This window comes from Lepidochelys olivacea (assembly GCF_965140295.1).
Source record: "Lepidochelys olivacea isolate rLepOli2 genome assembly, chromosome: 28".
NCBI classification, from domain to species: domain Eukaryota; kingdom Metazoa; phylum Chordata; order Testudines; family Cheloniidae; genus Lepidochelys; species Lepidochelys olivacea.
The window spans coordinates 3,717,286-3,785,590 of NC_140438.1; the positions used below are offsets into that span (position 1 = coordinate 3,717,286).

General features: G+C 48.1%; 2 protein-coding genes across 8 annotated transcripts; one reads left to right on the top strand and one right to left on the bottom strand.

Annotated features, from left to right (window-relative positions):
- Positions 1-267: 267 nt before the first annotated feature.
- Positions 268-16,028, bottom strand: LOC311513945 (zinc finger protein 2-like). Its single transcript, XM_084616160.1, has 5 exons — positions 15,704-16,028; positions 13,351-13,439; positions 12,525-12,651; positions 1,370-1,483; positions 268-1,007 (listed from the first exon to the last, which is right to left on the bottom strand). Exons 2-5 carry the CDS (start codon positions 13,429-13,431, stop codon positions 271-273), a joined length of 1,059 nt encoding a protein of 352 aa, XP_084472286.1. The 5' UTR covers positions 13,432-13,439; positions 15,704-16,028; the 3' UTR covers positions 268-270.
- Positions 15,899-57,512, top strand: LOC311513941 (uncharacterized protein). Of its 7 annotated transcripts, XR_014709802.1 has the most exons (12): positions 16,373-16,739; positions 17,267-17,488; positions 18,651-18,673; positions 20,213-20,328; positions 20,628-20,660; positions 24,195-24,277; positions 24,941-25,067; positions 39,969-40,082; positions 40,441-41,755; positions 45,796-45,966; positions 52,547-52,632; positions 55,922-57,512. XR_014709802.1 is itself a non-coding variant. In XM_084616150.1 (10 exons), exons 1-10 carry the CDS (start codon positions 15,969-15,971, stop codon positions 41,466-41,468), a joined length of 1,893 nt encoding a protein of 630 aa, XP_084472276.1. In that variant the 5' UTR covers positions 15,899-15,968; the 3' UTR covers positions 41,469-45,756. The 7 variants fall into 7 exon arrangements, 6 of the variants coding, with proteins under 6 accessions (XP_084472276.1, XP_084472273.1, XP_084472275.1 ...); XM_084616150.1 differs by lacking the exons at positions 45,796-45,966; positions 52,547-52,632; positions 55,922-57,512 and adding an exon at positions 15,899-16,028 and having other exon boundaries at positions 16,653-16,739; positions 40,441-45,756; XM_084616147.1 differs by lacking the exons at positions 45,796-45,966; positions 52,547-52,632; positions 55,922-57,512 and having other exon boundaries at positions 40,441-45,756.
- The last annotated feature ends 10,793 nt before the right edge of the window (positions 57,513-68,305 follow it).

Consider the following 68,305-nt stretch of genomic DNA (forward strand, 5'->3'; position numbering starts at 1 on the left):
CTGATGGGTAATAAGGTGTGAGCTGTGATTGAATGTTTTTCCACACTCACTGCATTCATAGGGCCTCTCCCCTGTGTGGATTCGCTGATGACTAACAAGGCTTGACTGTTGACTGAAGGTTTTCCCACACTCACTGCATTCATAGGGCCTCTCCCCTGTGTGGATTCGCTGATGACTAACAAGGCTTGAGCGCTGACTGAAGGTCTCCCCACACTCACTGCATTCATTGGGTTTCTCTCCTGTGTGGATTCTCTGATGTGTAATAAGATGTCAGCGCCGAATGAAGCTTTTCCCACACTCACTGCATTCATAGGGCCTCTCTCCTGTGTGGATTCTCTGATGGGTAATAAGGTGTGAGCGGCAATTGAAGGTTTTCCCACACTCACTGCATTCACAGGGCCTCTGTCCTGTGTGGATTCTCTGATGGGTAATAAGGTGTGAGCTGTGATTGAATGTTTTTCCACACTCACTGCATTCATAGGGCCTCTCCCCTGTGTGGATTCTCTGATGACTAACAAGGCTTGACTGTTGACTGAAGGTTTTCCCACACTCACTGCATTCATAAGGCCTCTCCCCTGTGTGGATTCTCTGATGTTGAAAAAGGCCTGATCTGTGAGTGAAGTTTTTCCCACACTCACGGCATTGATAGGGCCTCTCTCTTGTGTGGATTCTCTGATGTTTAATAAGGGCTGAGTAGTCACTTAAGTTTTTCCCACACTCAGTGCATGTATTTTTTCTCTTTCCCATGAGGATTTCCTGCTGGATTGTTGTTTCCTTGAGGTTCTTCTGAGTTCCCTGAGAGTAAATACATTTACCCACTTTCTCCCCTGGCTGGTTTCCCTGCTCTCTCTCTGGTCTGTGCTGAATCTCACAGGATTTTCCCTGCTCATGACTCCTGGACACATTCCATTCCGATCTCTGTGATAATGCTCTGTGTTTATCTACTTGCTCAGCATCTTCCTGCTGAGAATTCTGCTCCTCTTTCTCACATGCCATTGCATCACCTGCTGTGATAGAGACAGAAACCTCAAACAGGGATGGAAAGGGGAAGATCAAACCAAAAAAAGTGCTGGAGACAGGTCAAATAAAAATCAGGGACCGAACTCCCCCAAACTCTTCCCCCAAATAGGAGAGAGGAGGGGGATCAATTCAGCCTTCACATCCCATCCAAATTTGAAGGGGGAAGGGAGGAAGCAATGGCCCGGTGTCTGCTAGGATTTACAGGAAGCCATGAGCTATATTTACCCTGAGGATACAACCCCTGCTAGGGACAATAATGAACCGCAAGACCTCCCAAGGGCTTTGTAAGGCATCCCAGATGTTTCCCTCAGACACTTACAGATTCTGAGTTGGTTTAATGTTTCCTCACCTATGCAGTGAGTTCTCAGGATCTCTCTTTCCTCTGAACCCTGGAGGTCTGGGACCCATGGCTCTTCCCCTTGTTCCAGCTGGGAGAACACATCAGGTTTGGAAACTGGAAACCCTGCTCAGATGAAAGAAAAGAAAGGAGTTCAGGTGATTTCATAAAAAACATTCTATTAATTTAACTTCAGTGCTTAGTGTGACTCAGTGTGCCTGGGGAAGTCCTCACTGAAAATGCCAAGATCTGGGCAGGTTGACTCAACAGGTGTATCCCCTTGGTCTTTTCCATGGGTTCATTGTACAGCTCAGGGGTGGCTCTGGAAAATATCTTCAGAAGATAATATGTGGCTCCTGCTAGGAGCCGACTCGGGGGAAAAATGGTGGTTGCTCAGCACCCACCAGCAGCCCTATCAGCCTCCCTTCCCTCCCCCAGCACCTCCCACCCACTAGTGGCCTCCCCGATCAGCACCTCCTTCTCCCTCCTCCGTGGTCTTGCCCACTGTGATCAGTTGCTTTGTGGTGTTCAGGAGCCTCTGGGGGGGAAGGGCGGAGAAGTGAGGACATAGCATGCAGCCCCCCTTCTTCCCCTAGCGCTTCCCACCCACCACAGTCAGCTGTTTCACGGCACTGAGGAGGCACTGGGCGGTGGGGGTAGAGGAGCAAGGACACGGTGTGCAGCCTCACCCCTCCCTCCCCCAGTGCCTCCTTCCTGTGCCTCCTGCCTGCTGCGATCAGCTGTTTTGCAACATGCAGGAGGCTCGGGAGGGAGGGAAGGAGCGAGGACACAGCTAGGGATAGGGTAGGGGGTGAGAAGAGGCGGGGGGGACTTGGGGAAAGGGGTGGAGTGGGGGGCGGGGCCTGGGACAGAGCCAGGGGTCCAGCACCCCCTGGCCAGCACCAGTGTCTCCTTGAAGAAAGCACACAGGGATTAGCTGGTGTGGAAATTTTTAATCAGAATTTTTCTTACACCATCTAACAATGGAAGGCAAGTGCAAACAGGAAAGAAAACACAGAGATGAAAATTGAGGTTTCCAACAGGAGTGGGAGAATAAGTACTTTTTCATTGAATGTAACGGTAAGGCCACGTGTCTTCTTTGCCAGATGTGTCTCTCTCAGTTCAAATCTTCAAACTTGCAGCGTCATTTTGCTTCTAGCCATCAAGAATTCCCACAAGGTTCTGAACTCTGCACTTTAAAACTGAAAACTTGGAGAAAACAAACAGATGTAGAAGCCCAGTTCTTCACCAGATGAGCCAACCGATCGCAGACTGTAACATTAGCCTCCTATTATGTGGCCTGGTACATAGCCCACGTGAAAAAGCCCTACTCTGAAGGAGAGCTTATAAAAACGTGCCTCACTGATGTGATTTCAATCCTGTCACCAGAGAATGAGAATCTACAGAAGAAAATTTCTGGACTGCAGCTTTCACACCACACAGTAGAATGCAGAATCTCCAATCTGAACAGTAACATCGAATCACAACTGCACTCACAACTTCAGCAGTATGAATATTTGAGCATCACTTTGGATGAGTCATGCCATGCACAGGATAAACCTTATTATTGGTATTTGTCCGCACTGTGTCCTACGACTGTGTTGTAAGGGAAGAACTCCTCGATATCGTGTCACTAAAGGACAGAACTCGGGGATGAGATCTAAAGGAGGCGTTGATGTTGGTAGCTGTGAAAAGCCACTTGCCTTTACAGAGGCTCACTGCCATTGCAACAGATAGGGCTCCATCCATGAGGGGATTTGCAAATGGATAAGTAGGGCTTTGTAAGTCTAAGGAGAGCTTTCCCGAATTTTGGACATTTTACTATTATTCATAGGGAGCAACTGATATATATAAATCTCAAATTTGATCACATCATGAAACTGGTCTTGCACATTGTGAATTTCATTCTCTCAAATGCACTCAATCACAGACAATTTCAAAATCTAATTGAAGAACTGGATGAAGATGACTCCCCTTCCGATTTCACTGTGCAGTTCAATGGCTCTCAAGAGGTAAAGTTAATTCCTGTTTTTTTGAGCTCCCAGAACCAGTAAAATTGTTTATGGAGGAGAAGCACAGAATACATCCAGCAACAAACCTTGATGCCAACTCTGCCCACAGATCTACACCAGCGACACCACCACAGGACCTAACCAGATCAGTCACACCATCACTGGTTCATTCACCTGCATGTCCACCAATGTTATATACGCCATCATGTGCCAGCAATGCCCCTCTGCTATGTACATCAGCCAAACTGGACAGTCTCTATGTAAAAGGATAAATGGACACAAATCAGCTATTAGGAATGGCAATATATAAAAACGTGTAGGAGAACACTTCAACCTCCCTGGACACTCAATAGCAGATTTAAAGGTAGCCATCCTGCAGCAAAAAAAACTTCAGGACCAGACTTCAAAGAGAAACTGCTGAGCTTCAGTTCATTTGCAAATTTGACACCATCAGCTCAGGATTAAACAAAGACTGTGAATGGCTAGCCAGCTACAAATGCAGTTTCTCCTCCCTTGGAGTTCACACCTCAACTGCTAGAAGAGAATCATAGAATCATAGAATATCAGGGTTGGAAGGGACCTCAGGAGGTCATCTAGTCCAACCCCCTGCTCAAAAGCAGGACCCATCCCCAATTAAATCATCCCAGCCAGGGCTTTGTCAAGCCTGACCTTAAAAACTTCTAAGGAAGGAGATTCCACCACCTTCCTAGGCAACGCATTCCAGTGTTTCACCACCCTCCTAGTGAAAAAGTTTTTCCTAATATCCAACCTAAACCTCCCCCACTGCAACTTGAGACAATTACTCCTTGTCCTGTCCTCTTCCACCACCGAGAATAGTCTAGAACCATCCTCTCTGGAATCACCTCTCAGGTAGTTGAAAGCAGCTATCAAATCCCCCCTCATTTTTCTCTTCCGCAGACTAAACAATCCCAGTTCCCTCAGCCTCTCCTCATAAATCATGTGTTCCAGACCCCTAATCATTTTTGTTGCCCTTCACTGGACTCTTTCCAATTTATCCACATCCTTCTTGTAGTGTGGGGCCCAAAACTGGACACAGTACTCCAGATGAGGCCTCACCAATGTCGAATAGAGGGGGACGATCACGTCCCTCGATCTGCTCGCTATGCCCCTACTTATACATCCCAAAATGCCATTGGCCTTCTTGGCAACAAGGGCACACTGCTGACTCATATCCAGCTTCTTGTCCACTGTCACCCCTAGGTCCTTTTCCGCAGAACTGCTGCCTAGCCATTCGGTCCCTAGTCTGTAGCTGTGCATTGGGTTCTTCCGTCCTAAGTGAAGGACCCTGCACTTATCCTTATTGAACCTCATCAGATTTCTTTTGGCCCAATCCTCCAATTTGTCTAGGTCCCTCTGTATCCTATCCCTGCCCTCCAGCGTATCTACCACTCCTCCCAGTTTAGTATCATCTGCAAATTTGCTGAGAGTGCAATCCACACCATCCTCCAGATCATTTATGAAGATATTGAACAAAACCGGCCCCAGGACCGACCCCTGGGGCACTCCACTTGACACCGGCTGCCAACTAGACATGGAGCCATTGATCACTACCCGTTGAGCCCGACAATCTAGCCAACTTTCTACCCACCTTATAGTGCATTCATCCAGCCCATACTTCTTTAACTTGCTGACAAGAACACTGTGGGAGACCATGTCAAAAGCTTTGCTAAAGTCAAGGAATAACACGTCCACTGCTTTCCCTTCATCCACAGAACCAGTTATCTCATCATAGAAGGCGATTAGATTAGTCAGGCATGACCTTCCCTTGGTGAATCCATGCTGACTGTTCCTGATCACTTTCCTCTCATGTAAGTGCTTCAGGATTGATTCTTTGAGGACCTGCTCCATGATTTTTCCGGGGACTGAAGTGAGGCTGACTGGCCTGTAGTTCCCAGGATCCTCCTTCTTCCCTTTTTTAAAGATTGGCCTCATCCAAAGAGGGCCTCATCCTCCCTGATTGAACTAACTTTGTTATCCCTAGCCTGATTCTTGCTTGCATATTTATACCTGCCTCTGGAAATTTGCACTACATGCATGAGACAAAGTAGGTATTCACCCAAAAAAGCTCATGCTCCAATACGTCTGTTAGTCTATAAGGTGCCACAGGACTCTTTGTCGCTTTTACAGATCCAGACTAACACGGCTACCCCTCTGATACTAGAATACATCTTGAACTTACAGATCCTGGATGGGTTCTAGACTTGGCATGTCTTGCAGACATGCTGCTGCATTTGGATAAAATAAACATGGACTTACAAGGAACATTTTGGTTGCTGTCTGATCTAGTGCAAGGCATATTTGCATTCATGAACAAACTGCAGTTGTTTCACAGATAAATGCTTGAGGGAGAGAAGCATAGAATATCAGGGTTGGAAGGGTCCTCAGGAAGTCATCTAGTCCAACCCCCTGCTCAAAGTAGCACCAATCCCCAACTAAATCATCCCAGCCAGGGCTTTGTCAAGCCTGACCTTAGAAACTTCTAAGGAAGGAGATTCCACCACTTCCCTAGGAAACCCATTCCAGTGCTTCACCACTCTCCTAGTAAAAAAGCTTTTCCTAATATCCAACCTAAACCTCCCCCACTGCAACTTGAGACCATTACTCCTTGTTCTGTCATCTGCTACCTCTGAGAACAGTCTAGATCCATCCTCTTTGGAACCCCCTTTCAGGTAGTTGAAAGCAGCTATTAAATCCTCCCTCATTCTTTTCTGCTGCCGACTAAATAATCCCAGTTCCCTCAGCCTCTCCTCATAAATCATGTGCTCCAGCCCCCTAATCATTTTTGTTGCCCTCCGCTGGACTCTCTCCAATTTTTCCCCATCCGTCTTGTAGTGTGGGGTCCAAAACTCGACACAGTACTCCAGACGAGGCCTCACCAATGCTGAATAGAGGGGAATGATCACATCCCTTGATCTGCTGGCAATGCTCCTACTTATACAGCCCAAAATGCTGTTAGCCTTCTTGGCAACAAGGGCACACTGTTGACTGATATCCAGCTTCTCGTCCACTGTAACCCCTAGGTCCTTTTCTGCAGAACTGCTGCCTAGCCACTCGGTCCCTAGTCTGTAGCGGTGCATGAGAGTTGACATACTTTCCCTCAATGTTACAACTTCAAGCCAGATCAAAATAAGATGCAGCAGAACCCCTAAAATGGAGCACAACTAGATATGTGAGCCTGATTAAATATCTTAAGGACAGTTCTGAGGAAAGATTCCAACATTTGCAGCAGAAAAGACCTCAAAACAGATTTCTGATTGACCCTTTTAGTGCTGAAGCCAATTGTCTGAAACCCCCTTTAGTCACTGATGAAGAAACTTCCCAGAAGGAAATAATAGAACTTTTGGAAGATGACAGATTGAAATCTGTTCAGAAGACACAGGGGGACCCTTACTTTCTTGAAATCTGTATCAAAGGATAAATACCCCAACATCAGAGGAGTGGCCAAAAAATTAATCTTGATGTTTGCCTCGACCTTTCTTTGTGAGTCTGTTTTCTTGACACTCAAACATGTGAAATCCAAGCACCGATCCATTTTGACAGACAGCCACTTAAGAGAACTGCTGCATGTGAGCACAACTGAACAGAAACCAAACTTCAAGGGAATTGTTGAAAGCAAAGGTTGCCAGAAGTCCCATATCTACCTATCTATCCAAATATACACACGCACACATATATAGATATATGTATATAATCATTACATATTACTGGGCTCTTTGGCAATGTACATTGGTAAATTCTGGCTTTCTCTCAGGCTCAGGTTGGCCACCCTTGGTACAGCTGATGACTCTTCATGGGCCATCAAACAGGCTAGATAGTGCTAATGGCATTCTGCCTGGGGATGTCCCCCAGAAACACTGGACAAGTCTGGAAATACAGATATATCCTGCATATCTGTAACTCACAATACAAAGGTGATACAAACATAGAAACAAAAAGGAGTACTTGTGGCACCTTAGAGACTAACCAATTTATTTGAGCATAAGCTTTCGTGAGCTACAGCTCACTTCATCGGATGCATACTGTGGAAAGTGTAGAAGATCTTTTTATACACACAAAGCATGAAAAAATACCTCCCACCCTCCCACTCTCCTGCTGGTAATAGCTTATCTAAAGTGATCACTCTAAAGTGTGGGGGAGGGGAGGGGGGGAGAGAAAACCTGGATTTGTGCTGGAAATGGCGCAACTTGATTATCATACACATTGTAAGGAGAGTGATCACTTTAGATAAGCTATTACCAGCAGGAGACTGGGGTGTGGGGGGAGGTATTTTTTCATGCTTTGTGTGCATAAAAAGATCTTCTACACTTTCCACAGTATGCATCCGATGAAGTGAGCTGTAGCTCACGAAAGCTTATGCTCAAATAAATTGGTTAGTCTCTAAGGTGCCACAAGTACTCCTTTTCTTTTTGTGAATACAGACTAACACGGCTGTTACTCTGAAACATAGAAACAAGAGTCACATACTTGGAAACTCATAACATTTTCACAGATACCTAACAGGGCATAGCTAGCACGATTCATTGCACTTTTATAATATTGGTATTAATAATAATAATATAAAGTGTCTCACAATTCCATACAGTGTCACACTTAGTAAACCAGTGAACAAGTATGGCTTGTGAGATATCGTTCTGAAAACTCATAATCCACTGAATATTATCCTCCTGTTAAAATATGTGTAGCAACACTGTAAAGTGATGAGATTTTACTGTATGGTATTACTGAAAAAGTTACAATTCTGGGGAACACCCACAGACCAGTTCCTCAGAGACAGCAAGGAAAACAGCTGGTGAAATAGCCATTCTCCAGCAGGGAGAAGGTGTGAACAAGACATTGGGCTCAAGGGGTAGCAATCAATGGCTCCATGTCTAGTTGGCAGATGGTATCAAGCAGAGTGCCCCAAAGGTCGGTCTTGGGGCCAGTTTTGTTCAATATCTTCATTAATGATCTGAAGGATGGCGTGGACTGCACTCTCAGCAAGTTTGCAGATGACACTAAACTGGGAGGAGAGGTAGATACGCTGGAGGGTAGGGATAGGATACAGAGGGACCTAGACAAATTGGAGGATTGGGCCAAAAAATTGTCCTTGACAGAACAAGGAGTAATGGTCTCACGTTGCAGTGGGGAAGGTTTAGGTTGGATGTTAGGAAAAACTTTTTCACTAGGAGAGTGGTGAGGCACTGGAATGCGTTCCCTAGGGAGCTGGTGGAATCTCCTTCCTTAGATGTTTTTTAGGTCAGGCTTGACAAAGCCCTGGCTGGGATGATTTAGTAGGTGTTGGTCCTGCTTTGAGCAGGGGGTTGGACTAGATGACCTCCTGAGGTCCCTTCCAACCCAGATATTCTACGATTCTATATTCTATGACTCATTTACATGGCATCACAGGGAAGGCTTGAAGCTCACATCCACAACAGACAGCCCGTCACCATGACTCAGGTGAAAATTGAAGATGTTTCTCGTTCAAAGGACTGAATTAAAAAAAGAGGTGGGGAAAATGCTTGAGACTCTCCCCCACTTTTGCCTCTCCTCATGACAATAATTCCTGAAGAATTGAACTTGGGCGGGAGGGGCGGGTTAGGGGGAGTCCTGGCAGAAAGGAAAGCCAGCTGGTCTCAGCATATGGTGAGAGAAACATTTACTTTGAATCCATTTTAGCTTGTTAAGTTAGACATTAGTGTGACGTTATTGACATAATCGGGACTGTATAGATCATTGTTGCAACCACGGTCCTGTAGTGGCACCAAATCTTCTATAAAGGGGGTCAAATGAGGTGTCCAGGACAAGGTTATGGTATTGGCTCTCTACTGTCTTTATTTCAGACTTTTGCTATTGCTTCTGGGTGACACCCCAGACAAGTTGGTGTCAGCTCTGCCTAGCCTGCTAGATGGCCCATTAAGGACCATCAGCGATACAACTGACCCATTGAGAGAAGGCAGACACCTTGGGACTCAGCAAGGTGTGCAGGGACCTGCCTCTGGACAGAACTCTGAGGTTTTTCCAGGCCATGGGATGGGCAGCTTGTCTTTGGGACAAAGAAAGCAAAGACCACATGGCAAGAGACTGTAAAAAGCTGCTGCAGCTCCTCCATCTTGTCTTCAATCCTGCTTCATACCTCTGGAGGGACTTCGCTACACTGAAGCTTTGAACCAAGGACTGAAAGACCCGTCCCAGCTGGGGATGTTCTCCAGAGACTTGATTTGAACCTGCAGTTTATTCTATCACTGCTACAAGCCTGAACCAAGAACTTTGCCATTACTGTAAGTCATTGATTCCATTTAGCCAATTCTAGCTCTCATCTGTATCTTTTTCCTTTTATGAATAAACCTTTAGATTTTAGATTCTAAAGGATTGGCAACAGAGTGATTTGTGGGTAAGATCTGATTTGGATATTGACCTGGGTCTGGGACTTGGTCCTTTGGGATTGAGAGAACCTTTTTTCTTTTACTGGGGTATTGGTTTTCATGACCATTTGTCCCTATAACGAGGGGCACTGGTGGTGATACTGGGAAATTGGAGTGTCTAAGGGAATTGCTTGTGTGACTTGTGGTTAGCCCGTGGGGTAAAACCGAAGTCTTCTCTGGCTGGCTGGTTTGGTTTGCCTTGGTGTGCAGAGACCCCCCAGCCTTGGGCTGTAACTGCCCTGCTTTAAGCAATTTGTCCTGAATTGGCACTCTCAGTTGGGTCCCACCAGAACTAGCATCGTTACAGGTTAGTTTGTGTTTTATCTTTCATTTCTTTTGTAACTAATTCTGACTTTTATGCCTCATTACTTGTAGTCACTTAAAATCTTTTTTTTTTTTGGTAGTTAATCTTGTTGTATTGTTTTATCTAACCAGTGTGTTTGGATTAAAGTCTGTGGGAAATTCCATTCGGGATAACAAGGCTGGTGCATGTCATTTTCCACTGGTGAAATGAAAGATTTTATATGAGCTTGTGTTGTTCAGTAGCATGCTGGACAGTGCAAGAGGCACATTTCTGTGGGGAGTCTGGCACTTGACAATTTGCTGGTGTTCTCCCGAGATGTAATTCAGGAGTGGCTGACTAGCAGCACTCAATACTATGTAGCTGGGAGAGAGTTACATGCTGGAGACTGTGTGTTAACCGGCCAAGAGGGGCTGTTCTCACAGTAAAACAGTGGAAAAAGCACCCCAGGTTGGAGAACTGAGGGGACACAGCTGTTCAACATTCCAGATTGGACTGTGGATAATGTCACAGACACTCATTATGACGGAGCCTCTTACAACACAGAGACGGTAAATCCATGTCCCAGAAATCGAAGACTCCAGACAGAGGACAAGTCTCCCTGGCACTGCTTCTTGCTGACAGAGAAGTCCAGAGACAATGAGAGAGTCCTGTGGAAGCTGGGAACAGTAAGCATTGGCTGGTGGGGTTCAGTGGAGAAAGGGAACAGGAAGGACAGGGATATTACTGAATGCAGGATCTCAGCAGTCCTAGATGTCAGGATAGCACATAGTGCAGCACCTTGGAAAACATAATCCCAACTATACATACAAAATGACGGGGTCTAAATTAGTTGTTTCCACTCAGGAGAGGGATCTTGGAGCCATTGTGGCTAGTTCTCTGAAAACATCCACTCAGTGTGCAGCAGCAGTAAAAAAAAGAGAACAGAATGTTTGGCACAATTAAGAAAGGGATAGATAATAAGACAGAAAATATCATATTGCCTCTATATAAATCCATGGTACACCCACATCTTGAATACTGCGTGCAGACGTCGTCACCCCATCTCAAAAAAAGATATATTGGAATTGGAAAAGATTCAGAAAAGGGCAACAAAAATGATGAGGGGTATGGAACAGATTCTGTATGTGGAGAGATTAAAAAGACAGGGACTTTTCGTCTTGGAAAAGAGATGACAAAGGGGAGATATGAGAGAGGTCTATAAAATCATGACGGGTGTGGAGAAAGTAAATAAGGAAGTGTTACTTATTCCTTCTCATAACACAAGAACTAGGAGTCACCCAATGAAAGTAATAGGCAGCAAATTTAAAACAAACCAAAGGAAGTATTTCTTCACACAACGCACAGTCAACCTGTTGAACTCTTTGCCAGAGGATGTTATGAAGGCCAAGAGTAGAACAGGGTTCAAAAAAAGAACAAAATAAATTCATGGAGGATAGGTCCATGAATGCCCCATTAGCCAGGATGGGCAGGGATGGTGTCCCTAGCCACTGACTGCCAGAGCCTGAGAATGGACGACAGGGGATGGATCACTTGTTGATTGCCTGTTCTGTTCATTCCCTCTAGGACACCTGGCATTGGCCACTGTCAGAAGACAGGATACTGGGCTAGATGGACCTTTGGTCTGATCCAGTATGGCTGGTTTTATGTACTAGGGAATCTAGTGAGACCAGTGTAATGGGAGGGAGTTTGAAAATCGCTGGCTGTGGAGAACACTGGGAAATTAGAAGCAATAATTCAGAAGCAACAGTCTCTAATTAGTCTGGAAAAGCAGAATGTGAAAAATAAGAATCAGGTCATGTGACTTCAGGAATGATGGACTTCAAGATCCACAGAGCCTGCAGAGAAGAGAGATTGTGGTGATTGCACATGGGGATGTGGGAGCAAGACTCTCCATGTCTCAGGAAGTTTCACTACTAACCTAGGCCATTTTCACACGCTGGGGTACAATCCAGATCAAGGAGGAGTTGTGTCACCTGTAATCCTGGGTGAGATTCAAGGTTCTGCTGCTGGAGCTCCCCTCTCTGGATGCCCCCCGCCAGCATTCAAGGGGTGTCTGTGTGATAAATAACCCTGAACCAGCAGCTCCGACTCCAGCAGCCTGCTTGTTCCACCCCAAGCACATACTGGTCTGGGTGGAGCAGGCTCAGGGTTTGAGATAAGGCCAGGGGCAGGAAGCTTCTGTTTGTTATGATGGACCTAACCCCTGGTTCTACTTGTGTAAACAGGAGGTATTTGACACGGTGTGATACTGCTCCTGTGCTCTGCTCCCAAAGTGTTCTGCAGCAGGGGAGGGTCTCTGGCAGTGTGTGTGTCACTGGCATGTTGGGGTGATGCTGAAACAGGACAGAGTAGAGGTGGCATTGTGGGGGTGGTGTGAACCTCATCTCTTCAGTTCCCCTTCCAAGAACCGAGGGGACAGGAATCCTTACCCAGCGAGGTCACACTCTCATAGTTCTCCTGCATGACGTCTCTGCAGAGGGCTCTCTGAGCAGGGTCCAGCAGAGCCCCCTCTTCCCTGGTGAAATACACAGCCACCTCCTCGAAGGTCACCGGCCCCTGAAAGAGCCAGAGTCCCACACTCAGTGCCTGCTGCCCCACTCACAGCCCCACTAGTCGTGGGGAAGAGGAGCCAAATGGGAGCTCTGGGTGGACCACAATCAACAGAGTCCCACCCCCACCCTGCTCAGAGCATCCAGGAAACACCAGGGTGAGGAGACAAAGAGAGAGTCCCTTGTCTCTCCCAGCAGATCCATCACACTCGCCACAGACTGATACAGGAGATGGAGCCCCTAGCAGGGCCCAGGGAGAGCTCCCTAGTAGGAAGCCCAACACCCTCCTCATTGTGAGGAGCTGGATATGAAGGGAGGGGAATCTCCCCAAACCTGACTGGTGGGGGCCCCCTTTCATATCTCACAGCAGCTGCTGGTTAGTCGGGTCAGGCTCCAGCACTGGGAGTCTGGTCAGTTTTCCTAGCCCCATGTAGGTGGGTTATTTTCAGTTTCACAAATGAGGGCATTTCCACCTCCAAACTCATGGGTCTGTTCCTAGAATCTAGGCCACTTATTAAACTAGTCCTGGCAGGTTTGCCATCACCTGGCCTCCTCCCTTTCTCCACACTGTGAATTTCCTGCCACGCTCCAACCTCCAAACCAGACTGTGCAAACCTTCCCATCTCCAGTGTATTCGCTGTCCCTCTCCCTCCTGCAGGACCCCACCAACTCCCCCCTCCCTCCCCACCGCCCGAATAATCCCTACCTCAGCTGGCTCCTCTGCAGCCATTTCTCTCCCCTGTCCCGTGGGAGTACGGGATGAACTGGAGGGAAACATGGATGTCATTCTGCAGCCTGGGAGGGGGAGAAGGGCAGTTGTGGGGGTTTCAGAACAGTCTTTAGTTAATTTCACATCACGATCCCCCAGGCTCTTTCCCTGCAGACAGACATCCTACATTCTGCCATACTGGGAAATTACTTGATCTCTTTATTACAGTGCAGACCTGGCCCCTCCTGCCAGGCTAAGCCCACAGAGAGATTTTTAACCTTCCTTCTCCCTCCCCCCATCCCATAACAAAGTATCTGAACATAATGCTAGAAAAAAGCAGAACCAAAGGAGTCACTGTGAGGGGGGAGGGATAGCTCAGTGGTTTGAGCAATGGCCTGCTAAACCCAGGGTTGTGAGCTCAATCCTTGATGGGGCCATTTAGGGATCTGGGGCAAAAATTAGGGATTGGTCCTGCTTTGAGCAGGGGGTTGGACTAGATGACCTCCTGAGGTCCCTTCCAACCCTGATATTCTATGATTCCCCTGGACACTGACCACACCCCAGCAGGGGGAATATGGAATCAGGAACTGGTTTTTCCTCTGTCTGATCCTTTTCTTGTTCACTGGGAAGTGATTCTGCCCAGCGATGCTGCAATACATGTGTCTGAGTAGATCAGAGAGCTGGAAATCTCTCTCCCCACTCAGTTCTACCACTGCCCCTTTCTTTCAGTCTCTCCTTCCCCTCCCCTCTCTCCCTCCCCTCTGTGTTAGATTAAAAGTAATAATTAATACATTAATTATTTTCGGGAAAATATGGTCCAGTACACACCCCTGATTTGGCTTGTATTATTAGAAAGAAATATGTCTCTCAGCCTGCTGAGTTTGAGCGAAGTGAAGCAGGCCTGTTAGTTTGCAAGGTCCGTGCTAATTGTAGAAAAACATCCAGAGAAAAAAAGTTTGTTCTAAAGGTGATAAGACTGCTGTCTCCTTGAGGTCAGGAACAAGATTTGTTAATCCTCCACTTTTGCATTCCTATCTCCCTTGTTTTCTTTTCATGTTTAACAAGTGGCATGGATAGATTCACTGGAGTCTGTCATGCCCCAATGATTTGAGAATGGTTATGTTAAAGAATGTGTAGGTAATAAAATATAAATGTGATAGGAGGTAAAATATGAAGTAAAATGGAGTGTAATTGCAATTGTGTGTTTGGATGAGTAATAAAAAGGTTGAAGTGCCAGCCTAATAAATGACACCACATCGAGAGGAAGAACTGACAGGCTGAAGAGTGCATTGGGTGAGATAGCCCGATGATAAACCTGAGGGCATACCAGAATCCACCCACAACTGCCCCAAGGACAGGGAGAGCTGAAGAAACAAAGAACAAGATAAAAACATACTGTCATTCCGTCATTGCTGTGCCATCTGTGTGATTGACTATCACTTCAAACGTGAGAACAGCATGACAAAGCAAACCCTATAAACTTGTACGACGATAAAACCCTATAAAAACAGACCCTGAAGACTGAGAACTTTGGGTCTGATTCTGCAACCAACCTCCAGGAACATCAGATGCACATCTGACAAGGCCCTGCTCCCTCTTCGTGTCCAGGCCACCTGGCCAGTGGCTTGGCTTGAGCAATCTCCAAGCTGGTAACTATAACAACCTTGCAGAACTCTGTGTGTATGAGTGAATGAATGTGTAAGAGAATGAAATGTTATAGCTATAACTGATACTTGCTCCTCCCTTCCCTGCCCCGGCAGAGAACCGGCATCTCCTCCCACCCCCACTCCAGGGGCAGCCAGGTTTTGGGGAACAATTTCCCACCTGAACAAGGACAAATCGCTGGGGAGAAAATGGGTGGGGAAGCCCCCCACATGGGAGGAGATTTTAAATGGATATTTGAGAATTATGGCGAGAACAGGGGGAAATCAGGAGAGACGAGAGAGCGGATCATTTGGGGGGAAAAGGGGGAATCGCCCCAGATTTTATAGCCACGTGTGATACTGAGAGAGAAAAGGGGAAACACTTGAGAGAATTTGTATCCGTGTGTGGGAGGAAGTGGCACAAACAGGGACAGGATCCAATTAACTCACCTCCCCCCCGGGAATTTCTTGGCTGCACAGAGACAGTTCAACTACCCCTCCCCCCGTCCCATTGAACTTCCCGCTCCCTGCAACTCCGGCTTCTTCCCTCCCTGCCCGACACCCCCCAGGGGACCCCCCCGCCGGGCCCCAGTCTCTGCCCCCCCCCATCCCAGCGGGGCCGGGGGCAGCTCCTGGCGGCAGCTCCGAGGCTTCTCCCCGGTTCCCGGGGGCAGAGAGTCACTTCCCCCCCGGGGTCTCTCACTCACCGGGGGGCTCCGGCTGGGGCGGGCAGAGCCCCGGGCTGCCCAGGGGGCTGGTCCCAGCTGCAGAAAGCCCCCCCCGGCCGGGCACGGAGGGGTTAATGTCGGGCCCCCCAGCAGAGACCCTCCGGGTCCCACGGAGCCAGCAGCTGCGTCTGGTCCGGGCCCGCCCCCGGGCTCCGGGCTCCGTCCTCCCGCCCCCTGCCTCGCAGCCCCCGCCCGGCCTGTGCCCTGCAAGCAGAGGGGCCCTTTGTGTGTTTGCAGCGGGGCCATGGCCGGGGCCGGGAGCGCAGCGCGGAGGCTCCAGCCCGGCAGCCCGCGGGGCAGCGCGGTGGGGCCAGGGGCGGCGCGGCGCGGCGCGGCGCGGGCAGGGCCTGGGCGGGCGGGCGGCGGAGACTCGCGGCCGGAGAGGGGCTGCCCGGGAGCGAGGGGATGGGGGCAGCTGAGGGGGATGTATCGGGGGGGTCAGAGCCGGGCTGGGTGGCGGGACAGCTGGGGATTGGGGTTGTTTGGAGCTGGGACTCTGGGGGGAGGTGTCATTGTGGGGGAGGGGTGGCAGAGCTGGGCTTAGGGGCTATTTGGTTGTGGGGGTGGAGGGGTCTGTGTTCAGATCCAGCACTGGGCTGTGGGTGGGGAGGGCTCGAGAGGGGAAGTTGAGGGCAATGCTGGAAGTTGGTTGCTTGGGAGCTGGGTGGGCGCAGGGCACATTGGGCGCTGGGGGTTGGGCTGCACCCCGTCACCTCTCCAAGGGGTCCTGTGTTTTCCCTGGGAAACCTGGGCCCCGTTTCACCAGCCCCTCAGAGCTTCCTGGCTGAGGCTGAACGAGGCCTGGGGGAAAAAGTCCCAGTGCGTCCCAGGGACTCTGCTCGGGCATCTGCAGGGCGGGATGAGCCCTGAAATCTGGCCTGTGAGGCCGTTTGTAGCAGTTTGTAACCCCCTCCCCCACTTCTTCCAGGAGCCCCCACGAGAGCATCGGGCCCCTCTGGGAAAAGAGGGAGAAGCAGCCAAAGCCGAGGAGCAGCAGCAAAGCGAGGAGCTGCTGGTAGGTGCCCAGGGCCCAGGTTCGCCTGGGATCCCGGTGCCCTGAGTGACGGTGAATGCAGGGCCCGGCCTGCCAGCCTCAGCCAGGGAACCGTCCCCACTGGAGCCCAGGGAGAGGGCAGGGTCCGACACGGGGGTGACATGATGCCCTTAGGGTGCAGGAGGTGCTGGGCAGGAGAGAGTCAGTCTGTGTGAGCCCAGAGCCCCTGCCCATGGGCTGTCTGCGTGTCACAGTGACCGGGGAGCCTTTCCAGCACCTGGGGGGGTTGGGGAGGAAGGAGATGAAATGTGGGCTGCAGGGATGGAGAGTTTGGCTCAGTGCAAGTTGATGAGGTTTTGGGGGGAACAGGCCCTCCTGTTGGTGATGTACTGCTCACCCCAGCCCTGAGCCCTCCTCCCTTCCTGGCCTAAATATATGTCCCTCCCCCAGCGGAAGAGATCCTGTGTTCTGGTAAATAACTTCCCCACCTACCAAGAGGTGCATTTATGGTTCTCCCTTGTTACCGAGCTGCTCTCTCCCTTTTGCAGAAACAAACAGAAGCCGAGAGGCAGAAGATGGTCTGGGAGTGGCAGGAGCTGCGAGGGTTTCTGGAGGAGCAGGAGCAGCGGCTGCTGTCCTGGCTAGAAGAGGTAGAGAGAGCCGTTGTCCAGAGAAGGGATGAGGACATCTGCAGACTGTCCTGGGAGATATCCCTGCTCAGGGAGCGGGGGGGAGAGAAGGGGCAGCCGCCGCTGAGCCAGTCCCTGCAGGTCAGGCTGTGTCATTGCAACGATCATACACACCGTTCCTATAGGCCAGCGGTTCTCAGCCCGTGGGCCGCACGCCACTCACTAGCACTACTGAGGCCCAGTTCAGCTGTGTGCTAAAGGGCAGCCCGTGGGCTGGGTCCCGCCAGGTTCCCGTCTGCCTGGCGCGGAGGAGTCCAGGCTGCCCCGCCACTGAGCATATGGCAGGAGTCTGGGGCCGGGGCTGGCCCCATCGGGTCAGAGGTCTGGGACAGCTGGCTGGCCCCGCTAGCTACAGGGCAACCAGCTTGCTCCTCAAGCTCTGGGTCTGGGGCAGATGGCCTGCTGTGTGTGGCAGGGTGTGGAGGTGGCAGCCAGCTCCAGGGCAGCCCTGCACCGGGTTCCGGGTCAGGCAGCTGGCCCACCACCCATGGTGAGGGTCTGGGGTTGGGGCTGCTGGCAGGTCCCCCAGGGTCTGGAGCAGCCACATGGCAGGAGTCCGGGCTGGGCAGCTGGATGGCCCCACCCAGCGGGGGTCCAGCATCGGGGTCCAGGCTGTTGCTGCCGCCCGGCCCCTGTGGCCCAGTTAACACACTGTGTAATAAGCTGAGAACCACTGCTGTAGGCTCTTCTCCACTCTAGACCTCAAAGCACTGTACAAAGCTGGGTCGTGGGCATTATCCTTATGGGATAAATGGGGAAAGCGAGGCAGAGGGAGGGGCAGAGCCCTGCCCAAATCACATAGTAAATCTGTAGCAGCACCAGGGATGGGACCTGGGAGTTTGGGTGCTGCAACTCCAAGATTTTTCTCTCCTCTCCTGTAAATGTCTGTCTGCGTTTGCACTTGGAGGGTGAAATCTCCTCCCCCATGCAGAGGTCCCGAGCCAGCCTAAGGCCCCACTCACACCAGGGGGCTCGTGGGGCTCTCAGCACTGGGACAATTTGACTCTCAAGACAGAGAAACATTTTCTACCTGGGGAGAAACTTGCCCCTGCAGCCAACTCTCAGCAGGGATTTCTGGGGCTGCTGAGAGCAACTGTCCCTGCTAGTAGGGAGCGGGAGATGGCACATGAGTGTCTGAAATTCCCTAAATACCAGAGGCTCCCATGGTGATTCTCCTGCAGAGCAGGAGGCTTTCCCAGCCTGGCATAAGTCCTCTGACTGCCTCTTCTTTCTCTCCCTCTAGGGTGCTGAGAGCACCTGGGGAAGGTAAGTCCTGGGCTCTGTCTCACTCCCCTCATGGTCTGTTAGGTCTGGTTACTGCACTGAATACGGCGCTCCCCCCGCCCGCAGTGTGACGTGGCTCTGTGATTCTGTCTCCCTTAGCAGCTGCCTCAGCAAGGGGCAGAGTCTGTTACTCTCTGTCAGCTAATGAGGTTACACCAGGGCTGTCAGACATATGGCCCCTGGGCCAGACCCAGCCTGTCTGGTGTATTTATTGGCCGTATCTCATATTCAGAATGTGCAGAATCTGTTTGCATTGTTTTAAAAGTACTTTTCTAGCCCTCCTGGTTACAAAGAAACCCTCCCAAATGGTCACAGAGACAGTGTTGCCTTTTGGATTGTGCAAACAGCCTGGAGCAGCGGCTCCGGGAGGTGTGAATTCCCTTGTCTTCTGTTCATCTCTGTGGAGTGTCAGCTGAAATGACACTTTAATATCAAAGTTCAATATTCCATGGCTGATCCCTTGAGTAGGTGGAAATGGGAGTGAAGCCTTTGAAGGGTGGGTATAGGGGGTTGCTGTAGGGAAATAAAAACAGAGGAGACACACAAGGACAAGAAAGCAAGAGATAAATAGAGAAAGGAGGATGGGAAAGGAAGGGAGAGAAAAGGTAGAAATAGCAGGGCCATAAGGCGGTGTGTGGGAGGGGGGCTATTTCTCCGCACAGTGATACTTTGTGACAGTAAAGGACTTAATAAGTAACAGTAACTAATATTGTATTTCCTATACAAAGGGCAGAATCTCTGCTCATTCTTTGTGCATGCAGGTCCCAATGAGCAGTGGGTGTCCTGCTGTGAATGGAGGTGGGGTACGGAGTCCTAAATTGATGCCCTTGGGCCACTGACCATAACGGACAGCACAATATGGCCCTCTATACCGAATGAGTTTGACAACCCAGGGTTACTGGTTTAACTGAAAACAAAAGGAGGACTTGTGGCACCTTAGAGACTAACCAATTTATTTGAGCATGAGCTTTCGTGAGCTACAGCTCACCGATGAAGTGAGCTGTAGCTCACGAAAGCTTATGTTCAAATAAATTGGTTAGTCTCTAAGGTGCCACAAGTCCTCCTATTGTTTTTGCGAATACAGACTAACACGGCTGCTCCTCTGAAACCTGGTTTAGCTGAAGGGCTCAGAGCTTTTGGTGTTTAAGGGTCCATGTTCATCCCCTGCTGAAGATCTGGACTCTGTCCACATTGAGCATGTGGGACACACCCACTCTTTGGTCTGTGTCTCCTCTCTTTCTACGTAATCCCAGTGCTGGTGCCTCTTGTTGCTGGAATAGCCCAGTGTGGGGGGTGGCTCTGCTTCCCGCAGAACCAGAGCGTCCCAGAGAAAGCTCCTGAACCTGTCTTGGTTCCTTGTCCTAATGTTTCCCAGTGTCCCATCTCTCTGGGCCCATGGCAAGCCCAGGGCTGAGGGCGGGTGACTCACCATGACTATCTCAGGCTACAAAGCTCAGATCTAGGTTTGCTGGAATTTAAGGGTTGCTGGGCTCAATTTCTCACCCCTCCTCCTTTCCCTAGCAGGGAGGATGGGAGATTTCCAAAGCTGGAGCCAGGGTATGGGGAGCTGGAGAAGAGACTCAGCGATTTCTCTCTGAAAAGTGCCATGCTGCAGGAGGTGCTGCTGGGATTCAAAGGTGAATTGGAGTCTGGGGGTGGCGTCTCCTCTGGTTAGAGAGACCCCCACCCTGGGGAGGAGTCGGGGACTCTAGTGATGTCACTGACCCCACCCTCCGTCTCACAGCCCCAGCTCCGAGTCGCCCTTCCCCATGGGAGTAGCCCTGTGGGGCTGGCTCTGTCTGCAGCGGCTGCGTTATCGGCCTCGGTCTGTGTCACCATCTCGTAGTTAACAGCGGTTACATTAATAACCAATGGGAACCTCCCCAGGAATGCAAGAGCCTGAATTCTCACCTCTCCCATCCTCTCCTTCCCCTAGAGATGCTGCGACGGGAGCTGGGGAGCGACACAGGTACGTGTCTGTCTCTGATACAGGGGCCCTAGACAAATTAGAGGATTGGACCAAAAGAAATCTGATGAGGTTCAACAAGGACAAGTGCAAAGTCCTGCACTTAGGACAGAAAAATCCCATGCACCGCTACAGACTAGGGACTGAATGGCTCGGCAGCAGTTCTGCAGAAAAGGACCTAGGGGTTACAGTGGACGAGAAGTTGGATATGAGTCAATAGCGTGCCCTTGTTGCCAAGAAGGCCAATGGCTTTTTGGGATGTATAAGTGGGGGCATTGCCAGCAGATTGAGGGACATGATTGTTCCCCTCTATTTGACATTGGTGAGGCCTCATCTGGAGTACTGTGTCCAGTTTTGGGCCCCACACTACAAGAAGGATGTGGAAAAATTGGAAAGAGTCCAGTGGAGGGCAACAAAAATGATTAGGGGTCTAGAACACATGACTTATGAGGAGAGGCTGAGGGAACTGGGTTTGTTTAGTCTGCAGAAGAGAAGAATGAGGGGGAATTTTATAGCTGCTTTCAACTACCTGAAAGGGGGTTCCAAAGAGAATGGATCTAGACTGTTCTTAGTGGGAGCTGATGACAGAACAAGGAGTAATGGTCTCAAGTTGCAGTGGGGGAAGTTTAGGTTGGAAATTAGGAAAAACTTTTTCACTAGGAGGGTGGTGAAACACTGGAATGGGTTACCGAGGGAGGTGGTGGAATCTCCTTCCTTAGAAGTTTTTAAGGTCAGGCTTGACAAAGCCCTGGCTGGGATGATTTAATTGGGGATTGGCCCTGCTTTGAGCAGGGGGTTGGACTAGATGACCTTCTGGGGGTCCCTTCCAACCCTGATATTCTATGATGGGCCACGGGGACATTTCAGAGCAATAAACAGGTTAGGGACATGGCATCACGGCCTCCAGTCCCAATGTTCCACAGCTTCCAGCTGCACAATGTAAAGCAGGGGAGCCCCGAGACTGAGTCACTCCTGCTGTGACATCTGATGGGGATTCGCAGTGAATCCAGATCTCAGGGGTGTGTTTCCCTTTGGGGAAAGGAACACCAACCTGAACGGTGTGAAATAGGATGGGACAAGGACAAAATATCCCGACCTTGAGGAGTCTGAAAGCTTCCATGAGTGACTGAAAATGGTCAGATGTGGGCAGCAGAGTCTCAGGCATGAGGAGGGGTGGAGCCCAGCTGTACCCTGTATGGACTGACTCTATCTGAGGCATGGGGCTGTGCGAAGGAGCAGAGAAACTGCCATCTGGCACAGCAGGGGTGAAAGAAAACCTGTGGGTTCAGCTAGCCCCATCCCGCTTTCCCTGCAGCCAGTGCCAGGCCTGGAGAGGGGGAGAAAAGAAGGGAGCCTGGCTCAGTTGAAGAGGCAGGAGCTCGGTTTGCCTGCCTGAAGGGCCAGATCAGTGACATGCCAGCCAGTGGAGACTTTAGTAGGAAGTAGCCCAGGAAATCTGATCTTGACTCCCTCTGCTGGGAGGGACACCCATTTCCACTGTTTAGGGGTTCAACTACACAGGGCCCTGGGCTGGGACCTGGTGGAATGGGGCCCAGGTCCCCCTGCACTCCTCTGACCAACAATCTTGCCACTAGTATCACAGGCTGGTTTACTGCATACAGACTGGCTTTGAATATTCGTTTGGAACAAAGATGGAGCTGATGTAGTGCATGTTGGCGTTTCTCACACTTTAGTGACCCCTTATTTGAAATCCCTCCCCGGGATCTCCTGACATTTACAATGATGTGAGAATAAAACACGTGTCAAGCCTGACCCTATACAACTTGCATGTCTGCACTTCAAGAGGCTGCCAGAAAGTAGTTGTCCTTGAGGGCTAAAAGTGCAGGAAGTGGGGGAGTGAGATTTTCTTTGCTTAAGATCATAGTAAATCTGTCAGTATCTCACGGCCCATCTGACTGCTTGTCATGAACCTCTGGGTGTTGCAACGCATCAGCTGAGAAACGTTGCACAGGATTCTTCATGATTTTGTATCCGTATTGGCTATGAAGGGGAAGAGAGTGTTACTTTTTATATGAAGGAAATCTGAATTCAGCAGCTAGCAGCTGGAGCAGATATGGCCCAACCCTGGGAAATATTGATTTCAATGCAAGCCACATTCTTAATCATTCGGAATCCCAGCTGTGATATTAGTAGGGCCCTTTCTTTTCAGTTTGTATTTGATTTAATTTTTCTGTGGAATTGATCAGTGTTTATTACCCCAACAATGAGAACAGGAGAGAATCAGTGCAAAAAACGATTAATTTTCCTGGGTAAATATTAGGGGTTTATTTTGATATGGGGGGGAGAGGAAGCATTCAGCAGATGAATGCTTTGAATTCCTTTCATCAATGTGGTTTGCTGCAGAACTAAAACAGAACTCAAAACATAACACTACCTTTGAGTTTAAGAAAACAATCTAATCCCCAAATAGAACTTTTCATTTGAATGAACAGGTTACTGGGCAGACTTACAACTATTAGCCTATAAATATTGACATTTAATAACTGGGCCACACCATTTGCAGTGCATACACTCAGCTTCATCCTTTTCTCCTGGGTTTGTTTTTTTAAAAACTTTTGAATACTTCCTTGTGTTCTGAAACATATTCTGAGACAGATTTTCGTTTTCTTCCCATTTTAGTGTGTGAAATCTTTAAACCATTATCTGCTAACAGCTTGAAATGTGTACACGATGGGCACATAGATTCATCAGTACGTTCAGATGCGCGCGCACTTCAGTGCTTGCATGCGTGCCTGTTTGTTTGTTGTGTGTGTCTTCTAGACTAAGACAGAGCTTTTCTTCAACTGGCAGCTTTGTGTATACACGCAGACTAATGTATTCTCCTAATGCATCTATCTCACGTAATGGATTGTATTTTCCTAGCTAAACAAGTTATTTTTTGTGTATTTGAAAGATACAAAAGTAAGGTGACAATCAGAAAAAACTGAATAATACTTTATTTTTCTGGAAAAATTGGTTTAAACTGAAAACGAAGGGGCTTAGATATTAGACAGCCTGAAGCTGGGCACAGTAACTCTTTCGCTGCTCTGTCTGTATCGCAGCCCGAGAGACTGACACCCCACCGGTGTTTAGTAGCGATAGCGATGAGGCAGAGTGTCAAGCCGAAATGGCATTAGTTCTTGCAGGATAGGGAAGGCCTCCAGGAATAGACAATAACCAAGTCTCTGAGTCAGGAGGGGAAAGAAAAACCAAGGAGGAATAAGTGGGGAGAGAGGCCACAGACTCTGAAACCTGCTCAGATCCAGTTCCTGTCTCAGCACTGGACAGATTTGGCCTGGTCCCTAGCTCTGTGGAGTTCCTCCTCTGCTGGGGGAATGTGCCATCCTTTGGAACCATGTCAGGTTTAAAGGGTCTCAGAGGGTTTAGTCCTGGTGGGAGGGGATGGGTCTGCGCTGCAGTGACAGAGTGCTTTCCCAGCGTGAGAGTCTGCAGAGAAAGGGCCAGTGAGACTCGTGACGTGAAATGACCTAAAGTCTGTTCTGAAATCCCCCCCAATAACCCTTCTCCCCCTGACAGGCTGCAGAATAACATCCCTGGGTCACTCCAGATTCTCCCAGCCTGCCCGGCAAAGGGAAATGGGCATGGCAGAGCTGGCTCAGGTAGGGATGCTGGGGGGTTCTTGCAGGAGCCAGAGGGACAGTGAATACACAGGAAGTGGGAGTTTGATCTAAGGGTGGGAGGGTGCAGGAAGTGCACAGGGTGGAGAAAGGGAGGGGGACAAGGTGCGATGAACCTGCTGGGACTTGATAAATCTGGGGTCTTGATTCTAGGAATAGAGGCATGGGGGTTGGGTGTGGAAATTCCCCTATTTGTGGAAGAGGAAACAAACTGGCCTGGGCTGGCAAAACTTCCCAGACTATCAGTGCTGGAGGGTGAACCCACTAACCAGAGATTGTTATGACATGAAGGGGACACCCAGCAGAGGGACTTAGGGGAGATGCCCCATCCCCTGACATCTAGCTGCTGGAAATGGGGAAGGTGTTGGGCTTCCTATCCGGGAACGTCCCTGGACCCTGCTTGGGGCTCCATCTCTTGTATCAGCCTCTGGTAAGTCCATGTCTGATGAAAGTGAAGACCTTGCTCCCTTTATCTGCTGGGAAGGATGAGGGGCTTGCTCTATCTCTATGCTTCCTGGGTGCTCTGAGCGGGTTGTGGGTGGGGCTCTGCTGACTCTGTATCCATTTGATTGGCCCTGCTACTTATGAATAGTGGGGCTGTGAGTGGGGCAGCAGGTCCTGAGTGTGGGACTCTTGCTCTTTCAGGGGCCGGTGACCTTCGAGGAGGTGGCTGTGTATTTCACCAGGGAAGAGTGGGCTCTGCTGGACCCCGCTCAGAGAGCCCTCTGCAGAGACGTCATGCAGGAGAACCATCAGAATGTGACCTCACTGGGTAAGGATTCATAGAATCATAGAATATCAGGGTTGGAAAGGACCCCAGAAGGTCATCTAGTCCAACCCCCCGCTCGAAGCAGGACCAATTCCCAGTTAAATCATCCCAGCCAGGGCTTAGTCAAGCCTGACCTTAAAAACCTCTAAGGAAGGAAATTCTACCACCTCCCTAGGTAACGCATTCCAGTGTTTCACCACCCTCTTAGTGAAAAAGTTTTTCCTAATATCCAATCTAAACCTCCCCCACTGCAACTTGAGACCATTACTCCTCGTTCTGTCATCTGCTACCATTGAGAACAGTCTAGAGCCATCCTCTTTGGAACCCCCTTTCAGGTAGTTGAAAGCAGCTATCAAATCCCCCCTCATTCTTCTCTTCTGCAGGCTAAACAATCCCAGCTCCCTCAGCCTCTCCTCATAACTCATGTGTTCTAGACCCCTAATCATTTTTGTTGCCCTTCGCTGGACTCTCTCCAATTTATCCACATCCTTCTTGAAGTGTGGGACCCAAAACTGGACACAGTACTCCAGATGAGGCCTCACCAATGTCGAATAGAGGGGAACGATCACGTCCCTCGATCTGCTCGCTATGCCCCTACTTATACATCCCAAAATGCCATTGGCCTTCTTGGCAACAAGGGCACACTGCTGACTCATATCCAGCTTCTCGTCCACTGTCACCCCTAGGTCCTTTTCCGCAGAACTGCTGCCTAGCCATTCGGTCCCTAGTCTGTAGCGGTGCATTGGATTCTTCCATCCTAAGTGCAGGACCCTGCACTTATCCTTATTGAACCTCATCAGATTTCTTTTGGCCCAATCCTCCAATTTGTCTAGGTCCTTCTGTATCCTATCCCTCCCCTCCAGCGTATCTACCACTCCTCCCAGTTTAGTGTCATCCGCAAACTTGCTGAGGGTGCAATCCACACCATCCTCCAGATCATTTATGAAGATATTGAACAAAACCGGCCCCAGGACCGACCCTTGGGGCACTCCACTTGATACCGGCTGCCAACTAGACATGGAGCCATTGATCACTACCTGTTGAGCCCGACAATCTAGCCAGCTTTCTACCCACCTTATAGTGCATTCATCCAGCCCATACTTCCTTAACTTGCTGACAAGAATACTGTGGGAGACCGTGTCAAAAGCTTTGCTAAAGTCAAGAAACAATACATCCACTGCTTTCCCTTCATCCACAGAACCAGTAATCTCATCATAAAAGGCGATTAGATTAGTCAGGCATGACCTTCCCTTGGTGAATCCATGCTGGCTGTTCCTGATCACTTTCCTCTCATGCAAGTGCTTCAGGATTGATTCTTTGAGGACCTGCTCCATGATTTTTCCGGGGACTGAGGTGAGGCTGACTGGCCTGTAGTTCCCAGGATCCTCCTTCTTCCCTTTTTTAAAGATTGGCACTACATTAGCTTTTTTCCAGTCATCCGGGACTTCCCCGGTTTGCCACGAGTTTTCAAAGATAATGGCCAATGGCTCTGCAATCACAGCCGCCAGTTCCTTCAGCACTCTCGGATGCAACTCGTCCGGCCCCATGGACTTGTGCACGTCCAGCTTTTCTAAATAGTCCCTAACCACCTCTATCTCCACAGAGGGCTGGCCATCTCTTCCCCATTTTGTGATGCCCAGCGCAGCAGTCTGGGAGCTGACCTTGTTCGTGAAGACAGAGGCAAAAAAAGCATTGAGCACGTTAGCTTTTTCCACATCCTCTGTCACTAGGTTGCCTCCCTCATTCAGTAAGGGGCCCACACTTTCCTTGGCTTTCTTCCTGTTGCCAACATACCTGAAGAAACCCTTCTTGTTACTCTTAACATCTCTGGCTAGCTGCAGCTCCAGGTGCGATTTGGTCCTCCTGATATTATCCTTATCAAATAAGGAAGTGTTATTTACTCCTCTCATAACACAAGAACTAGGGGTCACCAAATGAAATGAATAGGCAGCAGGTTTAAAACAAACAAAAGGAAGTACTTCTTCACACGATGCACAGTCAACCTGTGGAACTCCTTGCCTGAGGATGTTGTGAAGGCCAAGACTATAACAGGGTTCAAAAAAGAATTAGATAAGTCCATGGAGGATAGGTCTGTCAATGGCTATTCGTCAGGGACAGTGTCCCTAGTGTCTGTTTGCTGGAAGCTGGGAATGGGCACCTGGGGATGAATCACTTGATGATGACCTGTTCTGTTCATTCCTTCTGAAGCACCTGGCATTGGCCACTGTTGGAAGACAGGACACTGGGCTAGATGGACCTTTGGTGTGACCCAGTGTGGCTGTTCTTATAGAATCATAGAATCATAGAATATCAGGGTTGGAAGGGACCCCAGAAGGTCATCTAGTCCAACCCCCTGCTCAAAGCAGGACCAATTCCCAGTTAAATCATCCCAGCCAGGGCTTTGTCAAGCCTGACCTTAAAAACCTCTAAGGAAGGAGATTCTACCACCTCCCTAGGTAACGCATTCCAGTGTTTCACCACCCTCTTAGTGAAAAAGTTTTTCCTAATATCCAATCTAAACCTCCCCCACTGCAACTTGAGACCATTACTCCTCGTTCTGTCATCTGCTACCATTGAGAACAGTCTAGAGCCATCCTCTTTGGAACCCCCTTTCAGGTAGTTGAAAGCAGCTATCAAATCCCCCCTCATTCTTCTCTTCTGCAGGCTAAACAATCCCAGCTCCCTCAGCCTCTCCTCATAACTCATGTGTTCCAGTCCCCTAATCATTTTTGTTGCCCTTCGCTGGACTCTCTCCAATTTATCCACATCCTTCTTGAAGTGTGGGGCCCAAAACTGGACACAGTACTCCAGATGAGGCCTCACCAATGTCGAATAGAGGGGAACGATCACGTCCCTCGATCTGCTCGCTATGCCCCTACTTATACATCCCAAAATGCCATTGGCCTTCTTGGCAACAAGGGCACACTGCTGACTCATATCCAGCTTCTCGTCCACTGTCACCCCTAGGTCCTTTTCTGCAGAACTGCTGCCTAGCCATTCGGTCCCTAGTCTGTAGCTGTGCTGCATGCTGGAACCCTGTCCGCCAGCGCTGAAGCCTGCCTGTGCCTTTCCATTTGCCATGAATCCTTCCCTCTTTGGTATTGCACATGGTTGTTGGCCCTCTCCAGGATGTCAACCATAAGTTCATTGTGGACACACTACCTCTGGGACAGGTCTGTGATGGTACAAAGACCCAAGTTTCTGCTGGAGTGTTCACGCGCTGCTGACGTATGACAGACAGGACAGGTCGAACTGCCTGCAAGCAGACAAAAAACAAAACATTATTGTCTCAGTGATTCCAAAACGGCTCAGTGCAAAAGCTCAGAAAAAAAAAATACTGGTGGAATCTGAAAGAAGAATTGAATATTTTGTAAAACTGACCTTCAGTATAGTGTGAGAGGAATGCTGCAGATCCCAGAAACTCCATGGACACTACTGGGTTAATTGCAATGAAAAGAACATACAGAGAATGGTAACTTTAAAATAACAATTTTGCTTAAAATTGCAGAACATTTGGGGCTCTGGGGGAAGGGGGATGGCCATGACCTACTCCAGAGGCCTTCTCTATCATTTCAAGCATTGTACATTTTGGAGGATGTCTTGGAGTCCCTGGGCGATGCTCTGGAACTGCTCCCCACGAAGCCAGTCAGGACTCTGGGGAAGTCTCCTCTCTGGGAGCAGCCTGTCTGCAGGACACACAGCTCACCCGGCTTCCACCTTCCTGGGTCTGACCTCAGAGCATTCAGCATCCTCTGCCCCTCCGTGCGCTTCCCACAGCCAGTCCGCCCAAGTGGGGTCCTGGGGAAGCCAGAGGGTCCTGCCCCCCAACTCTGCAGTCAGGTGTGACTCTCAGCTAGCCATTAAAACAGAGGTTTATTAGACGACAGGAATGTGGTCTAAAACAGAGCTTGTAGGTTCAGAGAACAGGACCCCTCAGCTGTGTCCATTTTGGGGGGCAGTGAGCCAGACAACTCCGTCTGCACTTCACTCCTCGTCCCCAGTCAGCGCCAAACTGAAACTCTCTCCAGCACCTCCTCCTCTGGGCTTTGTCCCTTTCCCGGGCCAGGAGGTCACCTGATTCCTTTGTTCTCCAACCCTTTAGCTCTCACCTTGCAGGGGGGAAGGGCCAGGCCATCAGTTGTCAGGAAATAGGGTGTCGGCCCTTCTCTGTGTCCAGACCCCTGCACACACCTGCCCTTTAGGGCTCTGCAATGATCATACACCCTTATCCCACCACCTAGATACTTAAGAACTGCATAGGGGAAACTGAGGCACCCCCACAATATTCAGAGAAAACATTAAGAACAGTCCCACTTCGTCACATCTCTCCCTCCTTCAAGACCGAACTGAGTAAGGTCACTTTAGCCAGTGACCTGGGGAAGTTCGACCCCACCAACGTTTCCATGCCTGCCCCAGCATCTCTCCCATTCCCTAGCATTGGCTTGCATCAGCCCCACACCCCGCCCTGTGTCTGAGATGTCAGTGAACACTATAAAGGCCTTGGCAAAGTCTGGGTTTACCAGATTTACTGGGCCCTGTATTAGAGCCTTCTTCAATGCACAGAGAGCCCTCTGGCACTGCTCAGTTGCAGTAAACTGCTTGCAAAGACTACCATGGGGATTCCTTTCCCTAGGGGATTTTCTACGTAACAATTCACTCTTCACAGAAATTCTGCCCTTAACCTCTTCACCTAGGGCTTGCTCTAGAGGAACACTTTCCTGAGCAACAACAGACTCTTTCTGGGACTCACTTACATCCAGAATTACCTCTGGCCTATCAGGTGGATTCCTACACAATCCCCTTTCAGGCAAACTTACAGACTTCCTAGATAAAAGGCTAGAAGCATTCTCCTTCCCTTTGCCACACACAAGTTCAGGAATCTTTTCCTTCTTGCGACAGGTTTCCACACCCTCAGTAGGTAACACAATCAAATCACCTTTCTGCTCTCCTTGTGCCCTGGCTAGGATCTCACCCTGATTAGACAGAGTTGCTACACCCTTTCCCAGCAACACACTAGCAACAGGCAAAATACAAGCACCAGAATTATCTGGTCTCTGGGATTTTGCTAGGACACTAACTGAATGCAACCTAGTTACAGGGCCATTCTCCCGAGCAGACACAAACTTAGGACCCTTCCCTTCCCAGGCTTTAGTTGAATCCAGAACCAACTCTGAGACAACTGCACTATTCTCAACCATCACAGGCTGAAAGGGCCCTTCTGTCTGCTCCACAGACAAAGAAGAGCCGGAGACACATTCTCCTTTCCCAGACACCCAGCTTGGGATCTCATTCCGCTGGTCCCAGCACACAAGGCTGTTCACAGACAACTGCTTGGAGATCAGGGTAGCTTCCTCCACAGGCAAGTCAATACCCCTGACAGTCACAGGCACGTTTCCTTCACTGTCCCAATTCTCCACCCAGCTAACAGGTAAGGTCCAGGGACACTCATCTTCCACCCTCCTCGCCTTCCCACCCTGCTGACTAGACACAGCCATCAGCTCACAAGGCTGCCTAGGCTCATCCAAACTTTCCTTACCAAGCACCTTGCCACTCCCAACAGATAAACTGCTGCTTCTTCTCACTACCCTGAGCTACTTCCAGCAAATCGCAGCTACCCTTCTCAGGTTCCCTTTTACAAGGTGTGCTCTCAAAGTTCTGTTGTCCTTCCCTTACCAACCTCTGCTTCCAAAAGGAACTAGATGTTAAATTCACTGAGAGACTACAAGTCATATCCAAAGTGTCTAGAGATGAGAGTAGACCTGCCATCCCCTGCATCCTCGAGAGATTAACTACCCAGCTGTTCTGCTCTGCAGACTCAGCTACCCAGTCTTTCCTCTCGCTGGCTGGGCCTGGGGTCACAGCCCCGCTGAGCCCTGTCCCTGGTAGCTCCATCCTTGCCGTGGACTCACTTCCCAGCAGCACCTCTGGACAAGGCAAACCTGGTTGGCAGCTGACCTGCCCTGCCTGTGGGTCCCCCCATTCAGCTGGGGTCTTATCTTCCCCCTTGCTCAGCGCTGCCCTTGCTGTTCCAGTGGGGGCAGGCAGCGAGCTCTCTGCTCTCCTTACAGCATCAGAGCCAGCAGGAGCCTCATCTCAGTGTGCAAGGGGGTGGGGAGCATCTCTCTGTCCCACCCAGCCCCACGAGTCTGGTTACAGGTAGGCAGGTATCCTGAGCCTAGCCGCTCCTCCCCCCTGCCAGCCAGGTCATTTGCATTTTCACTGACAATTTCCATCTTAGCCAATTGGTTCTCTGGATTCAAATTCAAACCCCTGGCCGTTACAGGAGCAGGGCCTGGATCCTGTCCCAAAGAGACACAGTCACTCCCCAACAGGGTCTCACAGCCGATATCCTGGAGAACCCCAACGACTAGCCAGCCCGACCCCTTCTGTGTCCGCACAGGGATCTGGGCCATAGGCAGGGCAAGGGGCTTCGTCCCTGGGACCTTCACCCAGCTCACACAGCCCCTCAGCATCTGGTGGGGCTGCACCATCCGGGGCCTGACAATAGTTCTCTCTGTCCCAGCATCTCGCCACCCCAGGAATGTCTCCCCATTGACCATCACCTTCCGCTCCCACTGGGAGTCCAAGGGGCCTGGCCCCAGGTGACTCCACACAGACATATAGGTTGGGGTCAGGAGTGGGAGCCTGTCCACTTCCCCACCCATCTGGCTGACGGAATCTACGGCCTTGGGACCCAGCAAGGGAGCTAGACACCGGGGCTTTTCTGCAGAGTCCCCCTTCGTTCAAATCTCCAGCCTGCTCAAAGGCAGTGGGGTGGCATCCACATCCCCCCCTCCTTAACCAGGGGCAGCAATTTAGTCTTGAGGTTCCCTGCGGAACTGGCCCCCCGGGGTCTATCCCCACTCACCCCTGGGAGGTCCCCTAGGCCTTTCCCCTCCCCCACCGCCAGTTCATGCTGCTTCTGCAGCTCTTTCTCGGGCTCTCGCTGTCTCCCACAGTCCTCTGGCTCTCTCGGACTCAGCTCCCATCCCGTCCATTCCCCTGATGGGGAACCCGATCGGGAAGACCCTCGTCTGGTCGGGGACAGGAGTCTTGGGGTGCCTGGCTACCACTCCAGCTGCTCCCAGATCCTGCTATAGCCCCATTTGGGGTCAGGAATCCGCTCCTTAGAGCGGTCATCCTCCTCCAGCTGCACGATTAACTGTACTTTGGTGAACTTTCCAACGTGTAACCCTCGCTTTCTGCACAGGGTTACAATGTCCTTCTTAAGGAGACGGTGACAGGCCATCACTCCGCTCTTCCCAAGTTGCTGTGGACTCACAGGCCTGTGTGCTCTCAGCTCCCCACGGTTTCCAGGGAGAACCCCTAGTGTGCCAGCCCTTCTCGCGGTCACCTCCTCTTTGCCAGGGTCGAGCTGCAGACTCCGCCGCCGCTGGGACAGCTTGCTGCAATCCCCAGAGGAACCCTGTTACTGCAAAAGTCCTTCTCTCTCCCAGGGCCAAGCCACAGGCTCCTCCACCCCTGAGACTGCTCACCACAGTCCCCAGGGGGACCCCATTACTGCAGAGTCCTTCTCGCTGGTCACACACTCCAGGGGTTAACCGCCCCCCGAAACCGCTCCTCTCTGAGCCTTCAGCACGCCTGGTCCCCGTCAGTCCCCCTTCGTTTTGCTGCTCCCCCATCACTTACTGCAGGAAGCGCCATCCACGGGGTGCAGTACATCCCACCGCTGCCACTAGTTGTCACAGAGTCCCCGGCGATGCTCTGGAACTGCTCCCTACGCAGCCAGGGAGGACTCTGGCGAAGTCTCCTTTCTGTGAGCAGCCTGTCTTCAGACACACAGCTCACACAGCTTTCACCTTCCTGGGTCTGACCTCGGAGCATTCAGCCTCCCCTGCCCCTCCGTGCGCTTCCCACAGCCAGTCTGCCCAGGCGGGGTCCTGGGGAAGCCAGAGGGTCCTGCCCCCCAACTCCACAGTCAGACGTGACTCTCAGCCAGCCAGTAAAACAGAGGTTTATTAGACGACAGGAACGTGGTCTAAAACAGAGCTTGTAGGTACAGAGAACAGGACCCCGCAGGTAGGTCCATTTTGGGGGGCAGTGAGCCAGACAACCATGTCTGCACTTCACTCCTCATCCCCAGCCAGCGCCAAACTGAAACTCCCTCCAGTCCTTCCTCTTCTTTGTCCCTTTCCCGGGCCAGGAGGTCACCAGATTCCTTTGTTCTCCTACCCTTTAGCTCTCACCTTGCAGGGGCGATGGTCCAGGCCATCAGTTGCCAGGAAACAGGGTGTTGGCCATTCTCTGTGTCCAGACCCCTGCACACACCTGCCCTCTAGGGCTCTGCAACGATCATACACCCTTACCCCAACACCTAGATACTTAAGAACTGCATAGGGGAAACTGAGGCACCCCCACAATATTCAGAGAAAACATTAAGAACAGTCCCACTTCGTCACAGATGACACAACAGTTCTTGTGGTTCCTGAATGGCAAAGAGAGATTTTATTCCATGTCTTTGGTGGCAAGCCAGCTATGTATGCCATCAAAGTATGCCAATTTATTGTGACTGAACAGCACATCTGTATGGGAAGTGGGCTGATCCACTACTGAGGACACCCTGGCAAATATACCTTTCTGGGAAATGTGACTCTATGTCTTGAGTGCCTGATACGGGAAAAGTTTGCAGCACTTGGGGCTGGGGAAAAATTTGTGCGGGAATCAGCAGGATACCATGTTAATATCTGCATGCCTTATGGCCTCCCGCTGGCTTTGAATACAGGCTTTTATGGCTACATACAAACACATAAACTATGAGGGACTCACAAGGAACTCTGCAGAAACCCCCCTCCTATTGCTGGACCCCTCAGCTGTATTTCAGAGAAATGGTTTTGTCACCCAGGGACTCCATTGAGCTAAAATGGACTCCATTTCAGCTTCCCACCCCGTACAGTTCACTGTTTGCAGGTGGCTGTCTTCACAGTGGGGCTGGGACAGAGCACCCCACTGACAGAGAAGGCAATATCAGGTTTTTATTTTTAACACCTTAGCAAGAATGAGTTTCTAGTAAAGTTTTATTTTTAATGCTTGTTTCAGTGTTTTTGCTTCCCAGTCTCCAGTTTGAATTGCACGTGGTGGTGGAGGGGGCAGGGGGAGACCAAGGTGTGCTGGTGGTGGTGGAAGTAAAGGCCAGGGTTGGTGCTCCAGGAAATGGGGGTGCTAGTAATGCAGGAGGGGAAGACAAGGGGCACTTTTTGGCCCTGTGGGTGGGAGGTGGGAGCAAGGACTGCTTGGGAGAGTGGGATGCAAAATGGTTGGGGACATAGACTCTGGGGCTTGAGCACCCATGGAAAAAAAATGTGGGCGGGGGGGACTCAGCACATGCCAGGCACAGCTGTGGGGTGGCCCCAGATCAGCTATTCGGCAGCTGGCGGGAGGTGCTCCAGGGAGGGCGGAGAGGAGCCAGTGGGGGGCAGGGGGACCTTGGGGGAGGAGGCTGAGAGGAGCAAATGAAGGACAGGCAAGGAAGGGGGCTGGGGGAGGGAGTGGAGCAAGGTGGGAAGAGGTGGGGTATGGGCGGGGCCCCAGGAGAAGAGTGTTGCGGGGGGCTTTAGGGTGGAGCACCCACCGGGAAAAATAGAAGTCAGTGCCTATGGTTGGTGAGCAGGAAATTTGGGATAACTGGTAGTGAGCAGGGCTGCAAGACATGGGAAAGGAGGAGCCAATATAAGGAGTGACTGCTTGCGGGGTCCCAGGAGATGGAGAGGGCTGGGAGGAAGGGGTGTGGGTGTATTAGTGAGTGACAGGGCTAGCTGAATCTCCATCCCCTTCCTCAGCTCTTTGAGACCCCCACCCCAGTCAGGCCTTGTGCCTTTCTCTCTCCTGGAGTGGAATTCTGCAAGTCTCCTGTTCCTAGGCCAGGCCCTGGGCTACAATACCCGACAGATGAATCCAGCCTGAGTACAGACACCTTCGTCAGTCTGCAATCATTTGTGTACAGTAACAAATCAGCTTTCTTCACGCCAAAGTCATGTCTATTTTGCAGTAGAAATCAAGGGTAAGAGAAAAAAGGATTTAAAAATAACAATCTTCACGCCTGCTTGTCTTACCCTGGTGGTCAGCTAGGCAGGTGTGACCCAGTGGGAATTGGGGTGATAGTTTTATGATGCTGATGTCTGCCTCAGTTTCCCTGTGTACTTTTGTCAAGGTTCCTTCCCCACTCTGAACTCTAGGGTACAGATGTGGGGACCTGCATGAAAGACCCCCTAAGCTTATTCTTACCAGCTTAGGTTAAAAACTTCCTCAAGGTACAAACTTTGCCTTGTCCTTGAACCCTATGCTGCCACCACCAAGCGTGTTAAACAAAGAACAGGGAAAGATTCCACTTGGAGACGTCTTCCCCAAAATACCCCCCAAACCCTACACCCCCTTTCCTGGGAAGGCTTGATAAAAATCCTCGCCAATTTGTACAGGTGAACACAGACCCAAACCCTTCGATCTTAAGAACAATGAAAAATCAATCAGGTTCTTAAAAGAAGAATTTTAATTAAAGAAAAGGTAAAAGAATCACCCCTGTAAAATCAGGATGGTAAATACCTTAAGGGTAATCATATTCAAAACATAGAGATTCCCTCTAGGCAAAACCTTAAGTCACAAAAAGACACAAAAACAGGAATACACATTCCCTCCAGCACGGCTTATTTTACCAGCCATTAAACAAAAGGAAATCTAACGCATTTCTAGCTAGATTACTTACTAACTAACTAACAGAAGTTCTGAGACTGCATTCTGATCTGTTCCCGGCAAAAGCATCACACAGACAGACAGACCCTTTGTTTCTCCCTCCTCCAGCTTTGAAAGTATCTTGTCTCCTAATTGGTCATTTTGGTCAGGTGCCAGCGAGGTTATCTTAGCTTCTTAAAGCTTCTTCTTTTACAGGTGGAAGGTTTTTGCCTCTGGCCAGGAGGGATTTTATAGCACTGTGGACACAAAGGTGGTTACCCTTCCCTTTATTTTTATGACAACTTTGCATTGCTACCTGGGGTGAAAAAAATATTGCTCTGCTCTTGGGGCAGGACTGGAGATTTGAGTTGTTTGCATCAGGTAGCTGGCTGGGGTGCGCCGAATGGGTCATTAAAGGTCACGCTGAAGCTTACCCAGATCAATGCAGAATCCAAAGAGACCAAGTCACCTCCCATGGCCAGGACATTTCTACATGGCAACAACCAAGTGCGAGGAAAGAGAATCCCCCGCCCCCTCCTCTCAGCAGGGAAGCAGAGTAATGGGCTGAGCTGGAGAAGAAAGAGGAAAGGGGGCAGGCAACTGGGCTCTCTCCTGGCACTGTCAGAGAGACTAACATGGATTCCAAACCAACTTGCTGGCTCCTTGCACTGGCCTGGCCAGTACGGACCCTGCCTTAACTTTTGCTGCTCTAGACTAAACTAGGCTGAAACATAGACCAGACCCTGTGGATCCGTGAGAGCAGATGTAACTTCTTCAGACACCCCATTCCCCCCCCCCCCCATGTCTCTGTCTCTTTCCCCTTTCCAACTACTTGAGATGGACTTCCTTTTTACCCCGCTCCAGTTTGGCCCTGCTCATCTAACCCAGTTCTGCAAGTTAGCTGGAGCTGGGAGGTAGAACAGGCAATGCTGATAATTCCTGCATTGTCTCATAACAATTTTCAAGTGTTTGCCAAAGGGTGGCTAATTTTGAGCCATTATTCTTCTCTTCCTGCTTGTTTTCCATACAGCCCCCCCCCATTACATTGAACCAGCATATGCATACAGTAGTTGTCCCAATAGCCAGGTCAATGTACAGTATTCAACAATATTACAGAGCAGCTCCAACTCCCATCTCAGGGGTTTGGCGCTACAGGGGAGGGCCCTACCAAATTCACGGCCATGAAAAATATGTCACGTACGGTGAAATCCCGTCTCCCCTGTGAAATCTGGGTATTGTAGGGGGGCTCTAGAACTGGGCAGCTAGAGAGAAGTAGTTGCTGGCCAGGCACCCAGCTCTGAAGGCAGCACAGAAGTAAGGGTTGCAATACTGTGGGCTCACTACAATAGCCTTGGGACACCCCACCCATGATGCTCATTTGGGTCAGGACCCCTATGGTTACAACACCATGAAATTTAAGATTTCAATATCTGACACAGGGGAAATCAAGGTTTTTAAAATGCTCAGACTGTGAAATTTACAAAAATGAACCATGAATTTGGTAGGGCCCTAGATATAGGATTAAGGGACACATGGGAAAGGGAGAGGGGCTGTTCGTTGGGAGTGAGTGCAGGGGAGGTCTGGGGGGATCTGGAGCTGCCAGGATCCTACCCCATTAATACAGAGTCCCTACAGAGCCCTCACTGATTTAGGGGCTGCGCCCCATTCTTCTTATTGTCCCATTTCACTTTATTTTATCTACATTTTCAAATATTATTGTTTTCACTCTTCTTTCTCCATTGCTGAGTGCCCACCCACCACCACACTTGCCTCTTCCCTGCCTACTGTGTTCCTAGCCACCATTTCTCAGGCCTTCCATTCCTCCCAGCCACAAGATGGGTTCATCCATCCCATCATCCATCCCTGCGAAAAGTGGGCTATCTTGGCCATGTTCTAGGTTGCGAGTGACTCTGGGGATGCAGAAGATTGTCCTTCCTCCTCCCTATCTGCAGCATCTCTCTTGGCTCTTTGAGTCAGTCCCGCCTGATGTCACATGGCCCAATTCCTATTAGAATCATAGAAGATTAGGGTTGGAAGGGACCTCAGGAGGTATCCAGTCCAAGCCCTGCTCAAAGCAGGACCAAACCCAACTAAATCATCCCAGTCAGAGCTTTGTAAGCCGGGCCTTAAAAACCTCTAAGGATGGAGATTCCTTCACCTTACTAGGTAACCCATTCCAGTGCTTCGCCACCTCCCTAGGGAAATAGTGTTTCCGAATATCCAATCTAGACCTCTCCCACTGCAACTTGAGATCATTATTCCTTGTTCAGTCATCTGCTACCACTGAGAACAGCCTAGTTCCATCCTCTTTGGGACCCCCCCTTCAGGTGGTTGAAGGCAGCTATCAAATCCCCCCTCAATCTTCTCTTCTGCAGATTAAATAATCCCAGTTCCCTCAGCCTCTCCTCGTAAGTCATGTGTTCCAGTCTCCTAATCATTTTCGTTGCTATCCGCTGGATGCTCTCCAATGTGTCCACATCCCTTCTGTAGTGGGGAGCCCAAAACTGGACGCAATACTCCAGATGTGGCCTCACCAGTGCTGAATAGAGGGGAATAATCACTTCCTTCAATCTGCTGGCAATGCTCCTACTAATACAGCCCAATATGCCATTAGCCTTCTTGGCAACAAGGGCACACTGCTGATTCATATCCAGCTTCTGGTCCACTGTAACCCCTAGGTCCTTTTCTGCAGAACTGCTGCTTAGCCAGTCAGTCCCCAGCCTGTAGCAGTGCATGGGATTCTTCCATCCTAAGTGCAGGACTCTGCACTTGTCCTTGTTGAACCTCATCAGATTTCTTTTGGCCTAATCCTCCAATTGCCTAGGTCACTCTGGACCCTATCCTTCCCCTCCAGTGTATCTACCGTGTCATCCGTGAACTTGCTGAGGGGGCAATCCATCCCATCATCCAGATCATTAATATTGTTCAAATTCTCCTTTTCCATGGGATGGATATTTATCCATCCCATCATACAGATAATAGAATCATAGAATATCAGGGTTGGAAGGGACCTCAGGAGGTCATCTAGTCCAACCCCCTGCTCAAAGCAGGACCAATCCCCAATTAAATCATCCCAGCCAGGGCTTTGTCAAGCCTGACCTTAAAAACTTCTAAGGAAGGAGATTCTACCACCTCCCTAGGTAATGCATTCCAGTGTTTCACCACCCTCCTAGTGAAGAAGTTTTTCCTAATATCCAACCTAAACTTCCCCCACTGCAACTTGAGACCATTACTCCTTGTCCTGTCCTCTTCCACCACTGAGAATAGTCTAGAACCATCCTCTCTGGAACCACCTCTCAGGTAGTTGAAAGCAGCTATCAAATCCCCTCTCATTCTTCTCTTCTGCAGACTAAACAATCCCAGTTCCCTCAGCCTCTCCTCATAAGTCATGTGTTCCAGACCCCTAATCATGGAGACCCCTAATCATGAATATTTTTTATATTCTCCTTTTCCAGAGGAACTAGAGTCTGATGCTCCTGAATTATAGCATCTAATTCCCCAGCCTTCTCCAGACCCTGGGGGATTTCCAGACTCCCTCCCATTTTGTCTGACTTGCTAGAGTCCTTTGCTAGAGCCCCCCAGCCCAGCCCGCCCCTTCTGCCTGAGATCCTTCCCCTTTCCTCTGCCGAATCCCAGAGGCACCGACATGCACTGGCTCCAGCTCCCCGGAGTCTCTGCCTGCAGCCTGGGCCCCGCCTTGCCCCAGCCCAGGGCCTGGGCCACAGGGGAAGAGCCCCAGAGGAGGAAGCCTGGGGGCAGACTGTGGGTTCAGCCTCCCCTGCCCTGTGATACCTGCCGCCCATGCCTCATTCCTCAAGATGTGCTTTCCTGACATCTAATGTTCCTGAGATACCGTGCTCACTCCCTCCTATTGCTTAGTCTGCTGACTCCCACCAACCCATGCTCGCTGTTCCCAGCTTCCCTGCAACTCTATTTCTCTTTCTCAGAATGAAGCAGGAGGTTTCCTTGCCTGCTGCCATCTTCCCCTTCTAGGCTGTGGAGTTACAGTCTCTGTGTTCTAGGCCCCCCTTTGAGGAGGATTGTCGGGTGGTGTGTTTTCCCAGCAGAGATGGAGTTAGTTAAATCCCTCTTTCAGCAGAGCCTCCGACACGTTTGAGCCTCAGCATATTTCAACTTCCGAATGGGCTGGGGTTAAAATAAACAAATTTTTGTGTGTGACAAATCTCCCACGAACCCACTGGATTTCTTTTCCCTCTGCAGAGTTCCCAGTTTTCAAACCTGATGCGATCTCCCATCTGAAACAAGAGGATGAGCCGGGGGTCCCAGAGATCTCTGATTCAGAGGAGACAGAGAGCCTCAGGGGTGCATACACAGGTGAGGAATCATGAAATCAATTCAAAACCTGTCCGTGTCTGAAGGACACAGCTGGGATTCCCGACAGAGACCTTGTGAGTTCTCCAAGTTCAGGATTGTCCCCAGCAGATTTGTATCCTCAGGGCAGATGTCGCTCCTGACTTCCTACCCATCCTGAGTGACACCTGGCAGTAGCTCCCTCCTTGGCCTCCCTTCCCCCTGTTTCAATGGGATTACAGGAAGGATTGATCCCCTCCTGTCCCGTGGGAAAGACTTTGGGGAAATTCAGTTCCTGATTAATTTCCATCTCTCCAGCACTTGTTTTGGTTTGCTCTCCCCTTTTCCATCCCTGTTTCTGAGGCGTCTCTCTCTGTCGCAGCAGGTGCTGGGCTGGTGAGTGAGGACGAGGAGAAGAAACCTCCTCAGGAAGATGCTGAGCAAATGGAGCCACGCAGGGCGTTGCTGCCAGTGGTACCTCAGGAGGATGCGTCCCGGAGTCATGGGCAGAGAGAAGGTCGTGAGAATCAGCACAGGCCAGAGAGGAGGCAGGGAAACAAGCCAAGGGAGAAAACAAAGAGCTCCATTCATTTTTGGAGACCTCACAAGTACCTTGAGGAAACCACAGCCCAGCACAAAATCCACACAAGAGGGAGAAATAACCCATGCAGTGAGTGTGGGAAAAGCTTCAGGAGACGCTCTGACCTTATTAAACATCAGAGAATCCACACAGGGGAGAGACCTTATGAGTGTTGGGAGTGCGGGAAAAACTTCACTCGCAGCTCAAACCTCAGTGCACATCAGAGGATCCACACAGGAGAGAGGCCCTATGAATGCAGCAAGTGTGGGAAAAGCTTCATTTGGCGCTCAAGCCTTATTACACATGAGAGAATACACACAGGGGAGAGACCTTATGGGTGCTGCGAGTGCGGGAAAAAATTCATTGAGAGCTCAAAGCTTAGAAAACATCAGCGAATCCACATGGGAGACAGTCCTTATGAATGCTGCGAGTGTGGGAAAAACTTCACTCAGAGCTCAGACCTCATTGCACATCAGAGGATCCACACAGGAGAGAGACTCTATGAGTGCTGGGAGTGCGGGAAAAACTTCACTCGCAGCTCAAACCTCAGTGCACATCAGAGGATCCACACAGGAGAGAGACCCTATAAATGCAGCAAGTGCGGGAAAAGCTTCATTTGGCGCTCAAGCCTTATTACACATGAGAGAATACACACAGGGGAGAGACCTTATGGGTGCTGCGAGTGCGGGAAAAAATTCATTGAGAGCTCAAAGCTTAGGAAACATCAGCGAATCCACATGGGAGACAGCCCTTATGAATGCTGTGAGTGTGGGAAAAACTTCACTCAGAGCTCAGACCTCATTGCACATCAGAGGATCCACACAGGATAGAGACCCTATGAGTGCTTTGAGTGCGGGAAAAGCTTTGCTCGGAGCTCAGACCTTATGAGACATCAGAGGATTCATGTAGGAGCCAGACCTTATGAGTGCTGTGAGTGTGGGAAAAACTTCACTCGCAGCTCAGACCTTATTAGACATCAGAGTGTCCACACAGCCTAGAGACACTACAGATGCTCTGAGTGTGGGAAAGCTTGTCTCAGAACTCAGCCCTTACTTATCATCAGAGAATTTGCAAGGGAAATAAACACCACAAGAACTTTATCAAGGACTGAAAACAGGTTTTTTTTCCTCTTTACTAATTTTTGCTAATTTCCTCATAAAAGCTCTTTGAACTATTTGCTTCACATGGTCTCTTGGGTCCCCTAGGTGGGTTGCCCATTTTTCTCTTTTGTAGCTCACCATTCTTTGGGATTAATCCTCTGCTCCATTCTGTCAACAACTTTATTCTGCATGTTGTGGGAGCATCTGTCCCTCTTTTCAGGAATGTCATTAGCTCTGGGGACAGGAGTGACCTAAACTAGCTCCCATCGTGATAAAATTACCTGGCCCTTATCTCCACTCAGATTTCCCATGGCCTTAGCTAGCTTGATGTAAAACCACAACTATTCCTGCAGAAGAGACATAGCGTGTGTATAGTAGCTGGGGGTGTCTAGCAGGTTTACTCAGAATCTCACCAGTGCTCCATCATTTCCTTGTCTAAACAACCCTGGAGCGTGTCATTTGCTCCCACTGCAACGTGATTGTTAAAGTCACCAAGTTCCCCTTTGGGCACTGATTCCCTCATTCCCATTTGTTCTCACATTGCCATGGGTTGTGCTGAACATCGCTTATTTTTTGTACCATTTTCTCACTTAAAATGTATTTGATTATAGCAAATTCTGTGACACTCAAAGATAGTCGGTTGTGTCGGAGGGATTCCCTCCTTTCCCATTATCCCAGCAGTGTTTCCTTCTGTCTCAGCTGTGTAGAGTTTATCTTCTTCACATTCTTTCCCTCCACCTCCCATAGTTTCCCAAGACACAGTGTTCTGAGCTCTCCGTGCTTAGGAATCGTGGTTTGATTTCTTTGATCCTAAACCACTAGGTTTGGAGATAAAAGAGTCACAGTCCCAGAAGGAGATTTTTTAATGAATCTAAAACCATGTGATCATTCTTTGTTTAAACCCCATTTTTCATCTATAGGCAAAGCCACTTCTTGTCTTTTCCCTTCTGAGTTGGGATTGTTTTTGGATGGGAAGGCTGGTTGTTTTTTCACATTATGATGATGCTAAAACTTTCCTAAATCACATGACTCAGTAACTGTGAGACAGCATGGAGTGAAGCAGGTTTCAAAGGATGAGAAGAGAAGATGATGGAAGAATCTGTTGTCCTGATTCTGAGTCATCAGGTGTATCCTGTTCTGGAATTTAACATTCTGTGAAACAAAAAAGGTTCTTACCCCTCGGTGAGAGGTGGGTTTTTCTCTCTCTCCTGAAGGCCATTTCATTACATAAATGGACATTAGTTTTGTTTGACAGAATGTAACATATTTCCTGGGGAATTTGAACCAAATGGTAAAATAGATTCCATTTTTTTTCTTTTTCTTTTGCTATTTTCCCACCCTGCCATGATGATCCGGAGAAAGTCCAAGTGCAGTTCAGTCAACAGGAGAAAATATGCCAAGTTATTGGACATGCTAACAAAGCCATAGTAGTTTGTTTAAATCTCTGCTCTGAAATCGTGGTCTACAGCAGACCCCAAACTGTGCAACTAACTGAAGCAAGTTCAGATGATCACAGTGCGGTTCAATTGTTTAGGTCAATATGTCTCAGACGATCCAAGGAGAGAATTCCAAAGTAAGAGGCATGGAAGGGTGCAAAATCCCCTTGTATTTGGTTCTCAAACTGGTTGTGTCCCAGGCCCTACAGGAGGTTACTCCTGAAGATCTCGCCTGGCTAACCTTGTGAATTAGGAAATGTTGTCCCGAACTATGCAGATCTGGAGGAAAGAGAAGTGGTGCTTTGCTGAACTCACCCTTTCTAGTTGGTGCAATTGTGTATAAAATGAAATCAGTGTTGAATGTGAGACAGCTGCAGAAAAATAACTTCTCATAGAAACCCCATAGAAACCTCATAGAAACTCTGGTAACTCAGTGAGACTCGGATACAGGGCTGTAATCTGGTTCCTAATTTAGATCAATGACACCATCTTGAAGAAATAAACTGGGCATGTTTGAGAGGCCATTCTTCACTACAATTACCCAGATTTTGGGTGGTCTGGTAAAGGATTCTACCATGTAAATTTACCCTGACAAAGGCAAAGGATTTGCAAGAACTCAGGTAGAAATAACAGGCACACACTTGTTCATTTTCACCACAGAGAAGAAGCTGGGGTGCACTATGACCCAGGTCAAACTGTTTTTGGAACACCACAGCTGCTACTCTGAAAACTGCCTAGTACAGTGGCACTGATTACATCCCCAAAGGACGCCAGGGTTAGATTGGGAACAATTGTCCTCTACCATTGAGATCCAAAGTTCCATGAGGCAAAGTGAGAAATGGTTGATGCCTTCAGAGGACGTTCCTTCCCCATGGATCCCAGTCTGGCTGCCTGGTCGGACAACAAGGACGTTCATGCTGTGGAAGGGATGGTAACCAATGAAGGAATGAATGGATCAGGCACAGAGTTCAGCCTGCAGCATTCACAAATCTTGTGTCCTGATTCTATGCATTTGTCTCTTAGTTTTGTTCTTGTGTCTTATGCATTTGGAACCCTTCTCCTCCACCTCCTGCTACTTCGGAAGATTACAAAGTGTAAAAAAAAGCACAGGTTGTTTTTTATCATGATGCAAACCTGCCCTCCTAGGAGAAGCTTTCTACCAACACTTATGGCAGAAGACCCAGAGATAACTGATCTATTGGAAGTGGAATGCACCTATATGAGGGGTAAACTGTAATGGCTCACTTGGTCTCAACTGGGATATCAAAGGAAACTAACACATATCATAGAATCATAGAAGGTTAGGGTTGGAAGAGACCTCAGGAGATCATCGAGTCCAACCCCCTGCTCAATGCAGGACCAACCCCAACTAAATCATCCCATTTAGGGCTTTGTCAAGCCGAACCTTAAAAACCTCTAAGGATGGAGATTCCACCACCTCCCTAGGTAACCCATTCCAGTTCTTCACCACCCTCCTAGTGAAATCATGTTTCCTAATATCCAACCTAGACCTCCCCCACTGCAACTTGAAGCCATTGTTCCTTGTTCTGTCATCTGCCACCACTGAGAACAGCCGAGCTCCATCCTCTTTGGAACCCCCCTTCAGGTAGTTGAAGGCAGCTATTAAATCCCCGCTCACTCTTCATTTCTGCAGACTAAATAAGCCCAGTTCCCTCAGCCTCTCCTCGTAAGTCATGTGCCCCAGTCCCCTAATCATTTTTGTTGCCCTCCGCTGGACTCTCTCCAATTTGTCCACATCCTTTCTGTAGTGGGGGACCCAAAACTGGACACAGTACTCCAGATGTGCCCTCACCAGTGCCGAATAGAGGGGAATAACACTTGCCTCGAACTGCTGGCAATGTTCTTACTAATGCAGCCCAATGTGCCATTAGCCTTCTTGGCAACAAGGGCACACTGCTGACTCATATCCAGTTTCTCGTCTGCTGTAATCCCCAGGTCCTTTTCTGCAGAACTGCCACTTAGCTAGTCTGTCCCTAGTTTGTAGCAGTGCATGGGATTCTTCCATCCTAAGTGCACTTGTCCGTGTTGAAATTCAGTAGATTTCTTTTGGCCCAGTCCTCCAATAAGTCTAGGTCACTCTGGACCCTACTCTAGCATATCTACCTCTCCCCCCAGCTTAGTGTCATCCGTGAACTTGTTGAGGGTGCAATCCATCAGATCATTAATGAAGATGTTGAACAAAACTGGCCCCAGGACCGACCTCTGGGGCACTTTGCTTGATACCATCTGCCAACTAGACATGGAGCCATTGATCACTACCCGTTGAGCCTGACGATCTAGCCAGCTTTCTATCCACCTTATAATCCATTCATCCAATCCATACTTTTTTAATTTGCTGGCAAGAATACTGTGGGAGACCACATCAAAAGCTTTGCTAAAGTCAAAGTATACCATGTCCACCACATTCCCCATATCCATAGAGCTACTTATCTCATCATATAAGATTTTGCAATCTTTAGATGTGTCATTGGTACCAATGAAAAAGAAATTAAAAATGAATTTATTGGTTAAAGAGTAAGATGCTAATGATGTGATAACCTGAATTATATTGGAAAACTGAAGTATATGTTGTTGTTTTTTCCTTTTTGTTACTAATATAGGCAATGGTGGTTAATGCTGGAAAGTTTATTTGGGATAATTCATCCCCCTTGGACAGAGGAGTTCTGACATCAAACCTTACTCCAAAGCCTGGGGTGGGAGAAGTAATGGATCTGAGAGTACAAACTCCATAGAGAATTTAATTATTTGTATTTCAAATGGAATTCATTTGGGTAAGTGCTAAAGTAAATGTCTGTAAAGAGGAAAACAATGTGTGTGACTGTTTCCCTCGTTAGATTTTAAGGATCATGGAGTTCCCACCTTCTCTTGTTTGCAAAGGAAAGACATGAGATGTGTCATGAGATACACATACTGTGATAAACTCAGGACAGACAGCTGCAATGGGTGTGTGTGTAGACAAAACAGTCCCAGAAGGGTAAAAGGCCCTCCTCCCTATCAACTGAGGAGAGGTAACTACAGGTCAATCAGGTTCAGCTGAGAAGGGGTTACCAGAGAATCAATTAGGATCAGCTGAGAGGCAGTTACCTGAGGTCAATTAGGGTCAGCTGATTCCAACTAAGGGCTGCCTGAGACCTTTTTAAAATCTCCCCTGTTGGGAGAAGAAGGAAGGATGAGAGAGAGAAGGAGTCAAGCTGCTAGTAGGCTAGGAGCAACAAGACAGCAGGGGAGGCTGCATTCCCTCTCATAAGGGAAGAAAACCAAGCCCAAAAGACAGGCTGGGAGAAGGAGCGGACTGCCCCTGTGCATCTTAGAAGGGCTGTTTTACGCCAGCCTGTCTCACCAAGGCTAAAAACAGCTGAGGCTGGTGAGACCGAGGTGGTACCTTGCCACAATACTTATTAATAAGAATTGTGATGGATGCACAACACACAGTGAGTATTTTATCTTTTAAAAACTCCTGCAACCGATTTTATTTTTTGGTGCTGAGATTCCTTTTCCTTTTGAGGAGGGTAGTTCTTAGAGGAAGGTTTCAGAGTAGCAGCCGTGTTAGTCTGTATCCACAAAAAGAACAGGAGGACTTGTGGCACCTTAGAGACTAACAAATTTATTTGAGCATAAGCTTTCGTGAGCGACAGATCACTTCATCAGATGCATTCAGTGGAAAATACAGTGGGGAGATTTATATACACAGAGAACATGAAACAATGGGTGTTCCCACAGCTCACTTCATCGGATGCATACTGTGGAAAGTATAGAAGATCTTTTTATACACACAGAGCATGAAAAAATGGGTGTTTACCACTACAAAAGGTTTTCTCTCCCCCCACCCACTCTCCTGCTGGTAATAGCTTATCTAAAGTGATCACTCTCCTTACAATGTGTATGATAATCAAGGTGGGCCATTTCCAGCACAAATCCAGGGTTTAACAAGAATGTCTGGGGGGGGGGGTCGGAAAAAACAAGGGGAAATAGGTTACCTTGCATAATGACTTAGCCACTCCCAGTCTCTATTCAAGCCTAAGTTAATTGTATCCAATTTGCAAATGAATTCCAATTCAACAGTCTCTCGCTGGAATCTGATTTTGAAGTTCTTCTGTTGTAATATCGCAACTTTCATGTCTGTAATCGCATGACCAGAGAGATTGAAGTGTTCTCTGACTGGTTTATGAATGTTATAATTCTTGACGTCTGATTTGTGTCCATTTATTCTTTTACGTAGAGACTGTCCAGTTTGACCAATGTACATGGCAGAGGGGCATTGCTGGCACATGATGGTATATATCACATTGGTGGATGTGCAAGTATACGAGCCTCTGATAGTGTGGCTGATGTTCTTAGGCCCTGTGATGGTGTCCCCTGAATAGATATGTGGGCACAGTTGGCAACGGGCTTCGTTGCAAGGATAGGTTCCTGGGTTAGTGGTTCTGTTGTGTGGTATGTTGTTGCTGGTGAGTATTTGCTTCAGGTTGGGGGGCTGTCGGCAGGCAAGGACTGGCCTGTCTCCCAAGATTTGTGAGAGTGTTGGGTCATCCTTCAGGATAGGTTGTAGATCCTTAATAATGCATTAGAGGGGTTTTAGTTGGGGGCTGAAGGTGATGGCTAGTGGCATTCTGTTATTTTCTTTGTTGGGCCTGTCCTGTAGTAGGTGACTTCTGGGAACTCTTCTGGCTCTATCAATCTGTTTCTTCACTTCCACAGGTGGGTATTGTAGTTGTAAGAATGCTTGATAGAGATCTTGTAGGTGTTTGTCTCTATCTGAGGGGTTGGAGCAAATGCGGTTGTATCGCAGAGCTTGGCTGTAGATGATGGATCGTGTGGTGTGGTCAGGGTGAAAGCTGGAGGCATGCAGGTAGGAATAGCGGTCAGTAGGTTTCCGGTATAGAGTGGTGTTTATGTGACCATTGCTTATTAGCACTGTAGTGTCCAGGAAGTGGATCTCTTGTGTGGACTGGACCAGGCTGAGGTTGATGATGGGATGGAAATTGTTGAAATCATGGTGGAATTCCTCAAGGGCTTCTTTTCCATGGGTCCAGATGATGAAGATGTCCTCAATGTAGCGCAAGTAGAGTAGGGGCGTTAGAACAATGCTTCCTCAGCTCTCGTCCCCTAACGCCCCTACTCTACTTGCGCTAAATTTGTTAGTCTCTAAGGTGCCACAAGTCCTCCTTTTCTTTTTGCGGATACAGACTAACACGGCTGCTACTCTGAAACCTGATTTAAATTTAGAGATCCTCCCTCCATTTCTGCTTTATGCCTCATTCCTATACAGATGTGAACACAAAGAAACCTTTGGGGACTACTTGCAGCTACTTCTTTGAAGATTTTTTAATTCAATAATTGCTGAGTCCTACCCGCATTAAGAACAGTGGATTTTATGCCCAGGAGCTTGGCTAAAGGCAAAATAATGGGCTAAGGTTTGTTACCCCCATGGCCAGTGCTGGAATTCACTATATTATCCCAGCACAAAGGCCGGACTATTGCACAAAAGTTCCTTTCATCTAGTTTTTCTTTTAGTGCCATCTGTGGCTGTTATTGTTTGTTCATTCAAGCCACAATCAGAGATGGGTGTTACCCTGACACACAGGGAACATAAAGAAGTCCACGAGCATGCAGAGTTTCAGAAATATACTAAAGCCCAGGTTTTTTACTTCTCGCTGTTGAATCGGATTGCAATGTGCGACTAAACAGGGAAATACTCAACCTGGTGCTAGAGTAAGATTCCAGTCTGCAGTGAATAAGGCGCTGAGAGGAAGATCCTGGGGCAAGTGTCAGGGACGCACACCCTCCTTTGCTGGTTATAAAATAACAGCAGCCCCAGCTCCAAGGGCAATAGCTCACTGGCTGAACTTCAAGCAGGGGCCCTTTCTGTGCATCACTCATCCTGGTGTGACTCAATAACAGTCACTGTGGGCCAAATCCTCCACTAAACAACAATAAAAAAAACCCTCCCCACAAAACCTCCAGAGCTGGGGGATCTGTGCCAAGAGAACAGAACTAGGAACCAAGGCAAGACAAGGTACCAGGGCCAGCTGGCACCTGCGGCCAGGTTCGGGGAGGGGACAAGAAGAGGCTGCAGATGCACAAGAGTTTCCACGAGGTCGAACACTGCCAGAGACAGGTTTTTCCGCTCGTGGCTCCCTGCAGAGAAAATGCGTTCCCCTGTAAAAGCAGCCCCTTGGGGAATGGATAAACCAGCCACATGGTGGCGCCATCCCTTCAGGGCTGCAGCAGCAGGCACAGGCCTGCACAGGGGCTCAGGGCACATCTACACTGCAATTGAAAACCCCAGGGCTGGGGTGGAAGATAGCAGGGAATCCTTGAACTGAGGCATCCTGGGCATAACTTGGGGGATCTGTGCTTTGCTCCACACTGGGGATATTTGCACACAGCTGATTAGGAATCTGCCCACAGGTGAAATGATGGGGAAGTTGGGAACTGCTCTGCCCACTTACTTCTCCTTCTGCCCCTTTCAGTCTCTCTCTCCCTCTCAGGCTGGGAGACTTTGGTCACTTTCCTCTTCCCAGCCAGCGGTGATCCCTCTCCCCGAGCTAGATCGGCTTCTGAAAGGGCTAGCCAGGTGCCAGAGCGCGTGTGTGAGTGTTTCAGTAAATACAGCGGCTCTGGCGAGTCAGACACATGGGTGGTGAGCAGAGAGGGGGGCTGGCTGCGGCCGGAGAAAGCCCTGCCTTGCCCCAGTGATCGCTGCTGCAGCGCGGGTTAGTGTTTGCAGGACACACACAGGAAGGGGCTGGAGCAGCTGGGAGCAGGGAGGAGCGAGGAGGAACTGGGGAGAACAAAGAACGGAGACCAGGTATTGTTCCAAGCTGCTGCTCTGCCTCTGTTGTGACTGGAAGCCCAGCAGGAGCAGCTGTTGATTCCCCAGCTGGGGAGAGACCAGCATTCAAGCTTCTTGTGTCTCCAGCTGAAGTGGGGGGAAGTTTCTCCAGCTGGAGCCAGCCCATAGGGCAACCCTGGGCTCTGCAGACACCAAGCCTGAGCCGAGACTCCAGGTAATTGAGAGAGACCCTTGGGTGGGGGTGGGAGAACTGGGCACGGGCAGGAAAGTGACTCTGAGCACAGAGGGATCCTGAGATCTTGTGGCTTTTGCACATCGGCTCCCTTGGTGCTAATGAACTTGCGGGAAGGGGCAGGACGGGGGTGGGTGGGTCTTAGCTGCAAAGGAAACTCCCACCCTCAGGCTGTCTCCAAGCTCCGGCCAGGATCTGCCCCAGAGAGGCAAAATGTGGGGAAAGAAATCGGGCCCCAGTGGGGGGTTCCCCCTTGTGTGTCTGGAAGTGTCAGGGAGGGGAAAGACAGTGTGACACTCTGGAGATTGAACGACCTCTGTGCAGGCAGAGCATCCCTGGAGGGGGAAGAACAGGACCCTCTCCTCTCAAACATCCATAAAAGTCTCTCCAGTTCTTCCTCCTTTACTCCCCAATTATTAACCAATCCCAGCTGCTGCCGCCTCCACCCACAACTGCCCCAAGCAAGTCCCTCCCCAGCTATTACTTGCCAATTACCTGTCCATCCCCTGCTGGCTCCTTCCCAGCTTAAAGCAGCTTTAAAAAGGTTTCCCTGCTCAATGGTGGGAGGTGGTCAGGTGGTGGTGGTTTATTAAATATTTCGATATGGTCCCTTCAAACCTTACCAGTTTTCCCCTCTAGCTAATGACTAGAATCCCCCAGATCTTGGTGTTTTCCCTCTCATATAATCAAATATTTAAGTTTTGACCCATTTTCTCACCAATTCCCAAAGATTGATATAAAATACTAGGGCTGTCAAATAATTCAAAAAAATTAATCGTGATTAATTGCACAATTGAAAAATAACAATCACCATTTTAACTGTGCTGTTAACAATAACAGAATACCCTTTTTAAATATTTTTGGCTATTTTCTATATTTTCAAAAATATTAGTTTCAATTACTACACAAAATACAAAGTGCTTACTTTATGTTATTATTTTGTTGACCTGAATTTTATGGGTTAGTTCTTATGGCTTGCCACTGATCGCATCCAACTGGAAGATTTATAGGTTCTTGTACAAGTCAGACTACAGGGTCCAAGAACTCAGAGAGCTCTATATTGGGAGAGGACTCTTGGCAAAAACACTTACACTGAGGACAATACCAAATTGATAAAAACTTTATTGAGATTAACGAAAGAATAATAAATGCTATGAAACTTATGACTGCAAAACAGTAAAACAATTCCAAAACTTCTGGTGGTAATATTCCTATTATAAGTACCTTAACACAGTCTCAGCCTTCCTTGAGGACCCGGTAATAGGAGATGAAGGACCAGCCTTACTCCTGGCATGTCCGATAACACAATGGTGCTGGCTTCCCCAATAGTTAGGAATGTTGAGTAGTTATAGTATACTACACAAGCTGAGCATGATGGACGATTGTTCTCCTATATTCTATAGACTAAGAAAAGAAAGAACTAAAGTCTAAAAAGCGCTCAAAACTCTTCCTTACAAGGTATTTTATAGGATCCTGACACTATGTCATGCAGGCCTAAGCTACTTATTTGGAATCTTATTTCCATACCCTAAGAAATTTATCAGTACTTTTATCCTTTCGGTTAGTGGATTATGACATTTACTCTCTATATATTAATAAGGATTATCTCACTCCCAAAACTGCCAACCTAGGCTCTCTTGGTGACTTCCAGGTTGAGGTATACCCTGCGGTTACCAACCAGTTGTAGATGCTGGATAAACCTGTTCAGTGTTGTGTAGAGTTCCTCCCTTTGGTTCCCCAAAGTTTAGGGACCATTCCTATCTGTGCCAAAGGTTACCAGCCTTTATGCTGATTTACTCTTAACTGATTATACTTTTAGCTGTTTAGCAGATCTTATTGGATACAGGCCAGTGGGCTTCTTGCATTTCAGCAAAACTTATTCCATGCATAATTATTAGGAAACACATATCATATGCCTCAACACATCCTAAATTCATAGGAATTAATACTGACAACATAAGAATAAAATGGATTAATTCAGAAAGAGACACATATTATTCGATATGGGTGGCTGGATTAGTAGGACATAATAGCTATCAAAACAATCCTATGGGTTACAAATCCCCCCTTTGATGGGGGGTGATTACTAAAGAACCCGATCACACTGACAAAGGGATAGATAGTTCATGTGTGGGAATAGGCTCTATTTCTTGATATATCTCTTATCATGAGCATTATAGAGGCATAATCAGTTGGTTGTATCGGAGGTGTTTTCCTTTGTAACTTATTGAGTTTCCACTGCATACATCCTAAAGTTATGAAAACAATTTCTGTTGTAATACCTTGGATAATAATCCATCCCTTTAATCCAATTTCCTTCCAGGGAGAATCTACTTCTTGGCCTTTCCCATCTAATAACTGGACAATTGCTTGATTAGCCTTATCCACATCATTTGTAATTTGGATAAGGTAGGTTTCCTTTCGGGATACCAATTGTTTTAATTGTAGTTCCAGAGGGGGATTATGTACTAAAAATGTTGCAGTATATTGAATAGTCAAATTCTGATAGGAGGGATCAGACTGAACAACAGTTGTGTATTTTCAAAGGCAGGAATAGGGGAAATCACTTGATTTCCAATTGAGTTAAACTGCTTAGGAGTAAAACAGAAGTCTGGATCTGTGACCTGACACGCCAAGAAACCATATAGGAACCTTTCCTGGTTGGTTACTATGCAAAATTGACTATTTCCAGCATAGGTCACCCTCTCCACAGGAGTCTTCCATCTGGTCAGTTGGACCATACACTCTAGTGGTGATTGATTCTGGATCTCTCCCTGCAGTTCACACAAGATAGTACTTGCCTCAAACACATTACGTCTGCAGATATACCGAGGCCCCTTTTTAGAGCAACAGGCCATCTGCAGAACTTTCCATGTTTGGGGTTGCAGTGTGATAGACTACCAAGGGAGGCACATTGACACATTCCTTGTAGATGCCATCTGCGAGGTGACCTATGGACTGTACTGCAGCCAACCACTTATACACATCCTTGTCTGAGTCAAACACAGGTAAAGAGACTGTGAATGAAACATACAAGGATTGTGCTACAACACAATTTTGAGAAAATAACTGTCTCAGTTGGGATGTGGTGTCACAGACCCCCTTTGTCTCATAATTCCAATGGATACATGTGGACATGCAATCAAACATACAGATCTCTCCCCTTCAGGCCTTTCAAAACATTTAGGGCAATACCAATTCAATAATTGCTCATCTTTAATTAGATTGGGGATCCTTCCCAATTCTAGGGATTGCAATGCCTCAGTGATAGTGTTAGACATAGTCCCCATATGCAAAGCAAATAATTTCCTTTCCTAATGATTGGTCTTTTTGCCAATCATTATTATGAGCAATTAGCTGGTTAATTTTGCATGGAGTGTCATTGAATAGTAGTGCTATATCATACATGTTATAAATAGTAAAACGTTCCTCCTGTGACAGCTCTTGTATGCCTTGCAACATTGGATTCATCACTTGATTAGCTTCCTCTTGTATTACATAATTTATGTGCTTGCGGATTTTCCAAACATCAATACGGTTCCACATTGACATCCCTGAACCAAATAGTCCTAACATGGATCCCAGAACTCCCAGTGGATTTAAGCTACGTTTTTGTCCGGAGGTATATGATTTTGTTTTGTTATCTGCCCCAACATTGATATGTTTCGTACTCGTTGCTGACAAGTTACAATCTTATCCACAAGGAGTACTGAGAAGAAGGAAACTACTTTGGTGTATTCAAACTCCCCCAGCTGGACAAGCTTAACACCACAGCAATATGCATAAATTGAACTTGGTTAATATACTGAACATGGGTGTTGTGGTGAGACCAATGGCTGATCCTGGGTTTGTTGCTGGTCAAATCAATACACCACCAATGGTGGTGTCAGAGTCATAGTCAATTATTGGGTTGTGAACCTTAAGTTCAAAAGTCACATTCAATATGTATTTCTTATCTCCTAATTTAGTCTGAAAGGTAGCTATAAGACAGACTTCATATAGGCCTTCATTTTCATATTCTACTCTGTGTAAGGTTAGACTTCCTCCAGTTACAGAGTTTTCACAATTGGCCTTGCGTTTCCAATCCCCGTAGGGAATTCCATGTCTGAGGGATGTGGAATTGGTTAGTGAGGAGATATAGGTGTTACATCCTCCCCCCTTTGAATCCTCATCTAATGGCTGAATTTTTTTCCAACCACTTGATGGCAGTGATGTCACCCGTTAATTGATATTTAAAGGTGACGACTTCCCCTCTAATTCCTGTGACATGTTGGATTGGATGGATGGTTGATGAATTCAGGACGGGGATCCAAATTTACAGTTTCTGGAAACTCATTTATGTGAGGCAGTCAAACAATTAATTTAGTATGGCTCTACCAAATGCAATTATTAGGCAATGGTTGAAGAACTGTACAAATTCCTGCTTGATATCTGCCAGACACAATATATAATGTACCCACATATATATCATTAGTCCAGGCGGATAGTTTGGTCCACCGTTTTATTGCTGTGACTAATTTCCCCTGATTTTGTGTGTATTGCCAACTTATGATTACCTCATGCTTCTAACTTTGAATCATGTGAAGGTGAAGATTTAGCCTTAGTCTCCTCTTTCTAACCCCAAACAATACTCACCATCGAATCAACACTTAATATGTTTACAAGATGTGGGAATGAGTCCATAGAGCCATTTGCCAGCAAATTGGCATATAGCTTTAAAGTTCATTGCCTTGATGGGTGATAATGGGTCATTCAGTCTCTGTTGGCGGTATGATACGTTTTAAGTGTTCAAACACCTGAGTGTGGAGGCATCGTTGGGTATTATGGTCCTGGGCAGCTTGGTGTACTTTGTGTAGGAGTCTAGTCCCAAAGTCTTGATGTTGGTTTAGCCCTACCCTCAGGGCAAAGATGAAGGAGTAGCAGATCAGAAATCCCAATGTCCATTTCATGACTGCAATCCTCTGAACTCCAACTATGGCGGGTTCTTAGGAGAGAATTCAGCTAGCTCCTGGGAAGCAAGCTGCTCCTGGGACCTGGATGATTGCTACAGCTTTAACTGGTTAGCATGGTAGATTTTTATCTTTAGCACGCTTGCCTCCTGTTACTCTAAACTTGTACACTGCTGAACTCAGTTCATCAACGATTCAGAAAGGTCTGATCCACCGATTACACAGCCTATGCTCTGGTGCTTTGTAGGATAACAGCATTACTAGATCACCAGCCTCCCAAGTATTCTCTCTTTGGGTTTTATTGAAGTCGGCCTTAGCCTTATGCTTTGATTTCCCCAATTTAGCAGCTACCTGCAGATGGACCTGATTTAAATGTTCCTGCAGATTTTGCAGGTAGGTATCCATTTTGATTCCCTCCAACTGAGTGCCACTGGTGTGCCAAATTAGGTGTTCTGGCAACCTCATACTTCGGCCTGTCATTACTTCAACGGGTGTCTTATCGGTAGACACAGCAGGAGTTGCCCTTAGTGCCATAAGAATTAGAGGCATGAGGGAATCCCAGTTGCATCCACTGGCATCCACCAGTTTCCTTAACATTACCTTTATGGTCTGATTTATACGTTCCATCATCCCAGATGACTGTGGTCTGTATAGGATGTGTAGTCTCTGTGGGACTCCCATTAGTTTAAGACAGTCTTTGAAGAACTGCCCTGTGAAATGTAATCCCTGGTCTGATTCCACTTTCACAGGGATCCCCCAACAAGCGACTTGTTCTACTAGGACCTTGGCTGTGGCCTTTGCAGTATTGGTCTTCAAAGGAAAGGCCTCCACCCATTTTGAGAGAGGATCACCAACCACCAAGAGATATTGGCTGCAGGTTTCACAGTAGAGGGCCTATGAAATCAATCTCCAAAGCCATCCATGGACCTTCATACACCTGAGATTGTAATGGTGCATTATGCTTGGAAGGACCATGTTGACTTGGGCGCAAGTCAAACAGTTGTTACAGTACTGTTGTACATTTAATCTAAGAAGAGGCCACCATCCCACGGTTAAGAGACATTGGACAGTTTTGTCTACTCCCTGATGTCCCCCTGTTGGAGTATCATGGACCATGTATATAATTTCCTTTCTTAGGGAGGTTGGAACCACACACACTGGAAAAAGGTCTCCCATGTACATAACGATTTTATCCACCACCTGTAGATACTGTCTGTACCTCCCATATACAGGGTCAATATAGATGACCAGTCTCCTTCTGTCTTGGAGAGCTCTCCACTATATCTTTGTCTAATGCTTGCATCTCCTTTAAGTCGGGAATGTCAGTCTCTACCATCTTGGCAGCAGCAATGGAACCAAGGGTTATGAAGGAATGTCCTAAGTCTTTTTCTTTCCAAGGTTCCCCTGATCGAGCTCCCTCTCTGGCTAGGCTATCGGCCTTTCCATTCTTGATCACATAGGGTTGTGATTTGGAATGAGCCTTGACCTTTTTCAGCATGACAGGCCACCCTGAGATAGGATTTTTAAAGCCAGGACACAGATGTACCTTAACAGTGATGCATACTTGATTGGGGACCCATCAGAGGATGTGAACTCATTTGTTTCCCAACAGGGCAGGAACTCAGTGAGAGAACTGCACACCCAAATGGAGTCTGAAAACAGACCAACACACTGGTACTAGGCTTTAAGGGAGGCCTGTACACAATACTCCAGTACACAAGCCACTGCTGCTAACTCAGCATATTGGGCCGAATGTGGGGTACATGAGTGCTTTTTCCCCCAGGCATTCCTTTGGGAGGAAAGACATAAATCCCAAAGCCAGTGCACGAATTCCCTTGAGGATCATGATAGCTTGATCCGTCCACAAAGAAGTGGTGTCCTTTAAAGGAATCTTTCTCTTGGATTAGAGGCAGGAAGAAGACTCTTTCTACAATTCCCTTTGGACTCTGTTCATTCGTGTCTTGACAGTCATGGGGCTCTCCTTGCTACAGTGAGGCTGTGGGGCAGCAAAGATGGTATCCTAACAGGTTTTACTGCGATATCCTTCTCCTGTAACAACAATGCCGAATGGGCTAGGTGGGCGTTGGAAACCTGACCATCTTTAACCCGATTAGATAGCAGAAACTGAAGGATTGTGCGCAATGAGTGTAATATAATTGGGCTGAGGCCAACTAGGAAAGCAAAATGCTGTATGGCCCAACTAATGGCCAGTAAGTACTTCTCACATTTGTCATATTTTAAGTTCTACTGGAGACATTAAACATGAGGCATAGGCCACAGGTCTGAATTTTCCATGCCTTTTTTGGGAAGCAACAGCTGCTAATGCATTAACACTTACCGCCACCTCCAGGTGATAAGGTATCTCAGGATTTGGAGTGATCAACATCGGAGCCTTGACAAGGGCCTGCTTCAGTTGGGACACTGCTTCCGTGTATTGTTCAGCCATTCCCATAGAACATCCTTCTTTAGCAGTTGGTACAAGGGATTTACAATGGAAGCAAAATTAGGAATGAAATCCCTATGGAACTCAGTTTAAGCCCAAAAAGGATCTTAATGCCATTAGGTCCTCTGGTATTGGCAACTTTTGGACTGCCTCCACCTTTTGCTGTGAGGGAGTTCAACCCCATTTGGTCAGAGTAAGACCTAAGAAAGAGACAGTGGTTTTCATTAGTTGCGCCTTGGCAGAGTTGCCCTTTAATCCCGCTGTGATATTATTGAATGAACTGGGACTGTATAGATCATTGTTGCAACCAAGGTCCTGTAGTGGCACCAAATCTTGTACAAACGGGGTCAAATAAGGTATTTAGGATGAGGTTATGGTTTGCTGTTATGATTATGCTATCTGTATATGTGTATTGTTTCTGTATTTAAAGTTATAGTATTGGCTCTATACTGTCTGTATTTCAAACTTATGCTATGCTTCTGGGTGACACCCCAGACAAGTTGGTGTCAGCTCTGCCTAGTCTGCTTGATGGCCCATTAAGGACCATCAGCGATACCACTGACCGACTGAGAAATGGCAGACACGCCTTGTGACTAAGCAAGGTATGCAGGGACATGCCTATGGACAGAACTCTGAGGTTTTTCCAGGCCATGGGATGGACAGCTTGTCTTTGAGACAAAGAAAGAAAGACCACATGGCAAGAGACTGTAAAAAGCTGCTGCAGCTCCTCCATCTTGTCTTCAATCCTGCTTCATACCTCTGGAGGGACTCTGCTGCACTGAAGCTTTGAACCAAGGACTGAAAGACCCATCCCAGTTGTGGATATGCTCCAGAGACTTGATTTGAACCTGCAGTTTATGCCATCACTGCTATAAGCCTGAACCAAGAACTTTGCCGTTACTGTATGTCATTGATTCCATTTAACCAATTCTAGCTCTCATCTGTATCTTTTTCCTTTTATGAATAAACCTTTAGATTTTAGATTCTAAAGGATTGTCAACAGTGTGATTTGTGGGTAAGATCTGATTTGTATATTGACTTGGGTCTGGGACTTGGTCCTTTGGGATCGAGAGAACCTTTTTTCTTTTACTGGGGTATTGGTTTTCATGACCATTTGTCCCCATAACGAGTGGCACTGGTGGTGATACTGGGAAACTGGAGTGTCTAAGAGAATTGCTTGTGTGACTTGTGGTTAGCCAGTGGGGTAAAACCGAAGTCTTCTCTGTTTGACTGGTTTGGTTTGCCTTGGTGTGCACAGAAACGCCAGCCTTGGGCTGTAACTGCCCTGCTTTAAGCAATTTGTCCTGAATTGGCACTCTCAGTTGGGTCCCAGCATTTTTACACCCGCTTCCTTAAGACTTTGCAGGAGCTCATCCAGTTTTGCCAAATGCTCCTCCTTGATCCGAGTAGCTAAGCAAAGGTCATCTACATACTGGAATAAAACAGACTGTTTAGAAAATCACGTCAGGACTTGCCGCATTTGAGCATGGAACAATGCCGGGCTATTTTTATATCTCTGTGGTAATTGAGTCCAGGAATATTGGTCTCCCTGGAAGCTAAATGCAAACCTTTATTGCTACTCCCAGGCCACTGGTAAAGTCCAAAAGCTGTTACTGATATCTAGCACAGAGAACCACTTAGTCAAGGGACTTTATGAGGTCTGGCGTCTTTGCCACAGTAGGGGCACAAGTAGGGGTAACCTGATTTAACCATCTGTAATCAATGGTGAGGCGCCAAGAACCATCTGCTTTCTTTACAGGCCAAACTGGGGATTGGATGTAGAAGTGCTCCCTGTGCCAGCAACGACTTGATAGCCTTGGCTACATAAGGTATAGCCTGGTCTGGATAGGAATATTGTTTTTGGGTGAGCACGTCTTCCCCCATCCACAACAATAGTGACTACCATGCACCTGCAGTCATGTTTGTGTTTAGCAAAAGCATCAGCATGTTTGCAAAGTATGGCCTGTAACTCTGGATAGAGTGCATGTTTGGCTATTAATGTGTCCAGGTGGTATTCATCTGGTTCTGGCCCCTCGACTGGGGTGACCACTAGCAGGCAACCTGTCATAAATATAAAGGGAAGGGTAAACCCCTTTAAAATCCCTCCTGGACAGAGGAAAAATCCTTTCACCTGTAAAGGGTTAAGAAGCAAGGATAACCTCGCTGGCATCTGACCAAAATGACCAATGAGGAGACAAGATACTTTCAAAAGCTGGAGGGGAGGGAGAAACAAAGCCTCTCTCTCTGTGTGATGCTTCTGACAGGGACAAAACAGGAATGGAGTCTTAGAACTTAGTAAGTAATCTAGCTAGATATGCATTAGATGCCATTTTCTTTAATTGGCTGAGAAAATAAGCTGTGAATGGAATGGATATTCCTGTTTTTGTGTCTTTTTGTAACTTAAGGTTTTGCCTAGAGGGATTCTCTATGTTTTGAATCTAATTACCCTGTAAGGTATTTACCATCCTGATTTTACAGAGGTGATTCTTTTTACTTCTATTAAAATTCTTCTTTTAAGAAACTGAATGCTTTTTCATTGTTTTTAAGATCCAAGGGTTTGGGTCTGTGGTCACCTATGCAAATTGGTGAGGATTTTTATCAAACCTTTCCCAGGAAAGGGGGTATAAGATTTGGGAGGGAAAGAAGTTTCCAAACGGACTCATTCCCAGTAACCAGTGTTAGACGTTTGGTGGCAGCAAAAGTCCAAGGGCAAAAGGTAAAATAGTTTGTACCTTGGGGAAGTTTTAACCTAAGCTGGTAAAAGTAAGCTTAGGAGGTTTTCATGCAGGTCCCCACTTCTGTACCCTAGAGTTCAGAGTGGGGAAGGAACCTTGACATGGTGGCAGAGGGTGGGATTAACTTGAAATCATTTTGAGATTTTTTGAACCAGAAGCACAGATTTGAAAAGGAAATATTTTTTTTTCCTTTGGAAAAAGCAGGTTTTAAAAAAGGTTTTAAACTGAAAGCAGTTAGAGTTTTTTCTTCTCTGCTTTGGTGCCAGAGCAGAGACAAAAGGGAATTGTCTTTTGTGAGCTGGAGTTTTCTCTACCTAAAGGCAGGGTAGTTAACCTCCTGTAGGGAAATTCACTAGTCTTCACAGACCTGAAGTTTTTTTTTTTACCTAAGAGCAACTAGAGGGGTTTTCTGCTCATTTGCCTGCAGACAAAGGTGTTAGGGTTTTTTTTGTTGGTTTTGTTTTTGTTGTTGTTTTTGGGTTTTTTTTAGGATTTTTCTGTAGGCTGACAATCACTATCAGAATATAGATATCATATTACAGGACAGCAAAATTTTACAAGCCAAGTTTTTGTTTGTTTGTTTTTACTGCTAACTCTCGGGTATAAAGTTAGTTAAAAACAGAGACAAAGATGACAGAAACCAAGACACAACACAAATTGGAGTTAGCCAGACTGGAGGCAGCGAAAGAGGCAGAAAAAAACCAAGAGGCTGTCCACAGGAGAGCTATGGAGGCAAGGGCCAAAGAACTGGAGGAGAAGGAAAAAGAGAGGAAGCATGCAGTGGAGATGGAGAAGGCAAAGGCTCAGCAGAATATACCAACAAAGCCTAGCAATCCTTCTCCAGGTACCACTTCCCATCCCAGAAAGTTTCCCCACCTACAAGGCAGGCGATGATACCGAGGTCGTCTTAGAAAACTTCAAAAGGGCCTGCCTTGGGTACAGCATCTCTACAGACCAATACACGGTATAGCTGAGGCCGCAGCTCAGTGGACCCTTAGCTGAGGTGGCGGCTGAAATGCCTAAGGAACACATGAACCAGTATGAACTGTTTAAAACCAAGGTGAGAGGCAGAACAGGGCTAACACCCGAGCATTCCCATCAGCAGTTCAGAGCCCTAAGGTGGAAACCAAACGTGTCATTTACCCGACATGCCTACCACATTGTGAAACATTGGGATGCCTGGATATCAGGAGCAAGTGTTAAATCTCCAGAAGATTTGCCTTTCCTAATGCAAATGGAGCAGTTCTTAGAGGGTGTTCCTGAGGAAATAGAAAGATACATCCTAGATGGGAAGCCCAAAACTGTAATCGAGGTGGGGGAGATTGGAGCCGAATGGGTGGAGGTGGCAGAAAAGAAAAAACTGGTCGCAGTTGGAGCAGAGACCAGAAGGGACAACTTCAGACCACACCCTACTACTGGGGGCAGCCCAAGGCCCCACCTACCCCCCAGGAACCCTCCAGCCACCTTATCGTCCCACCACACCATTCTCCAGCAACCCCCCTCACCCCAGGGACCCATCAGCTGGACGATGTTTTAAATGTAACTAGTCAGGGCATGTAAAGGCCAACTGCCCCAAGAACCCCAACAGGTTACAGTTCATTGCACCGGAATGACACCAGAGGTCCTCAGGCCCAGATACCTCCCACATACCCTTGGAGCGGAGGGAAACTGTGAGTGTGGGGGGGAAGAAGGTCACCGCGTGGAGGGACACCAGAGCACAAGTGTCGGCTATCCATGCTTCCTTAGTGGACCCCAATTTAATCAACCCAGAGATCCAAGTGATGATTCAACCCTTCAAGTCCAACTCTTTCAATTTGCCTACTGCCAAGTTGCCTGTCCAGTACAAGGGCTGGTCAGGAATGTGGACTTTTGCAGTCTATGATGATTATCCCATCCCCATGCTGTTCGGGGAAGACTTGGCCAATCATGTGAAGCGAGCCAAGAGGGTGGGAATGGTCACCTGCAGTCAGGCTAAACAAACCGTCACAGCTAGCTCTGTTCCAGAAACTTCTACCAGGACCCGGTCAGAGGTGATGGACCCGGACTCCAGGGCAATGTCTGCAACAGCAGTAGTGGATCCAATCCCAGAGACCCAGACAGAGCCAGAACCGGAACCAGCGGAACAACCAACATCAGACCCATTGCCATCACTGAATCCAGTACTTGCAACCCCAACACCAGAGGCCCACCCCCACCCCCCGAACCTGAACCGGCAGCAGCTGATAAACCTACACAAGAGGCTCAGCCGGAGCCTGAACCCCAACATAGTGCACCAGCGGAGAGCGGTTCACAGTCAATGGAAATCAGCCCCATCCCCTACATCGCTTGATGTCTCCAGCATCAAGGGAACAGTTCCAGACCGAACAGGAAGTAGATGAAAGCCTCCAGACAGCTTGGACGGCAGCATAGAGCAACCCACCACCTCTCAGCTCTTCTAATCGATCCAGGTTTGTTGTAGAAAGACTACTTTTATACAAGGAAACTCTTTCTGGTGGACACCAGGAAGACTGGCATTCTCGGAGACAGTTGGTAGTTCCAACTAAGTACCGGGTCAAGCTCTTGAGCTTAGCCCACAATCATCCTAGTGGCCATGCTGGGGTGAACAGGACCAAAGACCGGTTGTGGGGGGGGGGTCATTCCACTGGAAGGGAATGGGCAAGGATGTTTCTACCTATGTCTGGTCTTGTGAGGTATGCCAAAAAGTAGGAAAACCCCAAGACCAGGTCAAAGCCCCTCTCCAGCCACTCCCCATCACTGAAGTTCCATTTCAGCAAGTAGCTGTGGATATTCTGGGTCTTTTTCCGAAAAAGACACCCAGAGGAAAGCAGTAAATACTGACTTTCATGGATTTTGTCACCCGATGGCCGGAAGCAGTAGCTCTAAGCAACACCAGGGCTAAAAGTGTGTGCCAGGCACTAGCAGACATTTTTGCCAGGGTAGGTTGGCTCTCCGACATCCTCACAGATGCAGAAACTAATTTCCTGGCAGGAACTACGGAAAGCCTTTGGGAAGCTCATGGCATAAATCACTTGGTTGCCACTCCTTACCACGATCAAACAAATGGCATGGTGGAGAAGTTTAATGGAACTTTGGGGGCCATGATCTGTAAATTCGTAAATGAGCAATCCAATGATTGGGACCTAGTGTTGCAGCAGTTGATCTTTGCTTACAGAGCTGTACCACATCCTAGTTTAGGGTTTTCACTATTTGAACTTGTATATGGCCGCAAGGTTAAGGGGCCATTACAGTTGGTGAAGCAGCAATGGGAGGGATTTACACCTTCTCCAGGAACTAACATTCTGGACTTCGTAACCAACCTATAAAACATCTCCGAACCTCTTTAGCCCTTGCTAAAGAAAACTTACAGGATGCTCAAAAAGAGCAAAAAGCCTGGTATGATAAACATGCCAGAGAGCGTTTCTTCAAAGTAGGGGACCAGGTCATGGTCTTAAAGGCGCTCCAGGCCCATAAAATGGAAGCATTGTGGGAAGGGCCATTCACGGTCCAGGAGCGCCTGGGAGCTGTTAATTATCTCATAGCATTCCCCACCTCCAACTGAAAGCCTAAGGTGTACCATATTAATTCTCTAAAGCCCTTTTATTCCAGAGAATTAAAGGTTTGTCAGTTTACAGCCCAGGGAGGAGATGATGCTGAGTGGCTTGAAGGTGTCTACTACGAAGGGAAAAGTGCTGATGGCGTGGAAGAGGTGAACCTCTCCATGACCCTTGGGCGTATGCAGCGACAACAGATCCAGGAGCTGTGCACTAGCTACACGCCGACGTTCTCAGCCACCCCAGGCCTGATTGAACGGGCATACCACTCCATTGACACAGGTAATGCTCACCCAATTAAAGTCCAACCTTACCGGGTGTCTCCTCAAGCTAAAACTGCTATAGAACGGGAGATATTACAGATGGGTGTAATCCGCCCCTCTGGCAGTGCATGGGCATCTCCAGTGGTTCTAGTTCCCAAACCAGATGGGGAGATACGTTTTTGTGTGCACGACCATAAGCTAAATGCTGTAACTCGCCCCGACAACTATCCAATGCCTCGCACAAATGAACTATTGGAGAAACTGGGACGGGTCCAGTTCATCTCTACCTTGGACTTAACCAAGGGGTACTGGCAGGTACCGCTAGATGAATCCGCCAAGGAGAGGTCAGCCTTCAGCACCCATGTCGGGCTGTATGAATTTAATGTACTCCCTTTCGGGCTGCGGAATGCACCCGCCACCTTCCAAACACTTGTAGATGGTCTCCTAGCGGGATTAGGAGAATATGCAGTCGCCTACCTTGACGATGTGGCCATATTTTCGGATTCCTGGGCAGAACACCTGGAACATCTACAAAAAGAGTTCGAGCGCATAAGGGAGGCAGGACTAATTAAGGCTAAGAAGTGTCAGATAGGCGTAAACAGAGTGACTTACCTTGGACACCAGGTGGGTCAAGGAACTATCAACCCCCTACAGGCCAAAGTGGATGCTATCCAAAAGTGGCCTGTCCCAAAGTCAGAGAAACAGGTCCAATCCTTCTTAGGCTTGGCCGGTTATTACAGGCAATTTGGACCAAAATACAGCCAAATCGCCGCACCACTGACAGACCTAACCAAAAAGAAACAGCCAAATGCCGTTCAGTGGACCGAAGAGTATCAGGCGGCCTTTAACCAGCTTAAAGCGACACTCATGCCTGACCCTGTACTAAGGGCCCCAGACTTTGACAAACCGTTCCTAGTAACCACAGATGCGTCCGAGCGTGGTGTGGGAGCAGTTTTAATGCAGGAAGGACCAGATCAAGAATTCCACCCTGTAGCGTTTCTCAGCAAGAAGCTGTCTGAGAGGGAAAACAACTGGTCAGTCAGTGAAAAAGAATGTTATGCCATTTTCTACACTCTGGAAAAGCTATGCCCATATGTTTGTGGACGGCGTTTCCACCTGCAAACCGACCATGCTGCACTACGGTGGCTTCATACCGCCATGGGAAATAACAAACTTATTCGGTGGAGTTTAGCTCTCCAAGATTTTGATTTCGACATTCAAGACATCTCAGGAGCTTCTAACAAAGTGGCTGATGCACACTCCTGTGAAAGTTTCCCAGAATCAACTGGTTAAAATCGTCCTTGAGAAGTGGAAAATATTGTTAGTCTTTATATACTTGGTAGTATATTTATAGGTGCATGTGTCTTATTCACTCTGTTTTTTCCCTAGAGCTCCAGGAAGATATCCTAGCCAGCATTTCACCCTATCTGTGATTTGGGGGGGAGGGTGTCATTAAACCCCTTTAAAATCCCTCCTGGCCAAAGGAAAAACCCTTTCACCTGTAAAGGGTTAAGAAGCTAGGATAACCTCGCTGGCACCTGACCAAAGTGACCAATGAGGAGACAAGATACTTTCAGAAGCTGGGGGGAGGGAGAAACAAAGCCCCCCTCTCTCTGTCTGTTTGATGCTTTTGCCGGGAACAGAACAGGAATGGAGTCTTAGAACTTAGTAAGTAATCTAGCTAGATATGCATTAGATTCTGTTTTCTTTAAACGGCTGAGAAAATAAGCTGTGCTGAATGGAATGGATATTCCTGTTTTTGTGTCTTTTTGTAACTTAAGGTTTTGCCTAGAGGGATTCTCTATGTTTTGAATCTAATTACCCAGTAAGGTATTTACCATCCTGATTTTACAGAGGTGATTCTTTTTACTTTTTCTTCTATTAAAATTCTTCTTTTAAGAAACTGAATGCTTTTTCATTGTTCTTAAGATCCGAGGGTTTGGGTCTGTGGTCACCTATGGAAATGGGTGAGGATTTTTATCAAACCTTCCCCAGGAAAGGGAGTGTAATATTTGGGAGGATTTTGGGGGGAAAGACGTTTCCAAATGGACTCGTTCCCAGTAACCAGTGTTAGACGTTTGGTGGTGGCGGTGAAAGTCCAAGGGCAAAAGGTAAAATAGTTTGTACCTTGGGGAAGTTTTAACCTAAGCTGGTAAAAGTAAGTTTAGGAGGTTTACATGCAGGTCCCCACATCTGTACCCTAGCGTTCAGAGTGGGAAAGGAACCTTGACACAACCCTGCAGTAAGACACAACGACCGATTAGCCAAATCAATAATGCGTTCCTGCCTACCTATTAAATCAGACCCCAACAGATTACCTTTTGGGTCTGACATTGTGAGCAGTGCAAAGACATGGGTCTTGTGCAAGTGACCAATTTGTACTTGGATAGGTTTAGATAGCATGGCCGTAACTTGGTAGTTTACAAACATTGATAGCATCTTTGTTTTTCCAGATGCCAAAACAGGATTTAGGATCCTTCACATGGATTATATTGATTGCTGCTCCGGTATCTACAATAAAATTTAGACAGCAGCCCCCAGCACTATAGATACTGTGGGTCTTCCACTTGCATCTCCTCCCAAAGGGGTTGTGACGCTCCTTGGGGCTTGCTGGCATCATGCAGAGTAACCTATAGGATAGATAGGTGGGTAGCCTTCAGGCTCTTCCACCTCCAACTCCTCAGGGATAGCTGACCCTGCATGAGAATAAGCCACCCAATTGAGAGGAGGGGTTGAGTCCACAGAGGCCACTGGTTGGTTTAAAGGATTTGGACGTTGATCGCCCAACACCAACTTGTTTAGGTGTGTCCGGAGTTCTTGGATATCCTGGGGAGGTGGTAGAATCTCCTTCCTTAGAAGTTTTTAAGGTCAGGCTTGACAAAGCCCTGGCTGGGATGATTTAATTGGGGATGGGTCCTGCTTTTGAGCAGGGGGTTGGAGTAGATGACCTCCTGAGGTCCCTTCCAACCCTGATATTCTATGGTGTTGGGTCTCCAGGGTTGGCTGCACCGTTTTGACACCACTGAGAAGTCCTTCTCCTGATGAGGCGGTAGTGATCTAGAACCCTGAGGATGAGAAGAGTTCTGCACAGCAACTGTAAGAAAAGAAACATGATCTCGAGGCCCCCCTCAGGGCCTGAATGCACACCCTTGTCAAATGTTCCGTGAATTGAAATTGGCCCAGCACTGAGAATAAGGGGACCTAGGATTAGTCTGGTTCTGCCCTGGAGGTGTCCTGGTAGGACCCTCAATCCTCACTGTGGGAGTAGCCTATGGCTCTTGTAAGGTTGCAACTGGGGCTCCACGCTGACCTGCTTTAGAGTTTCCCTGGGTATGGACCTTGGCTAGAAGAGCCAGGGACTCATTCAGGGAGATCCCATCATGGATCTGCATGTTAACCCTTTCCTGTAGGTAGGGAAGAGAATTATTGCTAACAACAAGCTAACATACACTTTCATGTGACTGCGCCAGGCTGCACTTAACCGTAGATGAAATTGGGGGGGAGACTCATTTGGCTTTTGCTTCAAGTTAGACAGGATAGCCACCTCCAGCTTGTCCAGGATGCGGATTACACTGAAGCACGGCCACTGTTTCTGAAAAAGACACCTTCCCCATGTCCTGGCACCCCAGAATTATCTACTCCACCCTTCTCCTCCCCTCCCACGGCTCTGTTCTCCCTTCACCTGTGGGATCCTGAATGGCAACATAATGTGCTCTCCTATCAAAAGATGAGCTCATCTGACTGTCACACAAGCCATGCATGAGTCATACACCTATTTACTCAATTTAGAATTCTACAGGTGGCATATTTTCCTCTTAAAATGAGGAAAAGGCATGAAAGCTGTAGTTATAAATGTAGTTATAAATTTATCCAATGAGGATACATTAAATGCAATTTTAAAATAACTGAGGGCACCAAAAAGGCACATGTCCAAAAATTATTCTAGTGGGTGGGAGATAAGGCAAAAAAAGGGGAGCAAGGAGACTTGTCAAAACTTGTATGATGAATAAAGGTTATTACTACGCTGGTTCTTTAGAGACCCCACAGCTTCTAATAACCCAGGGGACAGGACTCTTTACCCAGAAAGACCTCCGTCTCATAGTTCTCCTGCATGACATCCCTGTAGAGGGCTCTCTGAGTG

Coding starts and splice junctions, on each gene's coding strand:
- LOC311513945 (XM_084616160.1), bottom strand. CDS start 13,431: ATGACATCCATGTTTCCCTCCAGTTCATCCCGTACTCCCACGGGACAG. Junction 12,652..13,350: donor CTGCAGAGGAGCCAGCTGAG/GTAGGGATTATT, acceptor TGGCTCTTTCAG/GGGCCGGTGACCTTCGAGGA. Junction 1,008..1,369: donor CCTGAGAACTCACTGCATAG/GTGAGGAAACAT, acceptor TCTCTATCACAG/CAGGTGATGCAATGGCATGT.
- LOC311513941 (XM_084616147.1), top strand. CDS start 16,584: ATGAGCCCTGAAATCTGGCCTGTGAGGCCGTTTGTAGCAGTTTGTAAC. Junction 24,278..24,940: donor GCATGGCAGAGCTGGCTCAG/GTAGGGATGCTG, acceptor TTGCTCTTTCAG/GGGCCGGTGACCTTCGAGGA. Junction 40,083..40,440: donor CCTCAGGGGTGCATACACAG/GTGAGGAATCAT, acceptor TCTCTGTCGCAG/CAGGTGCTGGGCTGGTGAGT.